Genomic DNA, 72089 nt, shown 5'->3' with positions numbered 1-72089 from the left:
TGCAGAGAAACCCTGTCTCGAAAAACCAAAAAAAAAAAAAAAAAAAAAAAAAAAAGAAGAATGGTTCACATATATGTATTTGAATAGTCACCAAGGAATGGCACTACTTGAAAGGATTAGAAGGATTAGCAGGTGAGGTCTTTGGGGCTTTGGACTAGAAAGGTGATTAGCTGCTTTAAGCAGAACCTAATGGGCCATCCTAGTAGGAGCTTGGCAGAAAGTAATGCTGAGAAAAATGTGAGTTATGGGAGCCCAGCTTAGAAATCCCAGAGGGGAAGAATTCTGGCAGTGGCCCAGAAATAATTAGTGACATTTGACAAAGAATGTGGCTGCTTTTTGTTGTTGTCTTAAAAATCTGTTTGAGGCTAAATTGAAGACTACTGGATTAATGACATTTGTCAAGGAAATTTCAGGACAGCCTACCTAGTAGTGGCTCTGTCACTGGTTATTAGTGGTCACTCTTCTGCAGATATATAATGAAAAGGAACAAGCTGAGCAAGAAAAAGAAATGCAAAATGCATATATGAGGAGCATCAGGAAGTGTCATCGAGCTAAAGTCCAGTGCTCAAGGCGATAAATATTTAAAGAAAAGTCTGATGTTAAGAGAAATAGAGTGGTGCCCTCACACCACAAGCTTCCAATTTATAAAAATGAATTAAAGAAAACCTTAAGAAATAAGGGAAACCATAAACAGCAGATATATGATTAAATATAATAATGAAAGGAGTGTCCAGACCCAGCAAGTAGAAGAACTTGGCAGCTTCAGCCACATGGTTCTGGCTTTAGAGTCAAAGATACAGAAAAAGGATTTGTGGAATTTCCCTCTGTGGTTAAGGAAAGCCACTGAGGCCAGCACATGTCAGGGGTGTCCCTGCACAGAGGCCCAGAGACACCATTGTCTGAAGCTGTGAAAGTGAAGCCCGAATCGTGCTGGAGACCCCAAGATGTTGGAGATGCCAGAGCTGTGGGATGTCTGCCACAGAAAGCTGAGAACTGAGTGTGGAGCCAGTCTGAGGGAGAAGCGTGTTGCAGTCAGCAGAGCTAAAAAGAGTTGGAGATCTGAAGAGTGCTTTGACATCAGGCATGGAGATGCAGAATTTGAGATGTTCCCTGCTGGTGTTGTGGCTTGCTTTGGTTCAGTATTTCCTCACAATGTTCCCTTTCTTCCCTTTTGGAATGGTAATATACATTCTGTGCCATTGTATGTTGAAAGTATGTGACCTGCCTTTTTATTTTTATTTTTACAAGAGTTACAGTTAAAAGATTGCATAAGTCTCAGAAGGGACTTTGGAATTTTAAACATTGTTGGGACTGTGAGAGGTTGTGGGGACTTTTGAGCTGGACTAAATGCATTTTTGCATTCTGACATGGCTTAAAGCCCATGGGGATCAGGGAGGGGAATGTGGTGGTTTGAATAAGAATGATCCCCGTATGCTCATCTCTTTGTTTAGCCACTAGGGAGTGGAACTCTTTGAAGGGATGAGGATTAGGAGGTGTGACCTTGTTGGAGTAGGTAAGACCTTTTTGGAGGAAATGTGTCACTGGGGTGGGCTTTGAAGTTTTAAAAGCCTGTATCTAGCCCAATCTCATTCTCTCCCTGCTATCTACAAATCAGCATGTAAATCTCTCTTCTCCAGAGTCATGCCTGCCTGTGTGCTGCCATGCTCCCTGATATAATGATAATGGACTAGACTCTGAAATTGTAAGCAAGTCTCCCATTAATTTTTTTTATCTTTTATAAGTGTTAAGTTGCTTATGATGTCTCTTCACAGCAATAGAACAGTGACTTAAGACAGTGGTCAGAAAAGATGGTTCAGGCATGTCCTGTGAACCCTGCAATATTTGCACTGATGATAGGTGATCCAGCCTGGAGGACGGACTGAGAATGGTCTGTGGATTTCCTGTGATGGGAGACATCACCAGGAGCAACCTGTGGAGACACATCTTCCACAGTTCTGATTGTTTATCTCTTCTCAGGACTGAGTTCTGTAAAGCCAGAGTCTGACACTTGGCTGCTGTGCTCAGGGATGTGTGTGTCACAGGCTTTTGAGGGTCTTCTTTGCTCCCTGGCTTTTCTTTCCAGGTAGGAACTGTGTTCTAGCTAGAACTAAATGCAATGGGCTCATCTCTTGGTGAGTGAAAAAACCAAAATAAACACAGCCAAGACCTGAATGAGTAGAGAAAGATTTGCTACTTGTAGCAGCAGAGAAGAATGACCAACAGGACAGCTAGTTTTAAATGTGTGTGTACTCTGAAATTTTGGTTAGTACATATAGACCATGGCAGGGTAATGAAAATTCCAAATGTGTTGTTAAGGTGACTACTGGTGGGTAGAAGGCTGAGAAGTGTTTAAGCAGTCAATAAATGGAGCTGGGGCAAGACAGTGTAACCTTAATTTCAATGTCCTCCTCAAACAAAGGAAGAATAGGGTTTAACTCCAAGAAGCCCATCTCAGTTACGGTTTATTGCTGTGAATAGACACCATGACCATGGCAACCTTTATAAAAGAAACATTTAATTGGAATGGCTCACTTACAGTTTCAGAGGTTCAGTCCATTGTCATCATGGCAGGGAACATGGCAATGTGAAGGCAGACATGGTTCTGGAGTAGTAGCTGAGAGTCTTACATCTTGTAGCAACAGGAAGCCTACTGAAACACACCAGGTAGTAACCTGAGCAGTTCTTCAGAATATCCTGCTTCACAGAATATCTGAGAGACTGCCCTTCAGAATATCCTGCTTCACAGAATAGTCTTTCAGATATACTAGGCCTGTAGCCCAAATATAGATGCCCCAATGTTGCAGAGGAACTTTGGGTGACTGTCCAGGCAGCCAGCTGTTTCTGTCATTTCTCACTTTTATTTGGAAGTTGCTTGCTCACACTTCCTGCTTACTCAGTTAATATTATTTCCTTCTTGGGTCTCTGAGGGAGTTGAAGACTAGATAGTTACAGTTGTAGTTTTCCTTGTCCTCCTGATGCAGAAAGCAGTATATTAAAATGTAAATTAAGTACAAGACTTTGGACTTACCAAGATAAGATAGATATGGAGCATTTTCTCTGAAGTTGTCAAAAGCAAATGGACTAGACATTGTTGATGTATTTATTGCCTATATATATTGTGTATAGTCTTTGTACTTATTGTATATAGTTTTTTATATTAGTTATAGCCTTTTCTATTTTAGACAAAAAGGGGAACTGTAGTGATATTTCATTTATATTTTAATAAATAAAGCTTGCCTGAATATCAGAGTAAAACAACCCCACTGGTCAGCCTTATAGACCAAACAGTGGTTACACACACCGTAATCCCAGTTGTCACACTAGTTTGTCATAGAAACTGGGCTGTAGTGGTGCACACTTTTAATCCCAGTCCTAGGGAGGATTATAAAATGGGAGGAGACAGCTCTCATACACAGTTTCATTTCTGAGATTCCTGGAGGCAGGATCACCATTTCAGACTGAGGTAGAGGTATGAGCCAGTGACCAGCTGTTTTACTTTTCTGACCTTCAGGCAAGCTTTATTTATTAAAACGCAAATGAAATGTTACTCCATGTTACTCCAGGAAACCTCAAATCCCATACACTTCCTCCAACAAAGTTATACCTTTTAATAGTCCCATTCCCTATGGGATTATGGGGGACAATTACATTGAAACTACCCCAGAGCCTAAACATAATCATGTGGCAGCTGGTGCATGCCTAAGTATGCTCAGCTAAGGTGTAATCCCAAGCATGCTCAATTTAAGGTTGAGCACGTGTTTAAAAGATTAAATTGATGGACAAGAATGCCCTGGGCAAGTTCAGTTGTGTACCATGAAATTTTAGCTGAGAAAAGGTAGTCCCCTTTGAAGGTGCATTAATATTAGTTTACCCTTGAGGATACCTGCCTCATTTAGTGGCTAACAAAGTGGTTGGCATCACTGGATGAACAAAGGGTAAGTACATGGAGCCCATGGCTTGTACATGTCTGGGGGTTGTTTGGGTCCCCATGGCAGAGTGGAATCTATAGACCCAGTCCTAAAACATCCTTGTGTGACTTCCTATCTTGTGTCTCAGCTCCCAAGATGGTCAGTTTTCCCCCAATGAATTTCTGTCTTTAGCTTCCTGCTTTCCCAGAAGCCATAGGAGATGGTGGGAAGAGCAGGTAATTTGCACCCTAATTTGGATTGGAATCTGGGTTCCAAGGTTACCAGGAACCTCTGTAAAGTATGAGCATGTCTTGACAGCGCAGTGTAGACACTCAGCCGTTGCCATTTCCCTTTCCTGCCTTGAGGATTTGAGACTGGACACGGGGAACGGATTTTATGTCTCAGCAGCAGGTCTCCAGGAGAATGACAGGAGGGATGAAACCATCACCACCTCTGTCTGCTGGACTGGCTCTGCTGCTGTCTGGTGTCTGGCTTAGGATGGCCTCACATGGTGAACAACCATCGAAAGCAACAAAGCAGGAACCATAAAGGGACCACATTACAGGGAGAGGGGCTGAGGGGAGAGAGTCCAAATGGATCTTGTGGCCCCACCAGAGGCTGACCTTACTCATGTGCTGAAGCACTTGGCCAGGTGATGATCTCCAAACAAGCAGAGATCTTCCACTCACCAGCCCCAGTATTGGTACCGGTCACTCCCGGTCCTCAGTGCTCCCATGGCATCACATAGACCTAATGCTTGTAGTATGTGAATTCTCACTTCCACTCATTAAAGCAGACACTGAGATGCAAAATTTCCTAGCACCCTTCCCCAGTTCTCTTTTTACTGACCTGCTTTTCTAGAATGGGCCAGTCTCTGTAGTGAATAACTCTATGAGGTCATCAAACCAGGTATTCTGGGTATTCCTGGAGGTGGGAAAGATCCCCGGGTTCCTTCTCCACAGCTCTGGGGTCATATGGAGAAGTAGGCCAACCTGCAGCTCCTCCTTGCAGTCACTCTGGCCTTTGATACCCAGGATGTAGTGGTGCTGGCTGATCTGATGGCCCTGCATGCCCCGGTCTGCTTTCAGGTCCTGAGAATGGTCGAAGGGATTCTGCCTGCTGGGGTGAGGGAGGAAGAGAGGCCCCCCAAAGCTGCCTTGTTCTCTGCTCTCACCTGGGACACTTGAGAAAGGAGCCTAGGAAATGAAATGTCCCAAGGAGAGCAAATAGGAGTGTGTTCCAAGTTCCTCTTGGCACTTATTTTATTTATTAGATGATGATAATGATGATGATGGTGGTGATCATGATGATAGTGGTGGTCATGATGATGATGGTGGTGGTCATGATGATGATAATTGTGGTGATGGTCATGATGATGATGGTGGTGGTCATTATGATGATGGTGGTCAGATGATGGTGGTGGTCACCATGATGGTGGTGGTCATGATGATGATAATTGTGGTGATGGTCATGATGATGGTGGCAGTGGTGGTGGTAATGGTCATGATGATAATGATGGTGATGGTGGTGGTCAGATGATGATGGTGGTCATGACGATGATGGTGGTGGTCATGATGATGATGATGATGATAGTGGTCATGATGATGATGATGGTGGTGGTCATGATGATGGTGGTGGTCATGATGATGATGATGATGATGATAGTGATCATGATGATGGTGGTGGTGATCATGATGATGGTGGTGGTGGTCATGATGATGGTGGTGGTGGTCATGATGATGGTGGTGGTCATGATGGTGGTGGTGGTCATGATGGTGGTGATGGTGGTCATGATGATGGTGGTGGTTATGATGATGGTGGCAGTGGTGGTGGTAGTGGTCATGATGATAATGATGGTGATGGTGGTGGTCAGATGATGATGGTGGTGGTCATGATGATGATGTTGGTTGGCAGTAGTCATGATGACGGTGGTGGTCAGATGATGTGTGTGAGTGCTATGGGAGGAAGTGCTATGGCATGCTTGTGGATGCCAGAGAACAGTTTTGTGGAGGTGGCTCTATATTTTTACCTTTCTATGTAGGTTTTGGGGATTGAACTCCAGTCATCAGGCTTGCATTGTTGGACAGAAAGTGTCTTTATCATCTCACCAGCCCCTTATCACTTCCTAAGCCATGTCTTTACATTTTTTTGTGTCTTCAAAGGACATGATCCACACAAGGGAACATTTCAAAGGACTGTGGATGATAGGGGTCCTCCTATCATCTCTGATTGCCCTATTTTCTGAGAATAGCAAGGCAAGGAAGACTACAGGGGACAGGGTCATGTGTGCAACCTCAAGTGCTCTCCCTCAGACCTGGGCAATGGTGCTCCCCACCTGTGCTCCTCCTGAACCTGCGGTTAGCTAAGTTTGCTTGTGTGAAATTCGAAACCAGGGTTGCTATAAATGGATTTCTCTCCGGTGGGGCTGGCTGTCCTCAGGTGGTGACCACTTCTCAGGCTTTACATGGATGACTCCATGTCTCTAGGTCATGTGCTCTGGAAACCCAGCTGCTGACTGGCCATCACATGTTTGTGAAGAACTGGAGTTTCCCAGCAGGAAAGACAGCATCAGGACCATCTGAGGTGGCCTCTCTAAAGAATTCACTTCTTCCAGGAGATCCTGTCTCAACCCACCCCTGTATTCCCATCTTCTCCTTACTCTCAGCCCCATCTCTTCTCCTAGAAGCCCATTTTCTGGAAGCTTCTGGCTTCTCCCACTCGTGGTAACCATGCCTCCTCACAGAAGATTCTCTCTGATGCTCATCGTCACTGCTGTTGTCAAGGTACCTCACTGAGTGGGGAGCTCTGGGATGGGGCTGTGGAGTGGGTGCTAGGATGTGCGGGAGGCTAACACTGATCCCATATGATAATAAAATCCAAGTTCACAACATCACTGTGTTTATATTTAAAAACCACATGTACTGGTTGGTTTTAGTTAACTTGACTCAATCTAGAGTCACTTAGGAGAGAACCTCAGCTGGAGAATTGCCCCCATTAAAATTGCAGGGCCATTTCCTGATTAATAATTCATGTAGACGAGCTTGGCTCAGTGTGATTGGTGCTGTACTTGGGCATGTGGTCCTGGAAGGTAAGCGGAGTAAGCCACGGAGAGTAAGACATCAAAGCAGTGTTGTGTTCCTTCATGTCTCTGCTTCAGTTTTTGCTTCCAGGTTCCCACTTGAGTTCCTGCCCTAACTTTCTCCAATGATGGGCTGTGGTGTGGACACAGAAGCAAATGAACACCTTCCTCCCCGACATTGCTGTCCGTCATGGTGTTTATCAGAGCAACAGAAACCAACGTAGGATACCAGGTTGACTGCTTTTATTAACCCCTGGGCTTCCAGCCAGGGGAGGCCTAGGAATGAGACCCATGCTCCGCTTGCGGGTGCTGTATCTTGGCGTGAGTTCTTCCCTACGAACTACTCCATCCAGAACCAACCTCCTGGGCTTTGGTTTGTTTGTTTGCTAATTTGTTTTTCTTTCAGGTGAAGGTAATCAGATTCTTGCATTCGCCTGAAGGAATGGAGTGACTTCAAGACATCCAGCATCTGTTATAAGCTGTGGAAACACAGAAGAAAGATTTCTCAAAACCTCGCACCAGGGGGCACTATAGACCACCAGTGTTCTTGGAAGGCAGACTTGTTGAGGAGCAAGGCTTGGAAACACAGTTTGGCAGAAGAGGAAATTGAGGCCCGGAAAAATTAAGCAGCTTGTCTGCGGTGGCCGGTTCACATCAGGATCTGCTGGGGGCCTCCCTAGTTCCGTTCTGTTTGGACCAAGAGTGGGCAGACAGCCTCCTGTGCTCCCGGATTTTCTCCAAGCGCAGGAGTCCTGCTGCTTCTGCTTGGTGATTCCGCAGGGGGCGCTGGGAGAAACAAGTGAGTTTGTGGCCAGGAGCCAGCCTATTTATCCTCCACCCTTGGCCTGTACCCAGCAAGCCTTCTCCTCATCAGCCTGTGCTAGTTCTTTCTGTCTGTCGGACTTTATTTTTCTGTATTAGCTACTACATTTCTTATTTCTGTGACCAAAATCACTAACAACTTAAGGAGAAAAATTTTCATTTTGGTTTCTGCTCATCGTGGCAGGGAGGGCACAATGGCAGGAGAGGCTTGGCTGGGATCCCGATGGCATGTGATAGCAACTGCGACAGCCAATCTCACTCTCTCTCTCTCTATGGCCCCCACCCCCATCTTTCCTTTATGTTTGTCACCAGCATTTAAGTGTCCTGAGATTCTGGTAAGAGATGCCTTGAGCAACATCCAGTAGTGTCTTCCAGGATCATTCCGCTGGCTAGTGCTAGTTTAATGCTTGTTTTTTCCCTCTTCTAAAATGTGGCTGCTGTGGTTGCTCCAGCTGGCTGATTACCTATTTTATAATTTTCCCTGTTCTAAGAAAAAATTTCCTAGGTCTTTGAGAAGCAGGGAGGTGTGTCTCTTTCCACTAAAGACAGCTCACAGTGAAGCCTTCTTTTTGCTGGTTGTTTGGCGATCATGGTGGTCCAAACTGGAGTTGTAACTAGGCAAAGGAGTTTCCTAAACTCTTCCAATGCTCATGCAGGAGCATTCTGTTTTCCATGGCCACTGCCACAGCTACAGCCACCAGGCATTTGGCCACCGTAGGTATGCATCGCAGTGAATCTGAGAAGTAGGAAAGTCTCATGCCCACCAGGGGATCCTGGAGGACTTACAGTTGTTGGAGTCCCATCAATAGGGTTGCCAGAGTATGAGTTAAGATGCCCACATGTCTCCATGTCTACAGACAGAGAGAGCATTCTCGTAAGAGCCCATCTTCTCCCAAGAAGTCCAGTGTGCTTTCTCCCACTGACCTCAGGTCAATGGCCAGAATTGCCCCTGAGGATCATGGAAACCTTCAGGAAGGGTGCTTTTCACCTTCTTTAGTGTTTTCTCTTCCATCCATCTGGGAGATTCTCAATTAGGCCTTTCAAAAGTAGTGATGATAAAACATCTGTCTTTCCACCTTTTCTCTGTTTGTTTTTCTACTTTATCTTTCTTCCCAGTTTCATTTCATCTGAAGAACAGCCAACTGACTGACCCATGCCACCAACAGTGTCTTAAAAAGGCAAGGCAGCCTCTGCCTTTCTTCCCCTTGTACTAACCACGCTCAAATGACTTTCTAGTTTCCAGCAAGCAGGATTACCTCTGCCCTCGTCAGCTCTCTGCACTAGGTTAAAGGTAGGCTACTTGGAAACTTGCTAGGTGCCTCAGTCAGCCCTACTCTGTTGGATGCCTTCAATTTAGAAAGAAGAGCAGACGTTGCAACCCAACGATAGCTCATAAAGGTGACTCTGTCACTCTCTGCCTGTCTTCTTCCATGGAATTCTCCACTTCTTTGAGCCCACTACTGAAGGAGCTGTGACTGGCTCCTCCCAGTGACTTACCTCTTTTCACTTGGGCCCAGTGGTGAGTGGGAGAACTTCTGGTTCCGTGGAGACTGAGTCAAGAATGAAACTCCTGCTAGCCTGGGTCCTCCTGCCTGTGCCTGAAAATGCAGGTGTTTGTGTTTTGTGTATGTTGTGCGTATATATGTGTATGTGTGGTATGTATGTATGTGTGGTGTGTGTGTGTTGCATGTGGTGTGCATGTGGTATGTGTGTATGTGTGTGTGGTGTGTGTATGTGTGGGGTGTGTGTATGTATGGGATGTGTATGTGTGGGGTGTGTGTATGTATGGGATGTGTGTTGCGTGTGGTATGCGTGTATGAGTGTGGTGTGTATGTGTGGTGTGTGTGTGTGTGTGTGTGACACTAATGCTATCACTCTACTTATTTCCTGCCAAAGCCTCTCAGGTCATCTTTTGGGCCTACAGCAATCAAAGGCCCTGCCCCAGGAGCAACTGCGGGAGCCGCAGTACTGGTTCTTAGCAGGGCTCGGGTCTTCAGAGTCAGGGTGTCTCCATTAACTTGCTGTTCCATTTGCTTGACCATTTTCACAGCTTCATTTCTATAACCCTCCAGTGTAGCTAGGAGTCACTGGGATTGGACTGGAAAACCAATAACGACAGTGCCAAGAGGGGCCACTGGGAGATCTGAGAGTCTTCCAAAATGGCGTGTTCAGTTGGGCACAGTCATGGCTTTTAGACCATCTTGAGACCAGCTTCATTGCTTTGAAAGTGCTGTAGAAATTTCTGAATGTGTCACTGTAATAAGATGCCCTAGTTCCATCTTGGTTTTTCTGCCCTGTGAGACGGAACTTAGAGGGACTTTGGGTGTTGTAATAAACTAGGGATACACCTAGCTTAAGATGTCTAAACACGAGTACATTGCATCTACAGTGCAAGAATCAGAATAAAATCTATGTCATAGCATTTTCGGTAGAAGAAAAAAATAGTCACACAAAATAACATGGGTTATTAAAACCATATAAAAGTGAAAGATAACAAATCAAGCCTTTGTGAAGGGGGGATGACAGTGGTAGTAACAGACTGAAGAAATTAGATAAGTGGCAGCCTTGAGCAGGCCAGTAATGGTTAGTGCACCAGGAAGCAAGGAGATGAGTCCAATCCTGTTTCCACAACTTACAAGTTACAGAGATTGAAAAACCCTGTGTGCTAGGGTTGGGTGTTTTAGACTTGGCACTTTCCAGACAAGGTTTCCTAGAGCTTTAACTCCCTGCCTCTGCCTCTCTAGAAGGACAGGTCTTGTGACTTGACTGGTGTGCCGACTAATTTTATGTCAACCTGACACAAGCCAGAGTCACTGGATGGAGGGAAATCCTCAAACTGAGAAATGCCTCCATAAGACTGAGCTATGGCAAGTCTGTAGGATACTTTTTTAATGATTGATGGAGGATGGCCCAGTCCATTGTAGTGCCATCCGTGGGCAGGACATCCTGGGTTCTTTAAGAAAGCAACTGAGCAAACCACAGGGAGCAATCCAGTAAGCAGCACCCCTCCAAGGCCTCTGCATCAGCTCCTGCCTCCAGGTTCCTGCCCTGTTTGAATTCCTGCCCTGACTTTCTTCAGTGATACACTACAACGTGGAAGTGTCAATCAAATAACCTTTTCCTCCCCAACTTGCTTTTGCTCATGGTATTTCATTACAGCAATAGAAACCCTGACTAGGGCAGCTGGGTTAACTGCAGAGCCATGAGAGGTAGAGCTGAAGAGGCAATGGTAGGAGCTACTCGGGGAGTATGTGCAAATGTCAGGAAGAAGGGAAGAGTGAGGAGGAGGAGAGCCAGGGACGGGGGTGAGGAGGAGAGAAAGAGTTGTCACACGTCAACTTGAAGGTTGCTGGGGGGCAGAGAGTAAGCCTTCTAGGATAGTAATATAGTTCATACTCCCCTTGGTGGATTTAAAATAAAATACCTGGGATAGCTTGATCAAGTCCAATGAAGCATCTAGTATACCATTTAGGAGAAATGTTTACAGCCTCCTGATAGGAAAATATTTATCACCATACAAGAATGCCAGCCACCTGAAAAGATTAATACATTTAAATTGAAATTAGTAGCATCTTAAAAAAATTAAAGGGCACCATTAAAGTAAAAAGTATATGAATCAATTACTTTTCTATTGCTGTGATAAAACACCATAACCAAGGCAACTTGTGGAAGGAAGAGTTTGTTTTGGCTTAGGGTTCCAGAGGGATAGAAGTCTGTCATGGTTGGGAAGCATGGTAGCAAGCCACAGGCTTGGGAGCAGGAGCAGGAGCTGAGAGCTCACATCTTTAACTGCAAGCATGAAACAGAAAGACTGGAAGTAGGCAAGGTTTTATACTCCTAAAGCCTACTTGCAGTGACATACTTCCTCTGGGAAGGCTACACCCCCTAAACACCCCCAAACACCTCCAACAACTGGGGACGGTATGTTCAAATGCTTGAGTTTGTGGGAGACATTTCTCAAACCACTATAGCATGTTAGTTTTTCACCGTTGCAAAGCAAAATGCCTGACATAAGGTATTAAGGGAGGAAGGGTTTATTTTCGCTCAGTTTCACAGGCTGCAGTTCACGATCAACTTCTCTTCATTGTGTTTGGGCAGCTGTGAATCAGAACTGTCTGTGGAAGTTTCTGTTCTGCCAGTCAGCTCTGTCCCACCAACCGGCTCCCAAATAACCACATGGAGACTTATTATTAATTACAATGCTCAGTCGATAGCTTAGGCTTGTTACTAACTAACTCTTACATCTCAAATTAACCCATATTTCTTATCTACGCTCTACCATGTGGCACAGTTTGTTCATTTCCTGCTTCCTCTGCATCTGGCTGGCCACTCTGATTTTCTTCTTCCAGAGTTCTCCCAGCCTGGAAGTTCTCCCTCCTGACCTCTTCCTGCCTAGCTATTGGCTGGTTGGCTCTTTAGTAAACCAATGAGAGCAACACATATTCACAGTGTACAAAAGGATTTTTCCACAGCACAGAACTCGCACAAGGAGGGCTGTTGGAGCAAGGCTGTTCACTTCATGGTGGCTAGGAAGGAGAAAGAGAGAATATGCCAGAGGGATAGGAATATGTCTGAGGCAAGGAACAGTTCCCAGGGCATCCTCCAAGGACACACTTCCCCCAGCTAGGCTATCCTTCCACAGTTCTCCCACCTACCAATAATGGATTTAAATTTAAACTCATCAGTGGATTAATCATGACGTTATAGCCTGCCAATACAGTGTGGCTCAGGAACCAACTTCCAGTACAGGAGTCTCTGGGGAAACACACATATCTACACTATAACACTGGGAAAGCCTCAACTAAGAGGAACAAGGAAACAACTAAGAATAACAAAAGGAAAGGACACAGTGAAAAGACACTTTACAAAACAGGATTTCCAGATGTCCTTAAACGGATAAAAATATGCTCAGTCAGTCAGGGAAATTTGGGGGAAAACAAGGTAAGTTACAACTGAGGATGACGTGTTGGCGGGGAGTGGCAGGGGCCCCCAAGCACTGCAATTGGACTGTAACTTGACGCCATTGTGATGGTTTTGCCTGCTGGCCTGACCACGCCCAGATGGAAATGGCAATTCCTCATCTGGTTCCCAGGCAACAGAATTGTGTGCACCTGTATTGCTTTGCTCATAACTGACTCACACTGGGACAGCCCAATGTCTATTAGCAGTGAGCTGCATAAATAAAGGGTCTATTCATAAATACTCTATCAGAATGAAGGAACTGAAAGGAAGGAACATTGTGTGACTTACTGAGGAGACAGAAATGCCTGTTTGCCCCAAATAGAACATTGATGTACCAAAGAAATAATTCCATTCTGTTCGGCTTGGTAAAGCAATGAGTTTATTTGGTTACTTATAGGGGGATGGGTGAGGGACAGGAGTGTGGGTGACTCTTGGGCAGCTGCCTCACTAAAAGCCTCACTTACTCCAGTCTAGCTGACAAATGACAAAAGCTTCATCTTTAGAGTCTCTGTCCTGGTCAACTTTTACCTTCTATATAGTGTAGCCCCCTCATCCTATGGCCATGAGCAGATGAGGCAGGATTGAGTGTGGTTAGGGGAGATGATAATGGTGGCTGGACTCTCAGGTGAGAGTCTGATCCCCGCAATGGCTATGCCATTTCCTAGAGAGCACTTTTTTTGTTTTTTGTTTGTTTGTTTGTTTGTTTGTTTTTGATTTTTCAAAACAGGGTTTCTTTGTATAACAGTCCTAGCTATTTAGACCAGGCTGGCCTCGAACTCACAGAGATCCACCTGCCTCTGCCTCCCAAGTGCTAGATTAAATGTGTGTGCCACCACCACCCAACTGAGAACAGAGTTCTAATAAACATATATAATGTAGTCAAATTAGAATAGAATAAAATGATAACATTTTAAAAAGTAAACAAGCAGAGACAGGCAGATATGTGTGAGTTCAAGGCCAGCCTGGTCTACAGAGTGACTTCCAAGACAGGCTCCAAAGCTGCAGAGAAACCCTGTCTTGAAAAACCCAAACCCAAACCAAACCAAACCAAGCCAAATCAAAACAAAATTTTGGCCGGGTGGTGGCATATGCCTTTAACCCAGCACTCAGGAGGCAGAGGCAGGTGGATCTCTGTGAGCTCAAGACCAGTCTGGTCTATGTGAGCTAGTTACAGGATAGGCTCCAAAGCTGTAGAAAAACCCTGTCTCAAAAAACCAACAAAAAAAAAAGAAAGAAAAGAAAAGAAAAGTCAACAAGAGTGCATAGTGTGTGATTTTCAGCTATGTGATGTTAAAAGGGAAACAACAGCAAACTATGAAACCATTTCAGGGTGCAGGTGGCTCAGAGGTGAATAGAAACATGGCAAGAATCACGTCCATAAGGACACATAGTCCTCAGGTAGGTCATAGGGTAGGTGGCATTGTGGTGTTAGTCTGGAGTCCTTACTTGGAAGGGGTCCAAAGGAGAGGCCTACAACTGGGCACAGATATGTGATCCTCCAGAATGTCTGTGGGGGAGAGTCTGGGGTTCCTGCTTAGAGATGGGTACTGGAGGGCAGGCTGAGGAGGTAAATGGAGTTGGCAGCAGGAGGGTGGGGTCCATCTAGAGAGTGGAATTGGATATTTAACAACACTTACATCAAAAGAACAGCAGAGGCATGATTTTAGACTTGTATGCTTGTTTGTGGAGAAGATGGGAGGGAAACAGGAGCATGGAACTTCTCTGGAAATCTGAAGTATCTGTTCATGTATCTCTTAGATTCTCTTAGCAGAACCTAAACCCTTTAGGAATTGAATTGTTTCATTTTGCTCTGTGTTGACCCCAAACCCTTCTGCTGCTCTAGGCTCAAGTGGAACAAAGATGTTTGCTTCAGAGGAGAAACGAATTACTGTCTCTTTATAGGAAACACAAATACAAGTTATTGTGTTATATATGATTGGTCATATCTAGGACACTGGTAATATCTAATAGTCAAGGTGTATAAATGCCCACGGAGCTCTTCAGTATATGGAGTCTCTATATCCAGTTCGGTAAGGAGAGAGATATTTTATCCTGTCAGTGCGGTAAGTGCTGTAACTGAGGAATGAGCTGGATTGGTGAAGGACACACACACAGGATCACGCCTTTTAGTCTATGAGGATGGTATGGTGGACCTGAAGTGTCTGAAAGGATACTGCAGTCCTTGATCCTTAGTCAAACAGCTGGTCTGTCTAGTCATTGAAGGTGACTGGATTATGAGGTCTGTGGCAGCTACATGGGGATCTGCCTCACTCCCCTGCACCCAGCAGCAAGCAGAGTTTACAGACTCCAGGACAAGTGGTCAATCATTTCATAACGGCTTTACAGTTCTAGGCAGGGGGTGTGGGGAGGAGCTGATCTTTCAGGAAATTAGAATGGGCGTCTAGCATAAAACAGAGTTTTCCTCAGCCATCACACTGGCGTTACTAGGAAGTGGTGGGAGGTGGAGCCCTGTCAGAGAGACCCCATGGGGGGGATGTTTAAAAGTGTCTTATCCTCTCCCCTCTCTGTTTTCTCCTTCTCCTCTCTTCCTTTTCCTCCACCTTATCCTCTTGTCTTCTCTCTCACTCTTTTCTCCGGCTTTTCTCTCCCTTCATGGCCACCATGCTGTGAGTAGCTCCGAACACCACACCGCAGACCCAGAAACACACAGCTGATCAAAGGATCACAAACTTTGAAACCATGAGCAAAGCTTAATATTTACTTCTTATTTATTTATTTATTTATTTATTTATTTATATGTATACAATATTCTGTCTGTGTGTATGCCTGCAGGCCAGAAGAGGACACCAGACCCCATTATAGATGGTTGTGTGCCACCATGTGGTTGCTGGGAATTGAACTCAGGACCTTTGGAAGAGCAGGCAATGCTCTTAACCTCTGAGCCATCTCTCCAGCCCCCTAATATTTACTTCTTTAAGTAGTTTTTCTCGGGTGTTTGTCACAATGAAAAGAAGCTGGACTGATAGGAGACAAGAGGAGTTGGAGGCTACAGTTCTCAGTACTTAGGTGCTGAGGAAAGGGATGGGGAACAGCACCGTAGGCAGACTGTGTGTAAAATCACGAGGCTCTTAGAGGACTCAGCTTGTTTGCCCACATTCATGTGAACATGAAAACTGAAATTTTCCTTGAATCAGAGCCAGTAACAGCCTGGGGTCAGGGCCTTTGGAGCTCTTCCCTGAGAACCTGGTGTATGGGAGACTTCTTTGTGCTGTCCTAGGCCATCAGCCAGAACTCTGTGGGCTCCCTAATCCAGACTCCACATAAAGCACCAGAGAAGGATTCACCTTGAACTTCAGATATAGTAAGCTCTTGCTGCCATGACACGACTAGAGTATCCCCAGCTATGAACTATCCCCTCTCTCCAGAAAAGTCAACTGTAAGGGGTGCTGGCATGTGCTCTTGTGCCTACTGTGATTTCCCATGGTTTACATGCTGAACAAACCCTCTAGAGTCCTCTTGGGTGATCTCCGCATGTGAAGAGTTCCCCATTTTCATCTTTTAATAACCACCACTCTGCCCACCATATGAAGAATTATTGCAGTATGGTAGAGATGTGAGACCTGGGACAGATTCCAAAGACTTTGTGTTTAACTGTAGTGGCCCAGCACCTGGACCAGGAGAAGTGTCTGCAAAACCTTCGCTCTGTAAAATGGACAGGATTTAGCCAGATAGGATTGTCAATGGGAGTTCATTAAAACAAGGCCTCCCCGTTAGCAGCCACCATTCAGTGTGTATTAATTATATTAAAAGCATCTGTTTACCCTTCTTTATTTGTAATTACACTCTCCAGAATGGAGGAGAAATGAAAAAAATAAGAAAATGATTCATCAGAAATTGTTAAATTTGAAGAGCCAATTTCCACATAAAGGAAGTTTCCAAAAGTGGTGGAAGTAGACAAGAGGATCAGAATCAGTTCTCAGAGAAAACATAATTTGGGGGAGAAAAAGAAACAAGAAGGCAACCACTGAAGTCTCAGGAAAAATTGACAGTAAAAGCAACACCATAACAAAGTTTCATAAAAATCTAAAACCATAAGGGAAAAGAGAACTCTGCAGTTTTCAAGCAGAAAAATGCCAGTTGTTTTCACGAAGTAAATATGAAAGTGGAAGTGAGGCCTGCCTTTTTGCCTGCGAGGTTTTGGAACCCTGCAACAGAGCTTGCTCCAATACTGAGGGGACTTAAGAGAGGGCAGACCTAGAAAAACTCCCAAGTACTCAGACAGCCACAGCAAAGATCAGACCAAGATTCCAAGACACTGCTGGCCTCATTTGAAGGAAGAGATGGGTAGGCACCAATGCAAGAATTCCTCCAACAACCTAAAAAGCAACATGGTAACACCAGAACCTAGCAGACACACAACAGGAAGACTTAATCATCCAAACCCAGAAGAAGTAGAAGAAAACAACTTTGAATGTAACTTTATGATAATGATGGAGACCTTTAAAGAGGAAGTGAAAACCCCCTTAAAGAAATGGAAGAGAGGACAAACAAAAAGTTAGAAGAAATTAATAAATCCCTTAAAGATACCCAAGAAAACCAAGAAAAAGCAATCAAACAGGTGAAGGAAACAGTTCAAGACTTGAAGACTGAAATGGGGGTAATAAAGAAAACACAAACCGAGGGAAGGCTGGATATGGAAAATCTGGATAAGCAAAAGGAACTACAGAGACAAGTATAACCAACAGAATACAAGAGATAGAAGAAAGAATCTCAGGCACTGAAGATACTATAGAGGAAATAGACTCATTGGTCAAAGAAAACATTAAATCCAACAAATTCTTAACACAAAATATTCAGGAAATCTGGGACACCATGAAAAGGCCAAACCTAAGAATAATAGGGGTAGAAGAAGGAGAAGAACTCCAGCTCAAAAGCACAGAAAATATATTGAACAAAATAATAGAAGAAAACTTTCCCAACCTAAGAAAAATATCACTATGAAGGTACAAGAAGCTTACAGAACACCAAATAGACTGGCTCAAAAAAAATCCCATCACCATATAATAATCAAAACACAAACCATACAGAATAAAGAATATTAAGAGCTACAGAGGAAAAAAGTCAACTAACATATAAAGGTGAACCTATCAGAATTACACCTGACTTCCCAATGGAAACCATGAAAGCCAGAAAGTCTTGGATAGATGTGCTGCAGACACTAAGACACCATGGATTCAAACCCAGACTACTGTACCCAGAAAAGTTTTCTTTCACTATTGATGGAAAAAATAAGATATTCCATGACAAAAACATATTTAAACAATACATATTCACAAACCCAGCCCTACAGAAAGTACTAGAAGGAAAACCTCAACTCAAAGAAGCTAACAATACCCAAAAAAACACAGACATCTGATAACCCTCCACCAACATAACCCAAAGAAGGGAAACACACAAACATGAGCACCAAAAAAATAACAGGAATCAACAACCACTGGTCTAATAACACTTAATATCGATAGACTCAATTCACCTATAAAAAGGCACAGGTTAAGAGAATGGATACGAAAACGGGATCCAACATTCTGCTCTTTACAAGAAACACACCACAACCTCAAAGACAGACACTATCTCAGAGTAAAGGGTTGGGAAAAGGTTTTCCAATCAAATGGACCTCAGAAATAAGCAGGTGTGGCTATCCTAATATCTAACAAAATTGATTTCAAACTAAAATCAATCAGAAGAGATGGAGAAGGACACTTTATACTCATAACAAGAACAATTCATCAAGATGAAGTCTCAATCCTGAATATCTATGCCCCTAATATAAAAGCGCCCACATATGTAAAAGAAACATTACTAGAACTCAAAGCGCACATCAAACCCCACACACTAATAGTAGATTTCAACACTCCTCTCTCAACAATGAACAGGTCAACCAGACAGAAACTTAACAGAGAAATAAGAGAACTAGCAGATGTAATGAATCAAATGTACTTAACAGACATCTATAGAACATTCTATCCAGACAGGAAAGAATATACCTTCTTCTCAGCATCTCATGGAACTTTCTCTAAAATTGATCCCATACTCAGTAACAAAGCAAACATCCACAGATACAAAAAATTGGAGTAACCACCTGTGTCTTATCAGATCACCATGGAGTAAAGTTAGAATCTAACAACAATACCACCCCCAGAAAGCCTACAAATTCATGGAAACTTAACAGTCAACTACTGAACCACCCCTGGGTCAAGGAAGAAATAAGAAAAAAAATTAAAGTCTTCCTTGAATTCAATGAAAATGAAGGCACAACATATCCAAACTTATGGGACACTATGAAAGCAGTGCTAAGAGGAAAGTTCATAGCACTAAGTGCCTATATAAAGAAAATGGAGAAAGTTCACATTAGCAACTTAACAACACACCTGAAAGCTCTAGAAACAAAAGAAGCAGATCCACCCAGGAGGAGTAGAAGACTGGAAATAATCAAATTGAGGGCTGAAAGCAACAAAATAGAAACACAGAAAACAATCCAAAGAATCAATGAAACAAAGAGCTGGTTCTTTGACAAAATCAACAAGATTGACAAACCCTTATCCAAACTAATCAAAAGGCAGAGAGAGAACATCCATATTAACAAAATCAGAAATGAAAAGGGGGACATAACAACAGATACTGAGGAAATTCAGAGAATCATTAGGTCTTACTACAAAAGTCTGTATTCTACAAAATTGGAAAATGTAAAAGAAATGGACAATTTTCTTAGATAGATACCATATAGGAAAATTAAATCAAGACCAGGTGAGCAATTTAAATAGACCTATAAGTCACGAGGAAATAGAAGCTGTCATCAAAAACCTCCCAACCAAAAAAAACCCAGGACCAGATAGTTTTAGTGCAGAATTCTACCAGAACATCCAAGAAGAGTTAATACCTATATTCCTCAAAGTGTTCCACATAATGGAAACAGAGGGCCATTGTCAAACTTTTTATGAGGCTTCAGTTACCCTGATACCAAAACCGCACAAAGACTCAACCAAGAAAGAGAATTACAGACCAATCTCACTCATAAACATCAATGCAAAAATTCTCAATAAAATACTGGCAAACTGAATCCAAGAACACATCAAAAAATCATCCATTATGATCAAGTAGGCTTCATCCCAGAGATGCAGTGCTGGTTCAATGTACAAAAATCTATCAATGTAATCCATCATATAAATAAACTGAAAGAAAAAAACATATGATCATTTCATTAGATGCCAAAAAAGCATTTGACAAAATTTAACACCCCCTCATGATAAAGCTATTAGAGAGATTAGGGATACAAGGATCATATCTAAATATAATAAAAGCAATATACAGCAAGCCAATAGCTAACATCAAATTAAATGGAGAGGAACAAAAAGCAATTTCACTAAAATCAGGAACAAGACAAGGCTGTCCACTCTCTCCATATCTCTTCAACATTGTGTTATGAAGTTCTAACAATAGTAATAAGACAACATAAGGAAATCAAGGGGATTCAAATTGGAAAGAAAGAAGTCAAACTTTCGTTATTTGCAGATGATATGATAGTGTACATAAGTGACCCCAAAAACTCTACGAGAGAACTCCTACAGCTGATAAATACCTTCAGTGATGTGGCAGGATACGAGATCAACTCAAAAAAATCAGTAGCCCTCCTATACACAAAGGATAAAGAAGCTGAGAGGGAAATAAGAGAAACATCACCTTTCACAATAGCCACAAATAACATAAAGTATCTTGAGATAACACTAACCAAGGAAGTGAAAGACCTATTTGACAAGAACTTTAAGTCTTTGAAGAAAGAAACTGAAGAAGACACCAGAAAATGGAAAGATATCCCATGCTCGTGGATAGGAAGGATCAACATAGTAAAAATGGCAATCCTACCAAAAGCAATCAATAGATTCAATGCAATCCCCATCAAAATCCTAACATAATTCTTCACAGACCTTGAGAGAACAATAATCAACTTCATATGGAAAACAAAACAAAACAAAACAAAAAACCCAGGATAGCCAAAACAATCCTATACAATGAAGGAACTTCCAGAGGCATTACTATCCCTGACATCAAGTTCTATTACAGAGCTACAGTAAAGAAAACAACTTGGTATTGGCATAAAAATAGAGACGTTGACCAATGGAATCAAATTGAAGACCTGGATATTAATCCACACACCTATGAACACCTGATTTTTGACAAAGAATCTAAAACTATACAATGGAAAAAAAGAAAGCATCTTCAACAAATGGTGCTGGCATAACTGGATGTCAACCTGTCGAAGAATGAAAATAGATCCATATCTATCTCTATGCACAAAACTCAAGTCCAAATGGATTAAAGACCTCAATATAAATCTGACCACACTAAACCTGATAGAGGAGAAAGTGGGAAGTAGCCTTCAATGCATGGGCACAGGAGACTACTTCCTAAGTATAACCTTCCTAAGTATAACCACATAAGGAATACTTAGGAATAACCACAATAAGAGCAACAATAAATAAATGGGACCTCCTGAAACTGAGAAGCTTCTGTAAAGCAAAGGATACAGTCAATAAGACAAAAAGGCAGCCTATTGAATGGGAGAAGATCTTCACCAACCCCATATCAGACAAAGGACTGATCTCCAAAATATATAAAGAACTCAAGAAATTAGACATTAAAATTCTAAATAACCCAATTAAAAAATGGTGTACTAAACAATGATTTCTCAACAGAAGAATTTCAAATTGTCAAGAGATACTTAAGGATGTGTTCAGCTTCCTTAGCTATCAGGAAAATATAAATTAAAACAACTTTGAGATACCATCTTACACCTGTCAGAAAGGCTAAAATCAATAACACTAATGATAGTTTATGCTGGAGAGGTTGTGGAGTAAGGGGAATATTCATCCATTGCTGGTGGGAATGCAAACTTGTGCAACCACTTTGGAAATCAGTGTGATGGTTTCTCAGAAAATTGGGAGTCAACCCACCTCAGGATCCAGCAATACCACTCTTGGGAATATACCCAAGAGATGCCCAATCATACTATAAAAGCATTTGTTCAACTATGTTCATAACAGCATTATTTGTAATAGCCAGAACCTGGAAACAACCTAGATGCCCCTCAGTGGATGAATGGATAAAGAAAGTGTGGCACATCTGCATATTAGAGTACTAATCAGTGGTAAAAAAAATGACATCTTGAATTTTGCATGCAAATGGATGAAATTAGAAAACACTATCCTGAGTGAAATAACCCAGATCCCAAAATATGAATATGGTATGTACTCACTTATTAGTGGATATTAGTCATAAACAAAGGACACTGAGCATATAGTTCATGATCCTAGGGAAGCTAAGTAATAAGGTGAACCCAAAGAAAAACATATATAGATCCCACCTGGAAATTGGAAGCAGAGAAGATCGTCTGAAAAATTTGGGTAGAAGGAAGGGGAGAAGGGGAGGGTTGAGGAAAGCTTGAGGAAATGGGATAGTTGAGATGGAGGAAGGACAGATTTAAATGCAAGGAAAGACATATCTTTATTGAGGATGCCATTTTGGGGTTAGCAAGAAACCTGACTGTAGAAAAATTCTCAGGAACCCACAAGGATGACCCCAGCTAAGACCCTAAGCAATAGAGAAGAGGGTGCCTAAACTGGTCTTGCCCTGTAGTCAGACTGATGATTATCTTAAGCATCACCATAGAACCATCATTTAACAACAGATGGAAACAGAGGCAGAGACCCACATCGGAGCACTGAACTGAGCTCCCAAGGTCCAGTTGAAGAGTGTAAGAAGTGAGAGTATGAGCAAGGAATTCAAGACCATGAGGGGTTCATCCACCGAGACAGTTTGGAGCTCACCAACTCCAACTGGAGTGGAAGTAAGTGAAGGAGCATGGGATCAAACTAGTCCCTCTGAATGTGATTGACAGTTGGGGCAGACTGAGGGGCCAATGACAATGGCACTGGGATTTGTCTCTACTGCATGACTGACATTTTGGGATCCTATTCTCTTTGGATGTATATGTTGCTCAACCTGGATGTAGTGGGGAGGGCCTTGGACTTCCCACAGGGCAGGGTACCTTGCCCTTTCTTAAGATTAGAGTGGGTGGGGGGAAAATGTGTGTGGAATAAGTGGGAGGAGAGTGGGAGGAGGGGAGGAAGTGGGAATTTGGATTGTTATTTTTTAAGTAATATAATAGTAATAATAATAATAATCAGAAGAAGAAGAAAAAGAAAAAGAAGAAGAAGGAGAAGAAGGAGGAGGAGAAGGAGGAGGAGGAGGAGGAGGAGGAGGAAGAAGAAGAAGAAGAAGAAGAAGAAGAAGAAGAAGAAGAAGAAGAAGAAGAAGAAGAAGAAGAAGAAGAAGAAGAAGAAGAAGAAGAAGAAGAAGAAGAAGAAGAAGAAGAAGAAAGCAGAAGTGAGTAACGAGACAGGGATTGTGGTGACTTCTAGACAAAGGACAAACTGCAGCTCAAGAAGAATGGACTGCAATAGGCCATTTGTATGGAGAGATAATGGAGAGACATTCTCAGCCTGAAAAAACGTGGCAGCCAAGATTCTTTTGAAAAGGTTGCTCAGGGCTGCAATGTACAGAAGGCAAAGCTAAGATAAGAGAGCTATTTGGGTGGTGACTGAAAGATGAAGCTATGATAATCGTTGATGCCCACTGCTGTAAGAGTGAGGAGAGCTGTATGTGAGTTCTAACACTGTCTGGACTCAGGACTTAATGACACACAAAAAATAAAGATAAAAGAAAAAGAATGAGAAATGTCAATTTTAGTTACAAATGAGAAATTAAATGTAGAGAATAAGAGACACAGACAAAAGGTGTTGTGTCCTGTGTCTTCCACAAAAGAGAGTAAAAGCCAGTCATGTTGGTATACCAGGGAGGCTGAAAAGAGAACTTCCAATCTCCAGACCCTGTCTTAAAACAAAACAAACTAAACCTGAGAACATTGATGAGGAAAAGGGAGAACTAGAATGCTTACGAAGTGCTTCGGCTGTGCACACGACTGTCACTTCAGTGAGTGCTGTGCACACGACTGTCATTTCAGTGGGTGCTGTGCACACGACTGTCATTTCAGTGGGTGTTGTGCATGCGACTGTCACTTCAGTGAGTGCTGTGCACATGATTGTCATTTCAGTGGGTGCTGTGCACACCTTTGATCACAGCTCTTGGGAGACAGAGGCAGATGTGAGTGTGAGGCCAGACTAGTCTACACAGTGAGTTCCAGGCCAGCCACGTCTACATAGGGAGACCCTGTGTGGTGGCTTAAATAAAAATGACCCCAATAGGCTCATAGATTTGAATGTTTGGTCATCAGGAAGTGGCACTTTTTGAAAGAATTAGAAGGTGTGGCCTTGTTGGAGGAAGAGTATCAAGGAGAGGGGAAGCTTGATGTTTCAAAAGCCCAAGCCAGTTCCAGTGTCTCTCTCTTCCTCTTGCCTAGGGATCTGGATGGAGAGCTCTCAACTACCTCTCTGTCACCATGGCTCCCTGTATGCCACCATGTTCCCTCTCATGATGACAATGGACCAAACCTCTGAAGCTATAAGACACTCCAATAAATGCTTTCCTTTATAAGATTTGCCATAGTCATGGTGTCTCTGCACAACAACTGACTGAGATGCCATGTCTTAGAAAACATTTGAAAAGTAAAGGGAAAAATATACCTCATAAGAAACAGAGAGCTATAAGATTCATACTACAGTTCACTAAGAGGATTCATATAAAATATACCAAACATGCAATTAAAAAATTGAAGGAATCTAACGTTTTGATCAAACCCTCCCCAAACCTCGTCCTCTCCATCTCTTCCTACACCCATATACAACCTGCTCTATCTGCTTAGTGTTGCTCATAGGTACATGTGTCCAGAGATGACCACTAGGGGCTGGACAACCTGGATGGAAGCTCCACCCTGGAGAAAACCAATTCTCCCCCTCTCAGCAGCACTGACTGCTTGTAGCGCCTCATCTGAGGGTGGGACCTTTGGAATTTCCCATGTCCACATTGGCATGCTAACTGGTGGTGCCTTCAGGCAGGTTTTGTTCAGGAAATCATACTGTTGAGAGCTCATGGGTGCTGCAGTTGCCCTGGCTTTCCTAGAAGGACACTGTGTTATATCAGGTGTCCTGGTCCTCTGGCTCTTACTGTCTTTCAGCCTCTTCTTCTATGATGTTCCCTGAGCCTTAGGTGCACTAGATACATTGTAGATGTATCAGTTGGGATTGAGCAGCCCATGGTCACTTATTCTCCACGTTTTGACCAGTTATGGATCTCTGTATCTTGTCTCTGTAGCTACAAAGAGGAGGTTCTTTGACGGGGGTGGGGGGTGAGAACTACACTTATCTGTTTGGGTCTGAGAAGTATTCAGGATACTGATAATAGAATTATACTGGTTTAGGAAAGTGGCAACAGTAGGTTCTCTTGTAGCATCTATGGCAGTGGTTCTCAACATGTGGGCCACGACCCCTTGGACTTGAATAGACCCTTTCATGTGGGTCACATATCGGATAGCCTACATATTAAATATTTACATTACAATTCATAATCATAAGCAGTTGTGAAGTAGCAATGAAAGTAATTTTATGGTTTGGGGTCACCACAACTTGTTTAACTGTGTTAAAGGGTCACAACATCAGGAAGGTTGAAAACCACAGGTTGCAGGCTGGGCTTACAATTCCAGGCATGAATCCACTTCTATTGAGTGGGCCTTCCTAAACCAGTCTTTAAAAGATTCTTTATGCCTAAATCAATAAACATATTTAACATACTAAGAGGTTAAAGTGACAAAGGTTGGCTCAAGATAGGTCATTTTTAAAATAACAAAAAAGCAAATAAATACATGCAGAAAAACAGGAAGACATTAAAGTTGATAAAATTAAGATCAGATATTAGAGTTGAAATATCAATCGATTATTTCCCATTATTATGTGCCTCACAGAAAACAATTACAAATCTTCTCTTGGTGCTTTGAGGCAGGGTTTCACTCTGCAGTCCCTGTTAACCTCAAGTTAGCAATGCCTATGCCTCTGGGTTACAGATGGGGTATGGGTGTTTACAGGTGCGCTGGAGCTGCAGGTGGGGGTCTTGCTCCTTGTGCTTCCACCAGGTGGACGTACCCAGACTTTGTAAAGTGGGCTGCGGACTTACCACTACACCTCACTAATGTGGAGAGGGAGTTTGACTTTAGAACCTCGCTTCTGTCTAGGACTATGGTGACTAAAACCCAGAGCCAGCAAAGGGACTGATGAAACAAAGCAGCATAAGGCATGGTGGCACATTCCTGTAATCCTAGCACCCAACAGCTGAGGCTGTGTATTGAGCCACAGGCCAGTCTGGGCTTTGTAGCAAGACGCTGTCTCAACATCATCATCATAATGGGAATAATAATAATTTCAGAAGTAGGTCTTCTCAAAGCAGAAATGGCTGGCTCCAAGAATAGAGCAGGGAAAAATTTAAATGAGCTCACATTATCTTGTGGGCACAGAAGGTGGCAAAGTGTCTCTTAAAGTCTTTAGTGTATTTTCCCATAAAAATTACTTTTTCTAAATTTCCTCTACTAGTTTTGATGGACAAAGAAGCTGATTATTTTAAGTTTATAAAATGTAATATCACATATTTAAATTACTTAAATTATGTATTTTTGAAAATTGTTATAATTCTACAAAAGACTTAACGTACCTTTATTCTCTAGCATCTTAATAAAGTTTTAGTCCTTAAAGCAATTAAAATATGAGTTCATTCATAAATAATCTAAGGATAACATGGTTTTAGCATTCTTATTTTTCTTTACACAGTAACATCAAATTCCAGACTAACGTGTGTATCTCTTCTGTTTGTTAGTTCATTATAGATGACATTTATAGCATTTTATATCTCTGTGATAGTGTCTCCCCCATTTTTATTTTGTTTGCTTTTTTTTCTAGAAATAGAATTGATACTCAGGCTGACCTTGGGCCTCTCATCCTCCTGCCCACATCTCCCACGTGCTGGCATCTCAGATATGCAGTATCACCCACAGCTATTTTCCGTTTTTATTTTATGTATTTGAACATTTTCTTTCTCTTTTTCTTACTCTAGCTAAGGGGTTTTCAGTTTTGTCTTCTTTTCCAAAAACTGAATTCTTCACTTTACTACTCTCTGGATTTTGAAGTCTTCATTTTGTTCATTTTTGCTCAGTCTTTATTTTTTCTTTATTGGTTTTGGGTCATATTCTTATTTCTTTTCCTACTTTCTTGAGGTGTGATGTTAGATCATTTGAGACCTTTTTGTAGGTATCCACTGCTAATGACTTTTCTTCACACTGCCCCTGCTGTATCCCATTTTTGTTTCAAGTAATACTGGATATCCTTTTTAATTTCCTCATTGACCCACTGGTAGTTCAAGAGTGTACTATTTAATTTCATAGTTTCCACCATTTCTCCTATTACTGACTTCTAGTTTTAGTCCATAGAGATCAGAAAAATTATTTACATGGCTTAAATTTCAGAAAGAAATGTGAGACTTATTTTACATCCCAGTATATACAAGTGCGTCCTGAAGAATGTTTCATGTGCAGTTGAAAATGATTTTGGATGAAACGAGTTTGTTTGTTTGTTTGTTTGAGACAGGCTCACCTCAAATCCATGCCCTCCTGCCTCTGCCCCCTGAGCTCTGGTATTTACAGTTGTGAAGCATCAACCTGACGTTGATGAGTTCCAAGTCAAATTAGAGACTTTGTCTTCAAAATAATCAAAGAGGACAGCTCTTGAGGAATGATATCTAAAGTGGACCACTGGCTTGCACCCCCCCCCACACACACACAGAGAATGTAAAAGTACAGATAACAAAAAAAAAATAGAATCATGGAATTAAATCAAACCAATATGTTGGGTCACGTAGCAAGACTCTTCCATATGGCAAAAGAAACAATCAACAGATTGATGAAGTGCCTACAGAATGGGAGAATACATTTGCAGTGCATTCATCTGACAAGGGCTTGATACCAGAATATAAAAATATTAATAAGAAAAGAACCAAATAACCCAATTTACATGTGGGAAAATGAAGAGACATTTCTCAAAGGAAGACATACAAATGTTCAACAAGTATAAGGAAACATGATCAACATCTAATCAGAGGGAAATGTAGGTGCAGTACGTGGTGATGGATCTCATTCCTCCTAGATGGCTTTAAGTCAGAGAGAGAAGAGAGAGGTGTTGCTGGAGCACGGGTAGGGAGAGGAGCTCTTACAGACTTAGCAGGAATCTAGGTAGTAAAACCAGAGCAAACAACAAAATAACAAAAACCTACCACGTGAGCTGGCTATGCCATTTCTAAATATGTAACCAAAGAAAGTCAGCGCACAAAAGAGACCCTGCTCTCCCACATTTGTCAGGGCATCATTCGCAACAGCGAGGATACAGATTCCATCAAGGTGTCTATCGATAAGTGGGTGGCTAAAGAAAGCGTGCTCTCTGTATGCACAGGAATTACCAAAGGTGAGGAATGGTCAGTGGGTGGAAGGATGCTTGACAGGTGCAGAAACAACCAGACAGGAGGACTAAGTTCTGGTGTTCCAGGGGAGTGATCGTAATCAGCATTATTGTATCATACATTAAAAATAGCAGGGAAGGGGGAATTTTTAATGCTTTCTTTCCAAAAGTATGATACATGCTTAAGGTGATAGATAACCTAAATCTCCTGTGCTGATCAATGTATTATGTATAAATGTGCTGAAGCATAACACCGTACCTCATAACAGCATATAATTAGCAACCCTCGAAAAGAATATATAATTACCATGCATAAAACTGGCATCTATTTTTACGAAACGTATTTGTCATTCCAGGTGAATGCTTGAAAGTAGGTCTTCTAAAGTGGGCATTGCAACATACCACACATCTGTCATTTCAGTGCTCAGAAGCCTAAGTCGGAAGGAATCTAAGCTTGGGGCCCACCTGGGCTCTACAGCAAGACCTGGTGGAGAGGAAGGGAAAATAGGAAGGGAGGAGGTAGTGTCATCTCACATCTCTGTATCTCAACACTTTGGAGGTTTAAAAACCCTGTGGAAACTGAGGAGACCAGACTTTGGGAGAACACATTATTTTAATGAAGGAAGTGCATTGGGGGGGATGGTGGCGGTGTATATGGATTATCAACTTCACGGGCTCTACACAAGCTCTTCACAGGCCTTGGAGACTGAGCAGCTTTCTAACAGAAGTGGGCAGTTCCACCCAAATTCCAGGGGTCGAGGTCCTGGACTGAATAAGAAGGAGAGAGCTGAGCATAAGCGTCGCCACACTTTGCTTCTCAGCACAATGTGGCCAGCTAGCCTCCCTGCTGCCACGCCTTCCCCAGAGACAGAAGATGTCCCCTCCAACTGCAGCCCCACCCCCACCCTCGTGCCGCTTTCGCCCGCCGGGTGTGTGTTTCACAAGACCGGCACCTAACAGTCATTCAGGAATAGGTTTTATTTTGCCTCACGGGATGTCAAGAGCTAAAACTTCTAGTGTGTGAACAGAGTGACTCTCCTGAGCACAGGTGCTGCACGCAGGGTGATGAAGAGGAAGTTGTCACAGCGTCTATGTGGAGCCGTTGGGCAATGTCTCTTGCCTTTGTTGTGGGGGATGGGCAGCAGGGGCCAGAGCTAGTCACAGCACTGCCTTGTTTCTAGGTCGTGTTCGTCCTCCATTTTCTACATTTTAACAAAATCTTGGGTGAATCCAACAGTTTTCTGGGCATTATCAATTATTAGTGAATGGTTTTACTCTCTAGTTATTAACAATTTTGGTCCTGTTTCATATCAACCCTTTTTTATTGAAAAGTAATATCTTGGACAGTCTGCAGGAGGATCCATCGTTCTCTGGGGTGAGTGAGGAGTGAGTGCCCGAACCGTGGCAGCTGCCCGGAGAGGGACCACCGACTCTCCACAACTCCCCCTGCCACCAGCACACTTCCTGCTCTTCCTGCAGGGGTTATTCTCCCCGGATACTGCCTCTCTCTTCCTGTCCCTTCCCAGCTTGCACCCAGAATCCTCCCCACCTCCCCCTGCCTCATCCTCCCGTCTTTGGGGCCACAAAATCCCACAGCTCAGCCTGTTTGGGCTCTGGGGACCTGGAATTGAGTGCACCCAGGCCGGTGGGAGGTCCCCTCCTTCATTTGACTGCCCGGAGCAAGGTAGGCCTTTGTCTGAGAGCTGCTTGGCCTGCAAGGGGACCTGACAGTCTGCAGGAGGATCCATCGTTCTTTGGGGAAGAGATGGGCAGGTGCCAATGCAGGAGCTCCTCCAACAACATGAAAGGCAACATGACATACCACAAGCCAGACATCCCGAAACAACAAGAATTGAACACCCTACCCCAGAAGATATAGAAGAAAGCGACATTAAACAGTACTTTATGAAAATAATAGAGGACCTTAAACAGGAGGTAAAAAACTGCCATAAAGAAATGGAGATGACAAACAAAAAGGTAGACGAAATAAATAAATCTCTCAAAGATACCCAAGAAAAACAAGAAAAACAAGAAAAAGCAATCAAACAGGTAAGGGAAACAGTACAAGACCTGATAAATGAAATGGAGGTATTGAAGAAAACACAATCTGAGGGACGACTGGAAATGGAAACTCTGAGTAAACGAACAGAAACTTCAGAGACAAGTATTTCCAACCGAATACAAGAGATGGAAGAAAGAATCTCGGACTCTGAAGATACTATAGAGGAAATAAACTCACAGATTAAAGAACTAAACAAATCTAACAAATTCTTAACACAAAACATTCAGGAAATCTGGGACACCATGAAAAGACCAAACCTAAGAATAATTGGGGTAGAAGAAGGAGAAGAATTACAACTCAAAGGCCCAGAAAACATATTCAACAAAATTATAGAAGAAAACTTCCCCAACCTAAAGAAGGATGTTCCTATGAAGGTACAAGAAGCCTACAGAACACCAAATAGACTGGATCAAAAGAAAGCATCCCCACGCCATATAATAATCAAAACACAAAACATACAGAATAAAGAACAGATATTAAGAGCTGCAAAGGAAAAAGGTCAAGTAACATATAAAGGGAAACCTATCAGAATTACACCTGATTTCTCAATGGAAACCATGAAAGCCAGAAGAGCTTGGATAGATGTGCTACAGACACTTAGGGAACATGGATGCAAGCCTAGACTATTATACCCAGCAAAGCTTTCATTCACCATTGATGGAGAAAACAAGATATTCCAGGACAAAAACAGATTTAAACAATACGCAGCCACAAATCCAGCCTTGCAGAAAGTAATAGAAGGAAAATCACAAACCAAGGAGTCCAACAACGCCGACAATAACTCAAGCATCTAGCGACCCTTCACCAGCACAACTAGAAGAAGGGAAACACACAAACTCTACTACTAAAAATGACTGAAGTTAACAACCACTGGTCATTAATATCACTTAATATCAATGGACTCAATTCACCTATAAAAAGGCACAGGCTAAGAGACTGGATACGAAAACAGAATCCAACATTTTGCTGTTTACAAGAAACACACCTCAACCACAAAGACAGGCACCTACTCAGAGTAAAGGGTTGGGAAAAGGTTTATCAAGCAAATGGTCCTAAGAAACAAGCGGGTGTGGCCATACTAATTTCCAACAAAGTTGACTTCAAACTAAAATCAATCAGAAGAGATGGAAAGGGACACTTTATACTCATAACAGGAAAAATCCTTCAGAATGAAGTCTCAATCCTGAATATCTATGCCCCTAATATAAAAGCTCCCACTTATGTAAAAGAAACACTTCTAGAACTCAAGGCAGCCATCAAACCACACACACTAATAGTTGGAGACTTCAACACTCCTCTCTCACCAATGGACAGGTCAATCAGACAGAAACCTAACAGAGAATTGAAAGACTTAATGGAGGTAATGAACCAAATGGACTTAACAGACATCTATAGAACATTCCACCCAAATAGGAAAGAATATACCTTCTTCTCTGCGGCTCATGGAACCTTTTCGAAAATTGACCATATACTTGGTAACAAAGCAAACTTCCACAGTTACAAAAAAATATTAGTAACCACCTGTGTCTTATCGGATCACCATGGATTAAAATTAGAATTCAACAACAATGCTACCCCCAGAAGGCCCACAAACTCATGGAAACTGAACAGTCAACTACTGACCCACACCTGGGTCAAGGAAGAAATAAAGAAAGAAATTAAAGTCTTTCTTGAATTTAATGAAAACAAAGACACAACATACTCAAACCTATGGGACACAATGAAAGCAGTGCTAAGAGGAAAGTTCATAGCACTAAGTGCCCACTTAAAGAAAACGGAGAAAGCACTCATTGGTGACTTAACAGCACACCTGAAAGCTCTGGAAAAAAAAGAAGCAGACTCACCTAGGAGAAGTAGAAGACTGGAAATAATCAAACTGAGGGCAGAAATCAACAAAATAGAAACACAGAAAACAGTCCAAAGAATCAATGAAACAAGAAGCTGGTTCTTGGAGAAAATCAACAAGATTGACAAACCCTTAGCCAAACTAATCAAACGGCAGAGGGAGAACACGCAAATTAACAAGATCAGAAATGAAAAGGGGGACATAACCACAGACACAGAGGAAATTCAGAAAATCATTAGATCTTACTACAAAAGCCTGTATGCCACAAAATTGGAAAATGTAAAAGAAATGGACAGTTTTTTAGATAAATACCATATACCAAAGTTAAACCAGGACCAGGTAAATGCTCTAAATCGTCCTGTTAGTCGCGAAGAATTAGAAACTGTTATCAGAAACCTCCCTACCAAAAAGAGCCCAGGACCAGATGGTTTCAATGCGGAATTCTACCAGAACTTCCAAGAAGACCTAATACCTATACTCCTTAAGGTATTTCATAATATAGAAACACAAGAGTCACTGCCAAATTCCTTCTATGAAGCTACAGTTACCCTGATACCTAAACTACACAAAGACTCAACCAAGACAGAGAATTACAGGCCAATCTCACTCATGAACATTGACGCAAAAATTCTCAATAAAATACTGGCAAACCGAATCCAAGAACACATTAGAAAAATTATCCATTACGATCAAGTAGGCTTCATCCCAGAGATGCAGGGCTGGTTCAACATACGAAAATCTATTAATGTAATCCATCATATAAACAAACTGAAGGAAAAAAACCATATGGTCATCTCATTAGATGCTGAAAAAGCATTTGACAAAATTCAGCACCCTTTTATGATAAAGGTCTTGGAGAGATTAGGGATACAAGGGTCATTCCTAAATATAATAAAAGCTATTTACAGCAAGCCGACAGCTAACATCAAATTAAACGGAGAGAAACTCGAGGCTATCCCACTAAATTCAGGAACACGACAAGGCTGTCCACTCTCTCCTTATCTCTTCAATATAGTGCTTGAAGTTCTAGCAATAGCAATAAGACAACATAAGGGAATCAAGGGGATTCAATTTGGAAAGGAAGAAGTTAAACTTTCATTATTTGCAGATGATATGATAGTACACATAAGCGACCCCAAAAACTCCACCAAAGAACTCCTACAGCTGATAAACTCCTTCAGTAACGTGGCAGGATACAAGATCAACTCCAAAAAATCAGTCGCCCTCCTATACACAAAGGATAAGGAAGCAGAGAGGGAAATCAGAGAAGTATCACCTTTCACAATAGCCACAAATAGCATAAGATATCTGGGAGTATCGCTAACCAAGGAAGTGAAGGATTTATTTGACAAGAACTTTAAGTCTTTGAAGAAAGAAATTGAAGAGGATACCAGAAAATGGAAGGATCTCCCCTGCTCGTGGATTGGGAGGATCAACATAGTAAAAATGGCAATTCTACCAAAAGCAATCTATAGATTCAATGCAATCCCAATCAAGGTCCCATTAAAATTCTTCACAGAGATTGAGAGGACAATAATCAACTTTATATGGAAAAACAAGAAACCCAGGATAGCCAAAAAAATCTTATACAATAAAGGTACTTCTGGAGGCATTACCATCCCTGACTTCAAACTCTATTACAAAGCTACAGTATTGAAAACGGCTTGGTATTGGCATAATAACAGAGAAGTTGACCAATGGAATCGTATAGAAGACCCGGATCTTAAACCACAAACCTATGAACACCTGATTTTTGATAAAGGAGCCAAAAGTACACAATGGAAGAAAGAGGGCATCTTCAACAAATGGTGCTGGCATAACTGGATGTCAACCTGTAGAAGAATGAAAGTAGATCCATATCTATCACCATGCACAAAACTCAAGTCCAAATGGATTAAAGACCTCAATATTAATTTGAACACATTGAGCTTGATAGAGGAGAAAGTGGGAAGTACTCTACAACAAATGGGCACAGGGAACCGTTTCCTATGCATAACCCCAGCTGCACAGACTTTAAGGGCAACATTGAATAAATGGGACCTCCTGAAGTTGAGCAGCTTCTGTAAAGCAAAGGACATTGTCACTAAGACACAAAGGCAGCCTACTGACTGGGAAAAGATCTTCACCAACCCTGCAACTGACAAAGGTCTGATCTCTAAAATATATAAGGAACTCAAGAGACTAGACGGTAAAATGCCAATTAACCCAATTAAAAAATGGGGCGCTGAACTGAACAGAGAATTCTCAACAGAAGAAGTTCGAATGGCCAAAAGACACTTAAGGTCATGCTCAACCTCCCTAGCTATCAGGGAAATGCAAATCAAAACAACTTTGAGATATCATCTTACACCTATCAGATTGGCTAAAATCCAAAACACCAATAATAACCTTTGCTGGAGAGGTTGTGGGGTAAGGGGCACACTCATCCATTGCTGGTGGGAATGCAAACTTGTGCAACCACTTTGGAAAGCAGTGTGGCGGTTTCTCAGGAAATTCGGGATCAACCTACCCCAGGACCCAGCAATTCCACTATTGGGAATCTACCCAAGAGATGCCCAATCATACAACAAAAGCATATGCTCATCTATGTTCATAGCAGCATTATTTGTAATAGCCAGATCCTGGAGACAGCCTAGATGCCCTTCAGTGGAAGAATGGATGAAGAAACTGTGGAATATATACATGCTAGAATACTACTCAGCGGTAAAAAACAATGACATCTTGAATTTTGCAGGCAAATGGATGGAAATAGAAAACACTATTCTGAGTGAGGTAACCCAGACCCATAAAGATGAACATGGGATGTACTCACTCATATTCGGTTTCTAGCCATGATTAAAGGACATCGAGCCTATAAGTTTGGGATCCTTGAGAAGATAATAAGAAGGTGAACTCCCAAAAAAGATATAGTAATCCTCCTGGATATTGGAAGTAGACACGATCGCCAGGCCAAATTGGGAACTTGAGGGTTGGGCAAGACTGGGCCAAGGGAAGATGGGGAGAGAAAAGTGTGAAGGGGAGAGCGGGGGGAGCTCGGAGGAATGGGGTGCTTGGGATATAGGAAGGGTGGATATGAGAGCAGTGAAGCATATATCTGAATTTAAGGAGCTACCTGAGGGTTGTCAAGAGACTTGACCCTAGAGGGGTTCCCAGGTTTCCAGGGAGACGCCCCCAGTTAGTTCCTTGGGCAGCTGAGGAGAGGGAGCCTGAAAAGGCCAGTTCCTATAGCCATACTGATGAATTTCTTGCATATCACCATAGAATCTCCACCTGACGATAGATGAAGAAAATGACAGAGCCCCACCTTGGAGCACCGGACTGAGCTCCCAAGGTCCTGATGAGGAGCAGAAGGAGAGAGAACATGAGAAAGAAAGTCAGGACCGTGAGGGAACCTCCAGCTGGCGACAGATGGGGAAGATGACTGAGCCCCACATTGGAGCACTGGACTGAGCTCCCAAGGTCCCGATGAGGAGCAGAAGGAGCGAGAACATGAGGGAGAAAGTCAGGAACGAGAGGGGTGCGTTCACTCATGGAAACGGTGGGACAGAACTAATGGGAGATCACCAACTCCAGTTGGAATGGGACTGATGGATCATGCGACCAAACCCGTCTCTCTGAGTGTGGCCAACAGCGGGGGCTGACTGAGAAGCAAAGGACAATGGCTCTGGGCTCTGATTGTTCTTCATGGACGGGCTCTGTGGGAGCCTTCTCAGCTTGGTCGATCACCTTCCTGGACCTGGGGGGAGTTGGGAGGACCTTGGTCTTAGCATAGAGTGGGGAACCCTGATGGCTCCTTGGCCTTGAGAGGGAGGGAGGGGAGATATGGGTGGAGGGGAGGGGAGGGAAGGGGGAGAAGGAGGGGAGAGAAGGGGGAGAAGGAGGGGAGGGAGGGGGGAGGAGGAGGGAAGGAGATGGAAATTTTTAAATATAAAAAAAAAGAATCATTTAAAAAAAATAAATAAAAAAAAATAAAAAAAAAGAAAAGTAATATCTTAAGCAATATATCCTGATTACTCTCCCCCTCCCTCAACTTCCAGCTCCTCCCCCCTCCATACTCTATGCTTCTTCTTTCTCTCACCCTTTAAAAAAACCTACCCAGCCTACCCAGCTCCATGCTCCTTCTTCTCTCTACCTTTAAAAAAGCAAATGAAAAATTTAACCAACCAAATAAACAATAAACAAAAATTACGTACACAAAAAGCCCACACAAACACAAAAATGGAAACAAAGATATATAATGGAATGTCATTTTATTGCTATGTTCCTTTAGCATAACAATAATATTTGGCTTTCCTGTAGACTTATGGCCTATCCAATCTCAGGTTCTTGGTCACCTGAACAGTGTGAGGCATGAGTCCTATCTCATAGAATGGGACTTAAATCCAACAGAAGTGGATTTGAAGTCACAACTTTTGTGCCGTGATTGCACCAGCATATCATGCAGGTAGGTCACCGTAGTAGATTATAGACTTGTTGCTTGGTTGGTAATTGCCCTTCCCCTTTGGTAGCATGAAGAAAACCTTCCAATATCTTGAACAATAGTCAGTAAAACTGAAAGGTCTAGTTAGGCACCAGCTCAAGTTCTCTGTATTCAATGAGATAGGTAGGTGTTGTCTTTAGCAACAGAGCCTTGCCTGCTTTCTGGTTGTGGAGAGCAACCACTAGCCTTGACAATAGTCTGAGTTGTTTGATGGTTTCCATGGGGGCCCATTTGGCCAATGAATCAGTTAGATTAACCCATTCCTGGCACTGGAAGCTTCATTTGGTGTCAAAAAATGTCCACTGGGGTCATTTTCTCCTCCAATTATTTGATGACTCCATGTGGATTTCTTTCATACATGTATATATTCAACAAAAGTAGATTCCATATGGCCACTCAAATATTTCATAGTATTACTTCTTCCTCCCTGTATTCTCTCCTTTGCCACCCCCTCCACATTTCTCTCCCTGCTCTTTTAGTCTTGCCTTTCTAGTCTCCCCTGTCTCTTCATAGTTATATATTCTATTTCCCCCTCCTTGGTAGATGCCCCCCCTGCCCCCAGTCTCTTAGTCTTTTCCTAGCCTCTCGGGTTATATGGATTGAAGCATGTCTTATCAAAGACTTAAACACTAGCATCCATATATAAAATGAAACATATAGTATTTATTCTTTGGATCTGGGTAACCACTCATCTGTTAAAAAAAAAAAAAGGAATCATGAGATTCACAAGTAAATTAATGGAGCTAGGAAAAAAGTTATCCTCAGAGAGGTCTTCATTCCTAGTGTTCCAAGAAGAGCAGCTTTGCACCTCATTCTGTTGAAGAGGTAAGTTGTGTGCTAAACTTTCCTGGCTTCTCCTGTGCTTAGCTGTGCGCACAAGTGCACAAGACTCTTTGTTCTCTACAGCTGAGCAAGCAACGAGGAGCAAGTTAGTAAGCAGTATTCCCTCAAGGCCTCTACATCTGCTCCTGCCTCCATGCTCTTTGGAAACGTGAGCAAAATAAACACTTTCTTCCTCAACTTGTTTTTTAAAATTGTTTTTATTGAGCTATATATTTTTCTCTGCTCCCCTCCATGCCCTCCCTGCCTCTCTCCTTCCCTTTTATCCTCACCTATAATCCCCATGTTCCCAATTCACTCAGGAGATCTTGCATTTTTCTACTTCTCATGTAGATTAGATTCATGTATGTCTCCCTTAGGGTCCTCTTGGTTGTCTGGGTTCTCTGAGGTTGTGAATTGTAGGTTTGTTTTTGTTTGCTTTATGTCTAAAAGTCACTTGTGAGTGAGTACATGATATATTTGTCTTTCTGGGTCTGGGTTATCTCACTCAATATGATGTTTTCTAGATCCATCCATTTGCCTGAAAATTTCAAGATGTCATTATTTTTTTTCCACTGGGTAGCACTCCATTGTGTAAATATACCACATTTCCTTATCCATTCTTTGGTCAAGGGGCATTTAGGTTGTTTCCAGGTTCTGGCTATGACAAATATTGATGCTATGAACATAGTTGAGCACATGTCTTTGTGGTATGACTGAGTGTCCTTTGGATATACACCCAAAAGTGGTATTGCTAGGTTTTGAGGTAGGCTGTTTCCTAATTTTCTGAGAAATCGCCATACTGAAATTGAAAGTGGCTGTACCAGCTTGTACTCCCACCAACAATGGAGGAGTGTTCCCTTTACCCCACATTCTCTCCAGCATAAGTTGTTATCAGTGGTTTTGATCTTGGCCATTGTGATATGTATAAGTTGAAATCTCAGAGTTGTTTTGATTTGCATTTCTCTGATGGCTAAGGACGTTGAACATTTATTCAAGCATCTTTAAGCCATTTTATATTCATCTGCTGAGTTTTCTCTGTTTAGGTTTGTACCCCCCCTTTTTTTATTGTATTACTTGTTCTTTTGAAGACCAATTTCTTGAGTTCTTTGTATATTTTGGAGATCAGCTCTCTGGACAATATGGGGTTGGTGAAGATTTTTTTCCATTCTGTAGGCTACTGTTTTGTCTTGTTGACTGTGTCCTTTGCTTTACTGGAGCTTCTCAGTTTTAGGAGGTCCCATTTATTAATTCTTTCTCTCAGTGTCTGTGCTACTGGGGTTATACATAGGAAGAGGTGTCCTGTACCAATGCATTCAAGTGAACTTCGCATTTTCTCTTCTATGAGGTTCACTGTGGTTGGTTTCATGTTGAGGTCTTTAATCCATTTGGACTTGAGTTTTGTGCATGGTGATAGAGGATCTATTTTCATTATTCTTCATGTTGATATCCAGTTATGTAATGATGTTTCATCACTGCTATAGAAACCCTAACTATGACAAGTGGTATAGCTAGATCTTGAGGAGGACCTGTTCCCAGCTTCCCATGGAACCACCACACTGATTTCCACACTAGCTGTACCTTTCGTTCTCCCACCAACAGAGGATAAATAATTCCCTCTTCTTACATCCTAACCAACCTGAGCGGTCAGTTATTTAATTGATCTTGGCCATTTTGACTGGTATAAGATAATATCTCAGTGAAGTTTTCAGTTACATTTATTTCCCCAATGCCTAAAGATGCTAATTTTAAGTATTTCTCAGGGGTTTGTGTTTCATCTATTGAGAATTCATTTATTTCTGTACCCCATCTTATAAATTGAGTAATTCATTTTCTAGATGTCTAATTCATTTAGTTCTTTATATATCTTATACTCTAACACTTTATTGGCTATGTAATTGATAAAGATCTTTCCCCATTCTGTAGCCTGCTGCTTTGTTCGAATGATGATGTTCTTTGCTATAAGAAGATTTTCAACTTTATGAGGTCATATTTATTAATGGTCATTTTTACTGCCTTTGCTATCTGTGTCCTGTTCAGAAAGTCTTTTCTTGTGACAACAAGTTCAACACTATTCCTCACTTTCTCTTCTATCAGATTCAAGGTATCTGGCCTTAAGTTGAGGTCCTTGGTCCATTTGAAATTGAGTGTTGTGCAGGATAATAAACATGGATCTATTTGCATTTTTCTGTGTGCAACTATCTAGTTTGACAAGTACCATATGTTGAAGCTGCTATTTTTTGTTTTGTTTTGTTTTCCTACTGTGTATTTTTTTTCTTTTTCAAAAATCAGTTATCCATAGACACTTGGACTTATGTTTGGGTCTTCAATTTCATTCTATTGCTCAGTGTGTCTGTTTTTATTACTATAACTCTGTAGAACAACTTGAAATTGAGGATAATGATACCTCCAGAAGTTCTTTTATTATTCAGAATTGTGTTAGCTGTCACGGGTATTTTGTGTTTCCGTAAGATGCTGAAAATTGTCTTGTCAGTTTCTATGAACAATTGTGTCAGAATTTTGATGGTGCTTGTGTTGAATCTGTAGATTTTTTTGGTAGATTACCACTTTTTTATTATCTATCTATCTATCTATCTATCTATCTATCTATCTATCATCTATCTATCCACCCTCTTTCTGTTTATTGTTTTAATATATCCTGACTACAATTTCCCCTCCCTCATATCTTCCCAGCTCCCCTTCTCCCCCAGATTGACTCTTTCTCCATTTTTACTATATTAAAGTATATCCTACCAATCAATGAATATAGGAGATCTTTTCATCTTCTGACAACTTCTTCAGTTTCTTTGACATTTTTATTTCTGCCCTCCTACACCATGAAGTTTTTAATCATATAAATTTTTCACTTGCTTGGTTAGAGTTATCCCAAGGTATCTTTTTTTTTTTTGAGGCAATCATAGCTAGAGGTATTTTGTCTCATGCAGTCCCTCAGCTGCTTTTAAAATAACGGCTCAGAGGCTTAATATTAATTACAAATGGTTTTGTCTATTAGCTCAGGGTTATTAACTAGCTCTTACAATTTAAATTAACCTATTTCTACTAGTCTATATTTTATCATGAGGCTTCCCCCTTGTTTGCTGCATCTCCCAGACTCTTCTTTCTCCCTGAATCTCTGCTTGGATTTCTTGCCTGGCTCTATTCTGCCTGGTTATTGGCCAAATCAGTGTCTTTATTAACCAATGATAATAAAACATATTTACAGCATACAGAAGGGCATCCCACATCAGGCAGCTGTGAAATGTTCTGTTTCCTTGATTTCTTTCTCAGTGTGTTTGTCGTTTGTATATAGGAATTCTAATGATTTTATGTATTAGTTGCATATTAATTTACGCTACTTTACTGACAGTGTTTATCAGCTGCAGGAGTTTCCTGGTGGAGTTTTTAAGATCTTTTTATATATAACATCATATCATTTGCATTTGATTTCATCCTGCCCAATCTGTATTCCCTTGATTTCCTTCAGGTGTTTTATTGCCCTAAAGAAGGCCTCACGTACTGTGTTGAGTAGGTATGGAGAGAATGAATGACTTTGTCTTGTTCCTGGTTTTAGAGAAAATACTTTTGAGTTTCTCTCCATTTAGAGTGCTGTTGACTGTGGACTTCACGTATATTGCCTTTAGTATGTTGAGGTATGTCCCTTGCATCTGTAGTTTCTCTAAGACTTTTATCATGAAGGGATTTTGCCAGAAGCCTTTTCTGCATCTGATGAAATGATTATGTGATTTTTGTGTTTCAGTCTGCTTGTCTGGTGGATTATATTTATTCATTTGTATATATATTGAACCATTCCTGCATCTCTGGGATAAAGTCATCATCGTAATGATAAATAGTCATTCTTATGTGCTCTTGGATTTGGTATTTTATTGAGAATTTTTGCCATGTTAATAAGGAAAATTGGTCTGTAATCTTCTTGCTTTGTTGAGCCATTGTGTGGTTTAGGTATCAGGGTAATTGTGACCTCATAAAAAGAATGAGGCAGTGTTCCTCCAGTTTCTGTTTATGGAATAATGTGAGGAGTATTAATGTCAATTCTTTGAAAGTCTGGTTGAATTCGGTACTGAATCCATCTGGCCTTTGGCTTTTATTTGGTCGGGAGACTAAATTACCATCTCTATTTCACTGTAGATTATAGTTCTGCTCAAATTGCTTATCTGATTTTGATTTAGTTTTGATAGGTCATATATCCAGAAATTTACCGCTTTCTTTTAGATTTTCCTGTTTGGTAAATATGAATATAAAATATGACTTTATAATTTTCTGAATATCCTTGGTGTTTGTTGTGATGTCCCCTTTTTGTCTCGAATTTTATTATTTTGGATCTTCTCTGTGTATCTCTTAGTTTGTCTAAGGACTAACTAAAATCAGTTGTATTAATTTTCTTAAAGAATCAACTCTTCATTTCATTGATTCTCTTTTATTCCATTGATTTTAGCCCTGAGTTGAGTATTTCTTGCCATCTACTCCTTTTTTCTTGTTGTTCTAGAGGTTTCATGTGTGCTGTTAAGTTAGTGATATCTCACCTACAGTTTTTAATGTAGGCATCTAGTGCTATAAACTTGCCTTTTGGAACAACCTTCATTGTTCCTCACAGGTTTGCGGATGTTTTCATTTTCATTCAGTTCTAGAAAGGTTTAAATTCCTTCTTAATTTTTATCTTAACCTATTTTTCTTTCAGTGGTGAGTGAGTTATTCTATGAGTTTGTATGCTTTTTGTTGTTGTTGACATCCAATTTTAATTTGTGGTGGTCAGATAAGATGCAGGGTGTCATTTTTTTCTTTTATTTGTTGATACAAGCTTTATTTCCAAGTATGTGGTCAATTTTGGAGAAAGTTCTGCGAAGGAAGTTCATTTTTTTGAGTTTTGTAAAATGTTTTGTTAAGACATACTAGGTTCATTTGGTTTATAACATTAGTTAGTGGCAGCATTTCTCTGTTTAATTTTTGTCTGGATGGTAAGAGTGGAGTATTTATGTCACCCACTGTCACTATTTGAGAGTCAGTAAGTATTTAAGTTGTTATAGTGTTTCTTTTATGAACCTGGGTGCCCTTATGTTTGGTGCATAAATGTTAAGAATTGCAGCATCCTCTTGTGTCCTTTCCTATCTCTTCTGAATAGTTTTGGTTTGAAGTCTATTTTGTCACATATTAAAATGGCTACATTTGATTGCTTCTTGGGTCAGTTTTCTTGGAATATATTTTTCCACGTTTTTACCCTGAGGTGATGTCTCTCCTTGATGGGGAGGTGTATCTTGGATACCGCAGGAAGCCATGTCAAAGTTTCAGTCTCTTCCCCCAACCTCTGGCTCAGCTGAGAACTGGAAGCCCCCAGAGGATGCCTTGATTGGACTTTTGCTATTTCCTCATCCTCTGTTACTTTATTTCTCTTATGGTTTGAATGTTGCTCCTCTCTGAAATTCATGTTGTCACTTAAGTCCCATTGTGGCTTATTATGAAGTGGGTCCTTCTCTGCCCTCAGGGATGGATCAAGATGGAAGTTTTCTCATCAGGACTTTTTCACCATGGGAAGGCACAGCAGCCAGCCCCTTTAGAAGACACAGAAACAAGGCTCAGGAAGACGACCTTCCCCAGACACCTAGTGCCTTGATTTGGGGCTAAGCAGAGAACTAAATCGATGTTATTTGTAAGTTACTCCATCTGTGATATTTTGTTAGAGCAACAGAAACAGGTGGGGCAATTTCCTCCTTACTCCTCTGTGATCCTAGAGAGACAAAGAATGAAAATGAGCTGAGGCTGGAAAATTACAATCTGACTGCATCCTCTCTGGATGGAGCCACTCTCCAAATGCTTGTCATTCTGTGTGATGGCTTGGGACTCCCTGGAGACCTTGCCCAGTCTAATGATTCTTCTGCAGACCATTCAAGACTGCTACACTCACACCCTGGTTCCCTGTCTTCCCATCCCCAAGAGCACCTCCTGTTCTCACTGGTATTCCCTCCAGTTCTAGCTCCCTTTCACCTGGTCCATACCAGATTACAGGATTCACAGCCTTGCCCCATTGTTGAAGGACAGGTAGTTGCAACTGTGTATTTTAATTGTGGAGGCAACTGGGGACTTACAAGGCACTACCATGAAAAACCGTTCATCTGTATGAATGCACACTAGTAAGAACACAAAATATCTGTATAAAGGCAATTAGAATTTGGCACTATGATTTGTCGGAGAGGGAGGGAACTTAGGGAGCAGGTAAAATGATGTGCTTTTCCCTGCATCGACATTCTATTTTGAACTTTTTACCATATGTAGCTTCTGCTTCCAGTGTTGATATAGAGCTCCCCATCCCATACCATGCCTGGCTATTCCTCTGAGGCTCCACATGCTACTTAGGACCAGACCTCTAGTCTCTGTCCAATTTCCTACTCTCATGTGGCAAGGAAGGTAATGGAGAAGGACACCCCAAGTCTACTCGCTCTTTCTATCAAAAGGCTTAGGTTCTAGGGATAACTAGATGTACTTGGCTAGTGATGCCAGGAGCCCTTTGTAATTCTACTGTGCACTATATCCCTAAATTATCCCTAACCACCTTACTATTTTGAAAGATAGAGAGGAAAAAAAAGTGGGTCTTATAACCTACTCTAAGGGTTTCCCATCCTTCAGTCTCCTGGTCTGGGTTGTGATTCCTTGGACACCTTACTATAGGTTTTAGCTGTTAGGTTATTCCTCTCTTCACCTCAAGAAAAATTTGGAGTAGAGTGTATCTCAATTAATTAAAACCCAGAGACATGATGTGGGATTCCCCTCTGTATGCTGTGAATATGTTTTATTACCATTGGTTAATAAAGAAGCTGCCAAAGACTATGGCAGGGCAGAATATAGCAAGGTGGGAAATACAAGCAAGAGATAGAGGAAGAAAGATGGCAGAATCAGAGAAACACCATGTAGCCACCCAAGAAGCAAGGGGTAACAAACCATGAGCCTGTGGTAAAATATAAAATAATAGAAATGAGTTAATTTAAGATGTAAGAGCTAGCTAGAAATATGCCTGAGCCATTGGACAAACAGTGTTGTAGTTAATATAGTTTCTGTGTGATTATTTGGGTCTGGGCAGCTGGAAAAATGAAAGAGCAGTCAGTCTCTGTTTACATAATGGTGCCCAACATTCAGCAACGTACATCTACATAAAGCCCAAGAAAGCTTAAGAAAGGGCTTCTAGATGCATAAAAATGGGAGTCAATTGGAGCTTCTTAGTAGCTGTATTTTTTTTTTCAGATAGGCTCTGTTTGCTGGTGGCAAACAGATGCATGCACGGCTCCTTTCAGAAACAGCTTGCTGGTTCATGGGAGGGATCTTCTGAGAGGTCCTGCCACGGAGCACTTGAACGGGGTTTGTGGGCAGCGTGCTGCAAGTTACTTGGTGGTGGCATGGGCCAACTGCTTCCGAGAGTTGGGATGGTAAACATGGCTTCCAGAGCTGGTGGTAAACAGACCTCTGCCATTTTGGAACACCGAGCAGGGTGCAATCAACAGACAAAGCGGCTCTTATCCTAGCCATGCATGCTTAGCAGTTTAAAGCAGTGATTAAAAAAGGATTACAGATACACAATAAAGACAGATCCAGACAAAAATAAACCTTTAGATGGGTCATAGCGTGTTTAATAGTAGGCTTAAGACAAAAAGAAAATAGGCAGTTATAGAAAGAAATAGTTTAAAAAAATAAAACTGTCTTTAAAGAGACAGTAAAAGAGTACAATCATAGATTAAAGAAAATAATGTAAGTATTAAAAAGCAATAAAGTAAAAAATAAGCCACATAAATATGGAATATACATAGAGAGTCTGGATTATGTATATTACTGCTAAACTTTGGATTTTTGACTGTTAATGGGCTGAAAAACATTTGATTCTGGGTCCTGCTAAGCTAAACAAACATATATATATATGGAATCTTGATCTCAAAATTTTAGCCTAAGGATATGTTACTTTGGAAAAGAAGTTCTGCTTTTGTTTCCACAGAAAATGAGAAGCTGTGGATCCCTTCTAGGCTAATGTGGCTTGATGGAACAAGACCCCCCAAAAGATCTCCATGAACCCTAAAAATACATTACCTAACAAACAGCAGGAAGCAGTTTGGAGAAAACTATGCCCAAATTCCCGAAATAATTATTTATAAATATTTATTTTCATTTTAAAAGGGTTGATTATAAATGACTGATGGTCACAGTCAATCTCTTTCTAAAGCAGGGGATATGATATAGAAATGAATACTTTACATTGATATGGATTTTGGTTTATTAATACAAATTTAAGGTCAATTTTGTTGTATGTACATTTCTATTCTTATTTAAGGTATATGTTTATACAGCTCATTTAGAAATGTAATGTATAAAAATTACAGATTAATAGATAATCATTTGTAATAGTCAAACTTGTAGTTGTGTTAGTTAGGTTTTCTGGATATACAGAGATATATTTCAGTTAAGCAGATAATCTTCAATACTTCAAAGACTTACAGAATATGGCATTTAAAACATTCTAAGAACTTAGACTTTTCTCAACAGTCAGGCATGTCTTCTTCTGGTAACACTAATTACTTCAGAGTGGCTGACGGGCATTGAAGAAACTCGCTATGGAATTTGCCTTCAATATGACAAGGCTAGCCATTTGGGCAAGAAACTGCTTTTGCCTAGACTGTCTGACAGTATGCTATACAAACTGAACATGCAGGACCCACAAAAAAATGACTGCTGAACTTGTCAAAAGAAAGTGAGACAGTCCTTCAGGTTTCCTGTTTTAAGAAAGAGTCTGCCAGACATTCTGCAGGACACAAAAGAATGTGACTGACAAACTGCCAATAGAGGCAAAAGTCTTTCAAATTTCCTGCTTTAGAAAAGTCTGCTGGATACTAATGGACCTGTAGGCTGAAGATGGATGCCCCGAAATTACAGAAGAACTTTGGATGATATTCCAGGAAGCAAGATGTCTCTGTCAATTCTAGAGTTTTAGAAATTGCTTTCAATGTACTTCCTGCTTACTTAGGTAATATTATATCCTTCTGAGGTCTTTGATGGAGTTGAAGACAGATACTTATAGTTTTCCTTAGTTATAATAAAAGATAAATTAGTTATAAAACCTTAGACTCACAAAGATAGGATAGATGATATTTTCTTTAATTTGCCAAATGCAGATGGACTAAATATTTTAACTATAATTCTTGATAATTGATAATATTGATAATGCTTGATATCTGTTTTGGTATATGTAATTTTACTATGTTAAAGTTAAAACCTTTCTTTTCATTTAGACAGAAAAGGGGAGATGGTGTTAGATGCTCCTCTGTATGCTGTGAATATGTTTTATTACCATTGGTTAATTCTTTAAGCTGCTTTTGCCTATGGGAGGGCAGGATATAACAAGGTGGGAAATACAAGCAGAGATAGAGGAGGGAAGATGGCAGAGACAGAGAGATGCCATATAGCTGTCCAAGAAGCAAGAGGTAACAAACCACAAGCCTTCTGGTAAAATATGAAATAATAGAAATGAGTTAATTTAAAACGTAAGAACTAGCTAGAAATATACCTGAGCCCTTAGCCAAACAGTGTTGTAATTAATACAGTTTCTGTCTGATTATTCGGGATTGTGTTTTGGCGCTCCTCCCAGGTATAGAGGATAGGACTGAGTTTTCCTCAGATTACTCATTATAGCTGGCTATTGTTATTTGTTTATATGCCTCTGTGGAAAATGCTTGCCACATGCAGCCTGCCCTTGGGATTGTACACGTCACTCCTCTTAACCCTCAGAGTATAAACTGTTTGATGCTCTGAATAAAGTTGGCTATTGCATGAGACTTTAGTCCACCTCATTTATTGGCTCCATTCCCCCAGGTCCCACTGCCTCTGGAGCAGTAACCACGGACACACGACACTCTCCACTGGAGTGACTTTACTAAGCTTCTGGGAAGTTTTCACCAGTTAAATCAATGAGCTAACTTGGTTCTTGTCTGTACTAGCTCAGAAAGTATTTGTTTTGGGCCACAATCGATTGTAGATGAAAATGCCCGTCCCTTGCAGACATATATGGGGAAGGACATACTGATTTCCACATCTAGGTAGGATCACTCTGGACAAACAGAAAAGCATGCCATAAATTTCCTTTTTACCTACGTGCTGCTCTGGCCTCAACAAATGGTAGTTGTATTAGTTAGTTTGTATTGCTGCTGCGATAAAACCCACGGCGGCCAGCTGATAGGAGGAGGGCTTTGTTTGGGCTTATGATTTCAGAGGGATAAGTGTTTATCACCACTGGAAGCGTTACAGCAAGCAGGCGTGGTGGAAGCAATAGTTAGGAGTTCATACCTCTAACCAGCGGGTCCTGTCTTTAAACTCCCACTGCCCACCTCCAGCGGCACACTTCTTCCAATAGAACCATACCTCCTAAACCTACTTAAGCAGTGACACCAACCGGGGACAGGTCTCCAAACATGTGAGCCTATGGGGCATTTTAATTCAAATCACCACAGTAGCCAGCAAGCAAAAGAAAATGAACTCTAAGAAAAACGATAGACCTCTGAAGAACAAGGAGATCACGAAACTGTGAAAATATGGCCTCTCTGCCATGAATCATGGTTAAACTGTTAAAATTAATGATTGATTGGAACTGTATGTGAAAAGTTGAGGACAAAGACTAAGGCAAATCTATCTAGAAGCTTTGGACAGTCAGTGCGCATGATCTTAATTTTATTACTACAGCATCAATAGGCAAAAGAGCCAAACCTGGAATGAAGAGAATTGAGTACATTTGACAGATAATGATTTGGGGGAGCAGAGCAGAAAGTGGGTGCTGTGCAATGACTGTAAAAGGAAGACTCAGAAGTAAGTCATTTCACAAATGGCTGAGACAGACCCAGCAATACCCTGGAATAAATGGCAAATATTTGGGTTTGGATTAAATGTTGAAACCGCACTCCAAAGAACAAATGGTCTAGCACCTTTAAGTCAGCAGACTTTCCCAATGTCTCAGTCAGAGCATTTATGAACCACTGGTGCCATCCACACCTGGACCACGCAGAGACACCGCAAACCTGTGTTACCTTATTGGATATTTATCACCAAAGAACACACCCTCACTAGAAGATTAACAAAGCCTTAATGCTGCTGCATTTTATACACACAGAGACAGGATTTGGGGATTTGCTTAATTTTATTAAAAGAGGGGGAAATTTAAGCATATTGCCTTAAGACTCAATTGCATGTTTTCCTTTATACAAATACCATGTGTTACTACAAGTCCTTCATCATATACTGATGTTGGTCAAATACTAATGTTGGTTCTATTATTTTGCTGGCGTGACAGTGCTACATTGAGCATCCTTTTAGGGATACCTTTACACGTTTCTACAGAATAAGTGCTGAGACCAGAGAGTTTTGAATGATCTGTTACCGACACGATTTATTCTCAGGACAAAAAGGTAATGACTTTGAGTACCGCAACAGCAAATCCACTGGCGGATGAGAATCATCTCATAGCAACGGGTGAGCTCCAGGTGCGGAAAGCAGATGGCAAGCGAGCCAGCAGAGGATGGGGGAGAGGAGTCAAAAAAATGAATATCCGCGGCAAATCTTTCAAGTAAGGATTGCATTTGAAATTAAATAAAGATGAGTATCTTTATTTCATTCCTACACTCTGGCTTTGAATCAGAGAGTTATACAAACTCTAATGACTTTCTCATAAATATATGAAATGTAAAAACAAGATCACTAAGATAATGATGTAGGTGTGACTTATCACTTAATGTTAAATTTTGTTCGTTTGTGTATAAATGTGAATGAAACATGACAGTTTTAATGATAGATACACTGTATTAAGTAATTCTGCAGTGAAGAGCTATAGTAAACTTTAAGGCTACCTCTGAATCTGGAATCTCAAACATATTCCTCTGGCTTTAATCTGCCAGTTCCATATGCAGGTAATAAAAATAAATTAATTAATTCCTAGGAGATACCGACCCAGAATTATAAGCATCTGATGTTTTACAAAGTTAGCACTGGGAGTTGGAAAGAAAGGAGCCAAGCAGTTAGGAACATGCTGCTTTTCCCGAGGACTGAGTTCAGATACCAGCACCAGCACATGGCATCACACAACTGCCTATAACTCAGTTCCAGATGACATGACGCCCTCTTGTGGCCTCCAAAGGCACCTGTACTCACATGCACATGCACACAATTAGAAAATAAAAATAAATCTTTTAAAATAATAATGGCAGCCGGGCGGTGGTGGCGCACGCCTTTAATCCCAGCACTCGGGAGGCAGAGGCAGGCGGATCTCTGTGAGTTCGAGGCCAGCGTGGTCTACAAGAGCTAGTTCCAGGACAGGCTCTAAAAAAGCTACAGAGAAACCCTGTCTCGAAAAACCAAAAAAAAAAAAAAATAAAAATAAAATAATAATGGCACAAACATTGGAAATGACAAAATTTTCCGCAATTAAAGTGCATTTTTTATGTGGTAAGTTTGAAAGATGCATTTATTTGTGTTTACAAAAATCTTTTTCTAAGACCCTTGAAAAGAATGTCTTAAGAAGTCACATAAGTAGACAGATAGCATTTTAAAAAATCAGTCATTTAATCTTTTCTTATGCAATCAATGTAGCAATGAAATTAGGTAATTCCATATACAAATCTGAGTAATTAAGACAGAGGGGTTAAACTTTCAACAGAACACATGTAGTTAGGGGTTGGAGAGATGATTCAGTTGGCAGAGTGTTTAACATGTGAACACAGAAGCCCGAGTTTGAATCACCAATACCAGGAAGAAATCTGAGGCATACGTCTGTGATCCTGGCACTGGGGAGGCAGAGATAGGTAGATTCCTAGGGCTATCTAGTCAGCCTAGCCAAATTAGTGAGCTCTGGATTCAATGAGAAATACTGTAAGGTAGAGAATTATTGAGAAATACATCTAATGTTAACCTCTGCCCCCCCCCCCCACACACACCACAAATATGCAACCCCATATACACATATATAACTGCTGGTTTCTCTCCTGTCCATCAGTTCCTGAATAATCACTCTGAGGTTTAGTATTAATTATAAACTGCTTGGTCTATTAGCTCAGGCTTATTATTAACTAGCTCTTAAAACTTAAATAAACCCATTTCTATTAGTCTATATTTTACCATGAGGCTTGTGGCTTGTTGCTTCACATCTTGCTTCTCCAGTGACTGCTGGTATCTCCCAGACTCCACCTTCTTTTTTTCCCTTTATCTTTGCTCGGATTTTCCACCTGGCTCTATTCTGCCTGGCTTGACCAAATCAGTGCCTTTATTAACCAATGGTAATAAAACATATTTCCAGCATACAGAAGGGCATTCCACATTACATATTCACATACCACACAAAAGAGCACAGTAAAATCATATGTTAGTTTCAGCCAGGGATAGAATGCTAGTTCAATATATACAAATCGATAAATATAATGCACAATATAAAAAGATTATTTTGACTAAGGCAACCAAGACCAAGAAATATAAATGCTGTATGTCCTCCCTCATCTGCAGTTCCTAACTCCAAATCCTGCAATGTGAAACTACAAGATGGAGAAATCACAGCAACCAGGAACCCACAAAGAGGCCAAAGACAGGGTGGGGGTGTCGTGGGGCAATAGCAGATACAGGAGATGTGAGGTGAGAAACAGAATAACAGGGAGGGGACTCCAGCTAGGGAGGAAGGAAAGAAGTCAATACAGAAGGAGAAAGAGGGACAAATAGCACCAAGGTTGTTTGATAAAACCTCTAGGAATCATTATTTTACATTTACCTAAATTTATATACAATACCCTTACTATTATTATTAATTATTGTTATTATTACAGGAAATTATGCTGCTTGGGCTGACGATGCTCCCCACAAGATCCATAGACTAACCAAAACCCTAGTACCAGGCATGAGAAACCCCATTCACACACCTGGAAAGGGTAATACAAGTGACTTCCAAAGTGATATCGATTACTGATGAGCCCCTGATTCTTTCAGGAGTTGAGGCCCCTATTGCTGAAGATACTGTACAAATTGGACATGGGACATGGATCATTTGAACTGGGTCTGTCCTGAAAGCTTTTTTTCCTAGAATCTAGATTCTGTGGTTCCAGAAAATACTATTTAACCAACCCTCAACAGGAGGAAATCACGGCTGGTCCTGGACACCTAAGCAAGCTAGTGAGGTCATGGTCTTAGAAAACAATCCACTTTCATCACTTTGCTAGGCCAGTGTAATTCTTTACTGCATTCTAAATCTTATTCTTATACACACGGATAAGTGTAGGTTCTATTCCTCGAGAAAGAAGTCTCTATTGGTGAAGGGAAACTATCACCGAAAACACGAATGGGCACAGTCCAGACAGAGATTGACAGGTTGCAAGGAGCTTGGCCCCAACGATTGTATCACAACTCTTGAATCTACAGCCCAGGGCACACTGATAGGGCCAGGGTGTGGGGGAAAGACTGTAAGGGCCAGAGTACCAGGAAGTCTGCTGGGAACCAGTCTCTCCTACAATGACTGCATGAATAAACCTGGAACCATGGACAACAAAAGCTGGCTGAGATGTGGGGAAAGACGAACCCAGTTTGCTATTGGTGTGTAACCTGGTGTGGTTTCTAACAAAATTAAAACTGTGTCTATCACATGACCCAGCTACACCTCTCCTGGACACACACCCAAAGGACTCCGTATCCTACCACAGAGAGACCCACGCATCTATGTTTATTGCTGGTCAATCACAGGAGCAAGAAAATGTCATCGGAGTGAGAGCCCACAGATGAGTGAGAACACACGTATGGTGCCTAGACACAACGGGACCTCCTTCAGCCTGAAAGAAAAGGGGTGAAACTATAAATATTTCAGTCAAGTGGACAGAATTGAAAATTTTATAGTAAAGGAGGTTACACAGGCCCCAAAAGACAAGCATGGTATGGTCTTGCTCACCTGCAGATTCTAGCTTCTAATTTACGTACTAGGGGAGGAGCTGAGTAGAAGCCAGGAAACTGGAAAGGAGAGCCTGAGAGAAGGGAAGGAGCTTTATAAGATGGAGGAGGGTGAGGGTGATACGGTGCACGGAACCCAAAACTGGAGAGGCCTGAAGGACGCAAGCGAGGGAAGGAGAGAGATTGGTGATGGGGAGAAAATGCGGAGTAAGAGGACCAACCAAAGTCAAACACATGGAAATGCCACAAGAAGTCCGTTACTTTGTGCACTAATTAAAAATATATTAAGATTTGTTAGAACTGTGTAACATTTAACCTACTAACTCTCCATCTCCCCCTTCTTTAAAAAAAAATTATTCTCATTTAAATTCAGTTACTTCTTTCCTAGGACTTTGAAAATCTATGTAGACATGGGTCTGATTCTAGTAACTTCTTGCAGCCATGGTGTGAGCATGGAAGAGAGGCCAGAGCACTAGCACCTTCCAGGACATTCTGTCTGACCCACGTGCTACAGGCTTCCCTGGCTCCTGACCCATGTGCTGCGGGCTTTTGTAGCGTCAACTACTGCTATTGCTTTTGCAGGTTTCCTATTTCGGGATGCATCAGTGTGGCTGTCCTGAACTAGTAGCTACTTTCTTGTGCTAGGTGCTCAAATAGTGACCCTAACAGCATAAGAGGCTCTGAAAACACTGTATTTTCTGGAGTCCCACCCCAGAGATGGTTCATAAGATTCCAGTAGCTGTCCCTTGAACTCACTCTCACTGAGTCACAATCACTAACAGATGGTGGTTTATCAGCTTCAGAGTCCATCTTCCCTGCAGAGGTGATCAGCTTGAATGGCCGCCAAGCTGCCGTGCAGGGTTCGCTGTGCTTATTTCACGAGGATGGGAAGAACACACCAGGAGAGGAGAACTGGGAAGAGAATTTGACCTCCAAGCTAATCAGCTGAGCGCAGCTTGCAGCTGTCATCACGCAACTTGAATTGCTAACTCTAATACATTCCCTTCGCAAATCAAAGGGCCTTTGGAGAAGGAGCAATACGGAATCCTCCCACAGTGTGTAGAAATCAGTATTCCTTAAAGTAGTTTTCATTTGTGTTTCCCTACTTGCTAAGGATGCTGAACATTTAAAGATTTCTTAGCCATTTCTGTCTCTTCTTTTGAGGTCTCTGTGCACATCTACTGCCCATTTTCTAAACTGGGTGATCTATTGTCTTGACTCCTTGCTCTTAGAGCTCTCCGTATATTCTGGATATTAGTCCTCTGTCAGATGTGTAGTTGGCAAAGACACTCTTCTACCCACAGGCTGCCTTTTTACTGAGTTGTTTCCCTTGCTGTACATGAGTTTGTTAGCTTTATGGGGTCCCACACGCTAATTGCCATGTAAATGGAGTCTCTCCCAGAAAGCCCTCCTCTATATCTGTATCTTTTAGGGTGCTACTTATATTTTCTTCTGGACATTTCAACATTTTAGATTTAACGATGAGGTCTTTGGTCCATTTGGAGATCATTTTTTGTGTAAAGTGTGAGGTGTGGGTCTAATCTCATTCTTCTATTTGTGGACAACCAGTTTTCTTCCCAGTACCATTTGTTGAAGAGTCTCTCTTTTATTCAGTGTTTATTTGTGGCATGTTGTCAAATATCAGATAGCTGTAGTTCCACACACTCATGTTTGTGTCTTCTATTTTGTTCTCTTGATCAAAATGTCTACCTTTTCTGTGTCATCACCATGTTTCTGTGTGCTATATAATGTTGTGATATAATGTTGTTCTTTTTGCATAGGATTGCTTTGGCTATAGGCTCTTGTGTGGTCACCCCTGTTTTTGTGGTGACGACCATGGAGATCTTGGTTGAGATTGCATGGATCTTTATTCCTTCACAATAATAGCTTTCCCAGCCCATGCGCTTGAGAGACCTTTCCATCTTCTAGTGTCTTCTCTGATTGCTCACACATGCGCCCAGAGATTTAGTTTTCATCGTAGAGGTCTTTGGTTAAATTTATTTCTAGATATTTTTGAGCCTACTGCGTCCATGATCCCTTTCTCAGTGTGTTTGTTATTGGTATGTAATTGCTGACTTTTGTAAGCTGCGTATTCCAATCAGAATGCTAAGATCAAGAGCAACTGACAACAAATGCTGGCAAGAATGTGGGGAAAGGAGAAGCCTCATTTGCTGATGGTGGGAATGCCACCTGGTGCAGCCACTGTGGAAATCAGCGTGGAGAATTCTCACAAAGCTAAAAGTAGATCTACCACATGACCCGGCTCTACCGCCCTTGACCTATGCCTACTCTTTCATTTGTGGATCCAGGCTTCAGATGGGATGAAATGATTTGTAGTAACTGCAGAAACAAAATACGTAAAAAGGGATCATGAAGGAGGGGAAGCAAGAACTCCTGAGAGGGGGATAGTGGGACATGGATATTATGAAGAAAAAAATTAACTGGAAAGTTAGTAGGGAGGACAAGGACAGGAGGGGAAAAATAAATAACACTAAGAATGTTTTTAAAATCCATAGGGAAACCTACTATTTTATAGTCACCTAAACATATGTGTGCTGTTGTATACACACACACACACACACACACACACACACATATACACACATATACTATATGTGTGTGTGCATATATGTGTATAACATTTAAATGAAGTTATGCCTTTTGGGATGGCAATGCTCCTTCCAAGAAGCATAGACTATCAAACAAAAACCCTCAGTGCTAGGCATGGTAAATTTTTTTTTAATTGTTCTTCAGGGGAGTCCAAGAGACTCCCAAAACAATAGAGATTATTGTCATTGTTCTTGGTTGCCTTCAAGAACTTGGAGGTAAGATATTTCTGAAGACTCCACACACTTCAGACACATGGCCTGCAGGAATTGAGCTGCAACTGACCTGGGGGACCCCCTCTCTGAGGACCAACTTACGGCACAAAGCTGTGTACTGGCCGGGAGTGTGTTGATGATGTTGGAGATGCCAGAGTTGTGGGATGTCTGCTGAAGAGAGCTGCATACAGAGAGTGGAGCCAGCCCAAGAGAGAAGTGTGCTGCAGCCAACACAACTGGAAGGAGTGGGAGATGCAAAGAGCCATCTAAGTCCTTTGACATTAGACACGGAGTTTATCTTGCTGGTTTTTTGTTTTGCTTTGGCCCAGCACTTCCTCACTATGACCCCTCTCCCCATTTGGAATAGTAACATATATTCTGTGCCATTGTGCTGGAAATACACAATTTGCTTTTTGATTTTACAGGTGGCTACAGTTAAAAGATTGTTTTGAGTTTCAGAAGACACCTTGGATTTGGATTTTTAAAGTCTCGAGACTGGGAAGACGATGAAGCTTTCTGAATTAGATGAAATGCATTATGATATGGTTAAAAGCCCACGGGGCCAGCGAGTGGAACGTGGTGATTTTGATGATGATGTCCCCCCACAGATTCAAAAAGTGTTGCTTATTTGTTGAACACTTGAAGGAGGCAAATGGAGGAGAGTTGCATTAAGTGTTGCCAGACACTTTTACACATAAATTCATTTTTCCCCGTGGTTTTATTCAGAATACTCTAACTGGGCACCTCATCTTCTGTTAACTACTTTAGTTGTTTTTTTAAAGTGTTCATTTAAAAGTATTTATGGTAGTCGTATATATCCATAACTAACCCTTTACAAATAATATATAGTCATATCTATAATCATGGAGATTATATCACCTTTGCCTGCATTCTGCTTGCCACTTTCTAGATGTATACTCTTTTACAAGTTACTACATATCTCTCTATTCTTGTTTCCAGATGTTAAAATGGGTGTCTTGACAATACAGCCCCCTGAGGGTTATTATGAAAAATTAATTCAATTAGTTTATATGGAGCACTTAGAAGAATGCCCACACAAGTGTTTTATAGGCTTTTATTATTAGCACATATTTCATTAAATATGATAAACAATTGAATAGCCTTCTGGTCACTTTTCTAAGTCAGCACACGGGACAAACATAAAGCTTACCATCCACCTCTGACTGTTCTGGACCCATCATGGTTTGCCACTGTCATTTCTAATAAGTTTTGTCCAATAGAGATTTTGTAGCTGAAAATATTTGTCAAATATTTTGCTTTTGTTCTAGAAGCATCAACTATGGCTGGGTTCCGGTCTCTTGAGTGATAATTATTCTGTTCCTGCTGTATGACAGGAGTATGTCAAAAATAGATAAATCATCATGAGTAAAATGTACATGTTTGCACACAGAGAAACATAAAGGGAGGCAGGTGTTAAAGAAATGCAAAATTGGGGGGTGGTGAGAGATAGCTCAGTTTGTAAAGTGTCTGCCTTACAAATATGAGGACCTGAGTTCAAATCCCAGCACCCACATAGAAAAGAACCCAGGGTAGTCACTTGCCTCTGTAACAGCTAATGTGCTGGGGACAGGTGGATTCCTAGAGTTCATTGGCTAGTCAGTGTAGCTAATCATCAGTGAATGCTCTGCTGTGGGACAATGCTCCTGTACACTATAAAGATTGCCACACATATTGGTTTAATAAAACACTGATGGACCAGTAGCCAAGAAGGAAGTATAGGCAGGACAACCAGACAAAGAGAATTCTGGGAAGAGGAAAGGCAGAGACGCAGTCACTGGCCAGATGCAGAGGAAGCAAGATGAGAATGCCTCACTGAGAAAAGGCACCAAGCCACATGGCTAACAAAGACAAGAATTATGGGTTAATTTAAGTTGTAAGAACTAGTTAATAGTAAGCCTGAGCTAATAGGCCAAACAGTTTACAATTAATATAAACCTCTGTGTGTTTCTTTGGGACTGAATGGCTATGGGACCAAGCAGCACAGAAACTTCCACCTACAATGCTGTATCAGTGAAAGATCCTAGCTCAAAAGATAAGGTAAAAAGCAATAGAAGATACCCAATACTGAGTTCTGGCCTACACACACACACACGTACCCACATAGACACTACATGCACATAATACATACACTATAACAAAATGTTTTTAAAGAAACCTAAAATTAAATGCACAAGTAAATGTACACTAACAGACCAGTGGCCTGGGCTGGAGAAATGCTCAGCAGCCAAGAGCACTGGCTGCTCTTCCAGAAGATTCAGGTTCAATTCCCAGCATCTCAGGTTCAATTCCCAGCATCCACAAGGCAGTTCACAACTGTCTGTAACTCCAGTTCCAGGGAATACAACACCTTCACACCAATGCACACAAAATAAAGTTAAATAAATTATTTAAAAAAACCAAACAACCAGACCCTTGGTACATGCTTTGAAAATACAGAAAGGAAACAAAACAAGAAACACTTAATTACATTGGGATCAACAGCAATGTAGCCAAAGAGCTGATAGTAGATCAGAGATCTGGATCAGCAGCCGCACCAGGTGGAGCATGCAGAGAAGACGGTGGGTACAAGGCCAGGAGAGACAGCACCAGAAGGAACCACTGTGCTTCCCTGAGCCCCTTAAGCAGGATGAGACTGGGAGTCAGGTGACATGGAGGATTGCAGGGCCGTGCCTCAGACCTGTGACTCCATTCCGGGAGCACTGGGAAACCCCTGGGGGGGGGGGGCGTTATGCAGTCAGGTGACAGGTAATTGCATATATAGCTTTAAGAATGAATGGGTCTGTTTTATGAAGTATGAATTAGAAAGCAGTGAAAATGTCTGAATCACAGTCGCCTGCAACAATAGAGATGATGCCCCAAAATACTCTTCAACAAAGCAAGCAGGTCATGGGAGGATGTGCCCGGGTATGTGTGCGTGTGAAGTAAAAAGGTGTATGAAGACCATGCCGTGCCTCTTTGAGTGACCAGTACTGTGACCTGGGCAGTGGTGACGTCCAGACCTGGCCATGGACCATGTCTGGGTCGGTAGTCCTACTGAGGCTGGAATTCCTGTTGAAGTCCAAGACCTGGGTTGCCACCAAAGGTCACAGAGAAGCTGGGAGTTGGGCACCTATGGCCTTGTTGGTGTCCAGGGCTTCCACCAGGAGCCAGGATGTTATCCAGGGCCAATCTGCTGCCAATCTGTCTGGTTCTGTGGTTCTGCAGCAGCTGGGATTAGTGTTGATGTCTATGACCTGTGTCACCTCGGGACCAGAAACCATGTGCCATGAAATCAGAGGACCATGCTGAACAGGCCTGCCCTTTGCTGCCACTGGGAAAGCTGGCCTTGCCCCTCTCTGGACATGGCAGCAAGAGAACTGGACCAGGCCCTCACAGGAGAGTCAATCCCCCTCCTCTGCCCACCACACTCAGAGAGCTGCCCCACTACCCCCCAGCTCTGCACTCAGGAGAGGGAGAGCTGACCCTGATGGCGAGGGGGTAGGGGAGCTGCCTCTGACCCCTTGCCAGAGGGGTACAGCTCCAGTGGTTTGAACTGACCAGCTTAACTACCACCCATGCCTTGGGTTGGCCCACCCTAATATCTAACCCCATCTAGGACTTGCTGGAGTTTGTGAAAGGACTGGCCCTGTAGAATGATACCAGCAGGATTTTCATGATTCAGGGCAGTCGTGGGAGATCTAAGAGAAGTTTTGGTGAGGATCCGGGAATGATGGCGTACCACAAACCGGAGGCCTTGAACCAGACCAATGACTTATTACCACGAACTTTTGCTAGTTTGTTAATTGGACAAAGGGTGTACTGCATGACACACGGTGGTTCTCAGTGCCACCAGGACTAATGAAGAGGTGCTGGAGAGTTGGGACAGATGGAGGAGTGAAGAGGATTCTTGTTTGTTTGCTTGTTCTTTGTTTTATTTTGTTTTTATTTGCTTGCTTGTTTTTTTAAAATTTCATTTAGGTGGTACTGCATAGGTGAAGGGAGAATATGGGGGAACTGGGAGGTGAGTGGGATTGGGGTGCATGACGTGAAATTCCCAAAGAATCAATAAAAAAATATGTTAAATTTTTAAGAAGTGCTTGAAAAAAACTGTGATTTCAAATTGGAGGAGAGGTTTTGCACTGTGGGGACACAGCAGGACTTTGGGCTTGGAAAGGAATGTACAAGCGAATTAAAAGTGTTTGGAAATATTCTGTTTCTTAAGCTGGGTGACAGGCACACGGGTATTCCCTAACATATTCATTTACATTACATATACTCTTTCCTATGTATACTGTAGTTCATAAAAAACATTTAGACCAACTAACTCCATTTGCTTTTGCAAATGTTATAATATATAAAAGTTGGTCCATGCATGTGGCTATCTATTTATACCTCTTTTTGTATTTTCCCACCTGTTTGAAAGACTCCACAGGTGATAATTAATAAACAGAAAGATGAGTCTGAGGATGGAAGACTGGGGAGCACAGCAGAGTCTCTAGGCACTGGGCATCTGCTTGTTAGAACCTACTGTGTACATGTTGAGGGGACCACCAGGTGCTCCAGGGATGGACCCAGCTAGGCTGAGCTGTGTCCTGAATCCTTATGTGACCATAGCCCTGTCCCCAGTGAGGAAGCTCCTATGGGTCCTCTGGGTCAATAACAATGACCCAGACCAGGATAATGGCAGTGAGATTGCATAAAAATAGATGCATTCAAGTTCTATTTAGGAAGCAGAAGAGAGGACTCTGTTAACGGCTTGGCCGTTTCACTGTATCAAAGGTCTGTGGGACACCAACATCTGGTGTCACATGGCTTTTCACAGAATGCTATTCCAGGAGCAGGGGGCCTGTTTGCCAGGTCACAGGTGCACCACAGACACTGAAACGGCAGCATGCTTCCCTCCGTTTGGTAGCTTTTCCAAAGTCACACTGGTGACCTTTAAATTCTGTTTTGAAGCCAGATTTCTCTACAGCAGCGGTCAGAGAGCTGGAAGGAACAGGAAGCAGGGAGGAGCCCTGCAGTGCCCTGGGGGCCAGACTGTCTTCAAAATAACTCTAGAGCCCAGCTTGCATGCCCAGCTCTGTGTCCTCACATATTACCCCTCCCCCACACACACACCTATTTTCGCTACCAAGTAGCTAGTTGCTGTTACTTGCCGTGATGTCGAACTCTAGAGCGTGCGCTACACAGTTGGGTGTTATTTGGTCTGTCCCCCTCAACCCAGCTGTCTTTTCTGCTGATGCACTCAAATCTGCAGCCATCACAGATGGGGGACACTCAGTATCAGGTGACACAGTTGTAATAGATTAATAAAAATGTTGCAGGATCCCCAGCAGCTGCAGAGGCAGAAATGCTGCAGGTCCCTGAGTAGCAGCAGTGGGCAGTGGGCAGGGGGTTCTGAGAGCAGCCAGTCCCAGGCAGGGAAGGCACATGAGATCATGCCACAGGTCTCCAAAGGTGGCTGGTCCCAGGCGGCAAGCCATGCAGTGGGCGAGAGACAGGTGGATAGGCACGCCATGCAGAGTGATGTTGGATATTTATTTAGTGGGTTATGGAAGGGAAGAGGGAGAAGGAGAGAAGAGCAGATGGGGGTGGAGAGAGAAGGGAGAAAAAGGAGGGGCAGAAGCTGCCTCTTCAAGAAGGAGACAGAAAAGGAAGGAACATAGGCTGGAAGCTGAAGATCAGCCTTCTTCAGGGATGGGGCGGGGTGGGGGTGAGACCATTACAACTGTCCCTAAGAAGGAGCTGCCTGTTCTGCTTTGGTTATAGACCAGACTAAGCCTTGGTCTCTTTGGGTCCTCCGGAAGTACTCTTAACTACTGAGCCACATCTCCAGGCCTTGAATAATAGAACATTTAAATCTATGTAAGGTGTAAAAAATAAAAGCTAGGGCAACAAGTGTTGTGTACCCTTAATATTGACTAAAATCCTTCCACCTTTATTTCATTCAATATACTTTATTTTCTAACGTGTTTTGTTTCTGTTCAGTTTGGGTTTTTCTTTGTTGTTGTTGTTGTTGTTGTTGTTGTTGTTGTTGTTGTTGAGACAGGGTCTTAGAATGTCACTTGGCCTGGTCTGGAATTTACTATGTAATCCAGGCTAGCCTTAAACACAGAATTCTCCTACTTCAGCCTCCACAGGGCCGGGAGTACAGGTGTGTATGCCTTCGCTTGTAGTGATGAGTGCAGCAGGCTGCATTCCTTCCGCCCAGCTCCCGGCCGTCTGGCTAGCTTATGCCCCGAAATAACAACACACAAACTGTATTCATTTAAACACTGCCTGGCCCATTAGTTCCAGCCTCTTATTGTCTAATTCTCACATCTTGATTAACCCATTTCTAATAATCTGTGTAGCACCACAAAGTAGTGTCTTACCAGAAAAGATTCAGCATGTCTGACCTGGCGGCTGGCTTCATGGCGACTGTCCCACTGAGGAGAGGCAAGGTGATTGCCCGAGGCATCTGCCTCACTCCCGGCATCCTGTTCTGTCTATTCCACCTACCTATGTTCTAACCTATCAGGCCAAGCAGTTTCTTTATTAATTTATTAATTTATTAATCTTTATTAATCAATGAAACAGCAGATAGATAGAAACACTCCTACATTCGCTGGCTTTGCTGAGCTGTTTGAAGGTAAGTTGAAGTCGTGAAAGGCACTTTGTTCCAAGGTACTGCGACAAGAATCTCCTAAGAGAATGGGGAATTTTAATATGGACACGTCAGTTTTCTGCTCCAAACAATGGGAGCTGTGTGAAGTCACTGAAGACAGTGTTTGTTGTGCTTCATTGCGCATGTGAGTCACCCGAAGACCCTCTCGGCAGGCAAGTTCTCTTTGGTCAGATCCTTTCTGATGGGATCTTAAGCACCTCACACTTACTTTTCTCCCGTGACTTTTAAAATGTCTCTTCCTAGCTGGGGTTCTCTCCAGTTTGGTGTGGTCACTGCCACACCCTGCCGCTGATTGCTTCCCATCACTAGTCCTTATAACTAAAGAGCGGCTACCGGCTACTGCTCCTTATGGTAATCTTGTCACAATCAACCAGTGTTGACACGTTTCTTCTTAACTGAAGTCTATACTTTGTTGAGTGGGATTTCCTTAGTTTTAATCCAATATTCCTTTATGCTCCACAATTCCATCCATGATGCCACATTACATTTAGTTGACATGTCTTCTTGAACTCGGCATGGCTATGATAGTTTTTATGGTTATGATGGTTTTTTTTTTAGACTTCCCTTGTTTTGATGACCACAATAGCTTTCAGGAGCACCTGGTAAATATTTTGTAGCCTTCCTCAGTGGGATTTGTTTGCTGCTTCAGACTGAGTTTGTGGGGAACTGGCAAGCAGACCACAGAGGAAAGGTTCCATTCTTATCCCATGGAAGCAGGAGTATGTGCTCTTGGGAGAGAAGACACTATGCACATTCACAGCTTGCTTAAAATCTGGAGACATTAAAAAAAAACAATGTAGAAGTTTGGTATACAAGAAATTTGTTTATTCTCTCCCATCTATTTATTCAATCATTTATTCATGCCAGTATTTACCCATAGTTATTTGTTTCATATCTTAGCTTAGAGTATTATTGAAATGATTTAATAGTTTTGACCAGTAGGATTTGTGTGTGTGTGTATGTATGCATGTGTGTGTATGTGTGTGCACGTGCGCACAAAATGACAAATACATTCTAAATTTTATATAGAATTATAAATTGCAGGGATGGCAGAACAAATGAATCATGGAAATCAAGACATTTAACAAAACTGCATGATTAAACAAGCATGCTACTGGAGCGATATGAAATTGTAGCAGTAGGCTGGAAGAGTTCAGAAAGAGACTCATACGTATTATCAGCTAAGGGTCCCAGTGATGGAAGATTGCCCTTCAGTAAGCTGCAGAGTCAACTGGATACCCAAATGGATTGAAACGAACTTTTCCACTCATTTCAAACTAAACAATGCATGTCTTAATGACAGAGCTATCCTCCGAGGCATCCGAGTGTCGTGGTCTGTACACATTAAACCACTAAGGTTGTGGCATTACCAAGTAATATAGTTTTACGGGAGCATCATTGTATATGCTTCCCATCATTACCTAAGACAATGTTACGCAGCACAGGACCCCCTCTATGTAGTTCAGTTCCAGCTAACTGACAGACTAATATGAAAGATGAAATAAATAGAGCGTATCAAGGATAAAAGAGAGGCTGTATTAATGATTTTACAGCCAAGGATTCCTCTAAAAGAACATAAATTTTAACCTTGAATGAAAAAAAAATATTTCTGACACAGGGTCTCCCTTAGTAGCTCAGACTTGGCCTTAAACTTACTACGTAACCCAGGCTGACCTCAAACTCAACATCCTCCTGCCTCAGCTTCCAGAATCCTGGGATTATAGGCATGTGCCACCATACCCTTGGCTCTGAATGCAAATAATAGTATTTAGGACATCACTAAATTCAAGACAGTAGGAAGAGCATGAAGCCACTTGGATGGGAAGGACACCTGTAACCTTTCCGCCTGAGGGAAGGCACAGACCTACAACTTGAAGTAGCGTGTTGTGCCCAACACTCTTGCGGTTTTAAACTGGATTAGGAGGAAAAGCTGGGAAGATATTTGCCAAATGAAACTACTGACCACAGTTCCCATGGACGGCACAGAGAACTCACAGTGATTTCCTCTTTTGTTTCTATAGGAGAGACAGCTTTATTGGTGTTGGTTTCTTGTTTGCCTGTTTTCTGTCTGAGTCTATAAATACCTACAGTCCCTGAAAATGAACACTGGAAAACACATGGAACCTTAAGGAGAAAGGAACTTCTCCTCCCCATCCTCCCCTCACACTTTGATCATTTATGGATACGTACCCACACTTGCGACTTCCACTGTTGTGTGTGTATCAGATTCTTTATAGACTCATTGTTTCTCTCTTTTCTTCCATGTTCTGATTCTTTGTTTTATTAGAGCCTCTTTTCACATAACTTGTACCAGCATACACAATGTATTAGTGAGGGTTTCTAGAGGAACAGAACTGATAGAATTGGTAGAATGAATCTCTCTCTCTTTCATCTATCCATCCATCCATCCATCCATCCATCCATCCATCCATCCATCTATGAATGTATATTTAATATATTAGTATATACAATAACATAATACATATATTCATATACATACACAATACACATATATGCATATATAAAGCAGATTTATTGGAGTGGCTTACAGGCTGTGGTCCACCTAGTCCAACAAATGTCTACCAATGGAAGGTCCAAGAATCCAGGAGTTGTTCAGTCCTCAATGCTGGGTGTCTCAACTGATCTTCAGCATATGCCAGTGACCATTACAGAAGATAAAAACTAGTAAAACTAGTAAAAATTGTTCAAATAAACTCCAGAAAAACATCATGAACACATAGCCAGTAAGCTCAGGGCACCATCAGGTGACACTGTCTACACAAGATTGGAGTGCCACCAAAGAGGTGTGTTTAGCAGTGAGGGACAATTACTCAAAGAAATAATAGTTGAAAATTTTCCAAAGCTGAGGAAAACTAAAACCCTATATGTCTATGAAGTACAATAAAGCTCAATACCAAAAATAGTAAGAGAAACCCTTACAGCAAATTATAATCTTTCCCCCCCTTTTTTTTCTTTCTCTTTTTATTTTTTTTTTTTAATATTTTATTTATTTATTTATTTATTATGTATACAATATTCTGTCTGTGTGTATGCCTGCAGGCCAGAAGAGGGCACCAGACCCCACTACAGATGGTTGTGAGCCACCATGTGGTTGCTGGGAATTGAACTCAGGACCTTTGGAAGAGCAAGTAATGCTCTTAACCTCTGAGCCATCTCTCCAGCCCTTCTTTCTCTTTTTAAACAGGGTCTAACTGTGTAGTCTTGCCTGACCTGAAGCCTCTGCCTCCCATATGACCCAAATTTTAAATCAATCACAAGAACATTTTGATAGATGTTACAAAAGGACACATGTACAGAAAAACTAAGACAAAATTGGTGTGTGCCTGTGGAGAACCCAGCTCAGCCCACTTCAGACAATGCTGCCCCTGGGCAGTTGGTCCTGTATCGTATGAGAAAGCAAACTGAACAAGCCATGGAAAGCAAAACAGTAATTGGCATTCCTCCACTTTCTTTGCTTCCATTTCTGCCACCAGGTTCCTGCCCTGATTTCCTCCCATGACCTCCCATCACTGTAAGCTGGAATAAACCCTTTACTCCCCTGTTGGTTTTGGCCATGGTGTTTATCACAGCAACACAGAACATAGCTAAGATGATCTGTTACGTGTCTCTCATGCACTAAGCATCCCTTGAGGGGAGATCAGGCAATAGTCATTTTAATGTTCCTTAAGTCTAACAATGTTAATTATACGTGCTTCCAACAACACTAGCTCAGGTACTGAATCTTTCTGTTAGGGATAGGTTAGGTTAGGATTAGGCTTGGGTTAGGGTTAGGGGTGGCTACAACAGGGACACCGTGTCATTGCTAACCAAATCAACGGTAAAGGCTAACGGCATGACTATGGTTTGTTTAGACTGTCTTTGGGAATGGGCTTGCCTTCACTAAGGAGCCAGCAGCGCTAGATTGCCTAGATGTGAGGCACGGCATAGAGAGCCCGGCAGACCTGTGGCGATGCCTAGGACCCTGCTTCCTTTTCCACTGCGATGTGTCATTTTCAAACAACTGTAGCTTATGCTAAATGAGACCCAAGCCTGCTGCAGTAGGGAGAGTAAAGCGGTCCTCTTATGCAGCAGGACTGCCCTGACCTCTCCACGGATCTAGACAATGCATCCGCGGAAAGCAGCTTAGAAAGCTTTTCCGCAGAATCGTTTACAAACCCGCATCATCTTGAATACCCATTAGTTTTCACAATCACCATTGTTTTAGAACTTGCATTATTAAATCAATATTCTTCACAAATCTTAAAACTGGGTCAAGCATAAACATCTCTATTGAAAATGCCAGAAGGAAAGAAAAGCCCTTGGTGGGATTGTAGGTACTGGTGTTGTTTGCGTTCTCTTGGTCGATGTAGGAACACAGAAGAAAACAGCCAGAGTATATGTTGAGACTCATTTCTAGCTGGCAAGCATTTCACTATGAAACTTAGGTTCCTTTCTTTTTTTTTTTTTTTTTTTTTTTTTGATTTTATTTATTTATTATGTATACAACATTCTGCCTCCATGTATGCCCACATGCCAGAAGAGGGCAACAGATCTCATTACAGATGGTTGTGAGCCACCATGTGGTTGCTGGGAATTGAACTCAGGACCTTTGGAAGAGCAGCCAGTGCTCTTAACCAATGAGCCATCTCTCCAGCCCAGGATGAACTCTTATTTCTGATGATGAATGTCTTTATTGGTTTATTCTGTATTGCCGGGGATGGGCGTATTTTTCTACCACGTTTTGAATGTGGGGCTTGAGCACTTCAGGGCTAAGCTGGCACTGGAAGCAACCCGCGATACAGGGCGCATGGAAGGGCTTTTTATTATCAGGCTCTGGAAGAAGGCAGAAAAGGAAAAGGAAAAGCTCCAAAACAGAACCTCCGTGGGTACCTAGTTCCCCCAGAATCAGTCGGGAAGCTTCCAGCGGGGGTAAAACTGCCAACAGGTCCTCCCTAGCTAGTTTGTGAAATTTGACTGGCTTTCTTGTTTCGACCTGAATAGTGTCCATAACAGGACATGTTAACCTCACAATGGGGTCTTGGGCAGCCTTATTCCTATGGCCCTGCCCCCTTGGAACCAAAGAGTCAGCATTACTTGATGGTATTCGTCAGTTGGGTCTGCAGGGTTGGGAGATGATTTAGCCTCAAATGGGACAGCACGAAAGACTTTCTAGTCCATCACTTTTGAAAAACTTAAAGTAGTCTGGGGGCTGAGACTCGAGGCAAAAGGGTTGTTTCTCACCGCAATATGGACCCCAGAGCCATGAGGTGAGTGGATTGTGTAGTGGATTGTTCATTCAGAGTGGCGGAGTTGGAAGCCAGAGCTTGTCAGCTGTGGGTTCTGCTAACTAGCCACCCATGACTAGCCAACGGTAGATGCTCCCTATCACATTCTACCCACTCTTAGAGAGAGCTACTGCAGCTGCCTTCTACCCTATAAGCATTAAGGCTGGAAGATATATTAGTGTAGGACCTGGGGTACCAGAGGGATGACAAAGGATGAATTTGGGAGGCTGCAGGTGTGGGGTGAGGGCAAGGGAGCAGGTGTGCTGTGAGGGCCAGGCTGCAGGTGTGCTGTGAGGGCCAGGCTGCAGGTGTGGGTTGAGGACCAGGCTGCAGGTCTGCTGTGAGGGTCAGGCTGCAGTTGTGCTGTGAGGGCCAGGCTGCAGGTGTGCCGTGAGGACAAGAATATTTGGTTGGATTTGTTACCTTCAGTGTGATGTAACAGTTGTCCCAAATTTGCTGTGATGCTCAAAGGCTAAAAAATAATTTGCAGCTCAGCAGTTCCTCCTGTCTTGTGCTTACTGACATGTGGGCAGCTTTGAGTTTTTACTCGTGGCCACGATCACAAGACTGGCTTTTCCTCTGCATCTATTTGAATGCTTTGCATCCCCCTAGTGCTGACAGATGAATGCACGTGTCTCCTAGAATTCTGTTCTCCTCACGTGGGAGGCTAAGAGAAAATTCAGACCAGTCCTTATGGGAAATATGAGTTTATCATAGTTTGTCATTTGCTTAACAAAATACCTAAAGTAGATATTTGCTCCCCCTTCAGCCTCTCTCTCTCTTTCTCTCTCTCTCTCTCTCTCTCTCTCTCTCTCTCTCTCTCTCTCTCTCTCTCTCCCTCACCCCCCTCTCTCTCCTCATCCATCCCCCCTCTCCCCCCCCCTTCATAGACTTGCAGTGGGTGTGGATGTGGATCTCCTGAGGACAGGAAGAAAAATAATAAGAAGGCAATAGCTTGGCACTCATAAGCCACTCAAGACCAACAATCCATGTGTCTTCTCTCGTTGACAAACTTGCATTAAAAGTCTCTAAAAACAAAAACAAAACCCTCCACTTTCAAAGTGTATGTCTGATTTTCTTCTCCATTATTCAGAGAACCACAATTAAAACATACTTGCCACTTTTCTGCTTCTGTGTTTGAAGCCTCACCCCCTGCCCCCATTCACAAATAAAGGACAGGAAAGGGAGGGAGGAGAGCGCTGGGGGAGGAGCAGGGGAAGGAAATGCAGAGACAGCTGCAGGCTGTGGCTGCACCAATGGACACCTGAAGCATTATCTCACCGCATACATCCCTGTTCAGCCATGGAACTCACTATGAAGACCAAGCAGGACTCAAGCTCATAGAGATCCTTTGCCTCCTGAGTGCTAGGATTAAAGGTGCATGCCACCATGTCTGGCCAATTGTGTTTCTTTCTTTAAATATTTAGCCCACTAGAAATTTATTCAGAGGCATTTCACAGGATAAAATGCCTGATTTGTTTTCTTTTTATATAGTGGCTTTCACTAGTTTTTTTATTCCTAGTTTTTAAAGTTAGCACGGGAAGTAATAGGTTTCCTTCTTTCAGACTCTGCAGGTGCTATGCACACAGGGTACACATACATGCAGGCAAAACATTCATACACAGGAAAGTTTAAAAAATAAACTGAAACAATTTAAAGTTGTAGCTGAGATGAAGACATTCAGATGGTCAAATTTGAGTAAATTCATTACTTACAAAAATATTGAAGAAAATTCTGGCTGATGGCAAAACTCTGAACTAGAGGGAAAAGGCAAGCAAGCCTGTTAGAAACTTCAGATATGTGCAAAAATACTGCCTTTTAGTTTTTGTCTTGCTTTTATGAATTATTTACAGAGCAGTTGATTTCTCAAAGGCAAAATTAGCAATGTACTTGACTTTATAACTGTTTAGAGGAAAATATACAAAGTCAACTGTGCAGTGAGTAGGAGTCTGGACGGAGGGGATAACAGTTTAAATGGAACTACCCTGCAATGGGCGACGGTACCCACTGGACGCTATACATAGGCAAGCAAGGGGCTTAATATTTGAAGCATTAGAGGTGTTAGCATTAATGTCTATTGACTTTATGGGGCGTGGTGGGACTCATTTTGGTTTCGTTTTGATATAGGGCCTCTCTCTGTGTAGCTCAGGTTACTCTTGAACTCATTATATCCCTCGCCTCAGTCTCTGAGCTCTGGAATTACAGATGTGTACCACATCTGGTTTAGCTTTGCTGTTTGGCTGTTTGATGCATATTTATTACCAAAAGAGTAGCAAAGTGCTATACTGTTGTATTCATCAAGATCTAATTGTAGATGAATTCTAAAGGCAGTAGTTTTTAAAAGCACTCAAACATAAATTTTAATATAAAAAAATCACATTTTGACAAATGATAAAGTAGTGGAATTCTCCTCTTTTTGCCAGTCAACCTGTGCGGTTGTTGAAGGGACTCTGGCCAGCTGGAATGTGATAATCATGGCTCTGGCAGGCCTTGCCCTTCTCCCCTATTCCCTCTGCCAAGCTAAAAGATTACATTCCTAAAGCTACCCGCCAAGGTCTACTCCTGCATTTGGATACTTCTTCCTCATGAGGCCGACTACCAAAGTCCAGTTATCAAATTATTGAAGCCCAGCAATCAGAAGCCCCCTTTAGCACACCTAATTAACCAAAATCAAGCACCTCATCTTAACCTTTATAAACCACCATTTTCCTATATGCCACATCTGTCTCCTCTCTCTCCAGAGGAAGTCCTTTGTCCCTCCAGGACAAACCTGCCCCCTTCCCTTGTTCCCTTCCCCTTCTCCCTCATTCTCTACCTCCTTCTTTGTCTTTTATTCCCTGCCCTCTGTCCCTCTGGGGCAAGTAAATCTCCTTTGTGTTGAGAACTTGGTCTTGGGAGTCCTGAGCCAATATTTTTCCTTTCAGTTGTTCTAACTTACCTTGTCAGATTTTTATTAATAAGGTAATATTTTGGTTCAAAAATAATTGACTGTAGATACAGTGTACAGAATGAGAAATCTTTGCTCTTGGTACCATAGTAGGACATCAGGGGCTCTGCTCTAATGTTTTCTAGCTTTTCCCTTGAGATGGGCTCTCCCATTGAGTCTAGAGTCTGCTAGGCTGCCAGTGAGCAGTCCCAGCAGTCCTCCTGTCTTCCCGCCCTTCTCCAAGCCCGTTCTGAGGTCTTATGTTGCAGTTGAGGCCCTGAAGTCAAGTCTCCATGTTTGCAGAGTGAGCACATTTACCTGCCGAGCTGCCTCCCCAGTTTCAAAGTTTTCTCAGATACGGTATCAAAAGCATAGTCTGTTACAAATTGTACAAATTGGATACCAACAAAATTAAAACTTTTTAGTTTGTGTAAGACATGATTTTTAAGGGGCTGGAGAGATGGCTCAGAAGTTAAGAGCATCTTAACCTCTTCCAAAGGTCCTGAGTTCAACTCCCAGCAACCACATGGTGGCTCACAACCATCTGTAATAGGGTCTGGTGCCCTCTTCTGGCCTGCAGGCATACACACAGACAGAATATTGTATACATAATGAATAAATTAAATAAATAAATAAATATTTTTTAAAAAAAGACATGATTTTTAAGAGAAGAAAGATCATAGCTTTGGAGAAGCATTTGCAGAACATATACTCCCCGAAGGACGTGTCTCAAGACTGCATAACAAATACAAGTGCATAAGCATCTTCATTGAGAAGAGGGGAAAGGAGCAGTGAGCACAGGAAATACATTAAAGAATAGTAAATGCATAATAAAAATACAGAGTGAAGGCACACTAAATCCCCAGTAGATGCTGCATTACAAAGGAATGTCTGAAGTGGAAAAGCCTCACAAAGCCTCCCATTGGGGGAGGACATAGTTAACCGATTTCTCAGTTTCTGATGCAAATACAAAATGGAAAAGCCACTTTGGATGAGAGTTTGACTTGAATACCATTATTGGCTGATTTATAACACAACCTAGCGATTACATTTCAATGTAGCTACCCAAAAGGAAGAAAACTCATCCATATGCAAAGACTTACATCATGAGCAATATATACAAATAATACATCCTTGAGTAACAGCCCACTCTGGAAGTGACCCAGATTTTCATGACAAGGTAAATGGATGTACAAACACTGTGTGTGTATATCCACTCTGTAGAAAGCTAATAAATGATAAAGGAAGTGAGATGCTGAAAAATAATGTAGCTCCATGTCAGAAATATACCCACAGAGAAGCTAAATTCAAACGAATACATGTTGTAGGAGTCCATTTCTATAAACTTCTAAGAAAAAAATCAACTCAATATAGACATATTAATGATGAGGACTGATTTAGCTTATCATCAAAGAACTTTATACATGATGTTTTCTTTTTAAGATATATTTATTTTATGTACATTGGTGTTTTGTCTGCATGTATGTGCGTGTGAGGGCATCAGATCCCCTGGACCTGGAGTTACAGACAGTTGTAAGCTGCCATATGGGTGCTGGGAATTGAACCTGGGTCCTCTGGAAGAGCAGCCAGTGCTCTTAACTGCTGAGCCGTCTCTCCAGCCCGATATGATGTATTCTGTCTTAACTGTGGAAGTAGTTATAAGAATGCTATTTGTTAAAATGTTGGCCCAAACGAGCCATCCGTTTACAATAATAAATGTGAATAATTTCTCTATAAATACCTGATTAAAATTATTCATGACTAGCTTCTGGAATAAAAATCTATATTTAAGAATTTATCGTAATGGACTGGACAATTACTGAAAAAAATACTAAAATTGCGTTTATTCCTATAGTCTCGATACTCTTTACAACAGGTTCAATCTATGTTAATTGGATGGTTTGTGTTATATTGAGCATGACAGGATCTGGACTCAACCGGGAGATAACCCTCCAGGCACACCTGGGAGGGATTCTTTAGATTAAGTGAGTCAATGGGAAT

The sequence above is a fragment of the Arvicola amphibius genome, chromosome 13, assembly GCF_903992535.2.
Source record: "Arvicola amphibius chromosome 13, mArvAmp1.2, whole genome shotgun sequence".
Classification (NCBI taxonomy): domain Eukaryota; kingdom Metazoa; phylum Chordata; class Mammalia; order Rodentia; family Cricetidae; genus Arvicola; species Arvicola amphibius.
Note: the sequence above shows the minus strand (reverse complement) of the source record.